Source organism: Vicia villosa, linkage group LG1 (genome assembly GCF_029867415.1).
Source record: "Vicia villosa cultivar HV-30 ecotype Madison, WI linkage group LG1, Vvil1.0, whole genome shotgun sequence".
In the NCBI taxonomy this organism is placed as follows: Eukaryota; Viridiplantae; Streptophyta; class Magnoliopsida; order Fabales; family Fabaceae; genus Vicia; species Vicia villosa.
Window position 1 is genome coordinate 225,747,883 of NC_081180.1, and position 72,089 is coordinate 225,819,971.

The 72,089-nt window shown below is 36.6% G+C and overlaps 3 protein-coding genes and 2 non-coding genes across 8 annotated transcripts; 2 read left to right on the plus strand and 3 right to left on the minus strand.

The window, feature by feature from the left end:
• Positions 1–18,030: 18,030 nt before the first annotated feature.
• Positions 18,031–20,862, minus strand: LOC131623209 (OPA3-like protein). The gene is made up of 4 exons (XM_058894209.1): positions 20,518–20,862; positions 19,798–19,932; positions 18,883–18,969; positions 18,031–18,506 (listed from the first exon to the last, which is right to left on the minus strand). Exons 1-4 carry the CDS (start codon positions 20,641–20,643, stop codon positions 18,342–18,344), a joined length of 513 nt encoding a protein of 170 aa, XP_058750192.1. The 5' UTR covers positions 20,644–20,862; the 3' UTR covers positions 18,031–18,341.
• A 2,218-nt stretch (positions 20,863–23,080) lies between these two features.
• TRNAY-GUA (transfer RNA tyrosine (anticodon GUA)) lies at positions 23,081–23,171 on the minus strand. The gene is given in 2 exon segments: positions 23,081–23,116; positions 23,135–23,171. It is a non-coding gene; the product is annotated as a tRNA-Tyr (tRNA).
• A 1,614-nt stretch (positions 23,172–24,785) lies between these two features.
• LOC131644916 (putative disease resistance RPP13-like protein 1) lies at positions 24,786–30,218 on the plus strand. 4 transcript variants are annotated; one of them, XM_058915530.1, is made up of 5 exons: positions 24,786–25,014; positions 25,131–25,193; positions 25,288–25,358; positions 25,866–29,641; positions 29,881–30,218. In XM_058915530.1, the coding sequence occupies exons 3-4, from the start codon at positions 25,302–25,304 to the stop codon at positions 29,613–29,615; spliced, it is 3,807 nt and encodes a 1,268-aa protein (XP_058771513.1). In that variant the 5' UTR covers positions 24,786–25,014; positions 25,131–25,193; positions 25,288–25,301; the 3' UTR covers positions 29,616–29,641; positions 29,881–30,218. The 4 variants fall into 4 exon arrangements, with proteins under 4 accessions (XP_058771513.1, XP_058771511.1, XP_058771512.1 ...); XM_058915528.1 differs by having other exon boundaries at positions 25,292–25,358; XM_058915529.1 differs by having other exon boundaries at positions 24,786–25,193.
• TRNAY-GUA (transfer RNA tyrosine (anticodon GUA)) lies at positions 24,929–25,019 on the minus strand. The gene is given in 2 exon segments: positions 24,929–24,964; positions 24,983–25,019. It is a non-coding gene; the product is annotated as a tRNA-Tyr (tRNA).
• Positions 30,219–66,698: 36,480 nt separating the features above from the next.
• On the plus strand, positions 66,699–71,094 carry LOC131644917 (putative disease resistance RPP13-like protein 1). Its single transcript, XM_058915532.1, has 2 exons — positions 66,699–70,617; positions 70,844–71,094. Exon 1 carries the CDS (start codon positions 66,845–66,847, stop codon positions 70,589–70,591), a length of 3,747 nt encoding a protein of 1,248 aa, XP_058771515.1. The 5' UTR covers positions 66,699–66,844; the 3' UTR covers positions 70,592–70,617; positions 70,844–71,094.
• The last annotated feature ends 995 nt before the right edge of the window (positions 71,095–72,089 follow it).

The window sequence follows — 72,089 nt, forward strand, 5'->3', positions numbered from 1 at the left end:
TACATTAAGCTCTGACTTCCACTAGGGATATGTAGGCATGAGGTTCACAAGGAATCTCAGCGAGCTAATAAAATACCAAAAATAGTCAGTTTGTTTGTCTGTCTGTCTTTTTTTAATCAATTCATTTCTTTCTCCTAATACAAAGGAGAAACTTTCCCAATCATTAGCAATAAACACAATCACAATGACACAGAGAAGGTTCCTGTAGAGTACTACAGATATGTAGGGTGTTTAAACACTTCCCTATGTATAACCGACCTCCCGGACTCCAGAATTTCTAGTCTAGGTGAAATCCCCACACTTAGCAAACTCCTAGGGTTTAGTTGAGATCTTTTTTTCCCTTTCCTACTCGTAGGACCAATAAGAAAGTTCGTGTGATATCGTAGGAAGAACTGAAACAAAATTCATCCCACCACGGGCGCATTCTCCTTCCAAATTTCGCGTGAAGGGTTTAGCGTGCCGTCCTCCCAAGTGAAACGGGGAGGTAAAGAAAACGACCACCACACCTGTCTGTGATGAAATAACTGAATACTTATGCATACATAATTATTTTCAGGACGCTAACCGTTTCCGGATTCGTAGTCACTCGATCATCGCTCTGGACGACCGCATAAGACCCTACTTGGACGTTGTTGGTTTCGGACCGATTAGCACCATCGCTGAGTCTTCTATTGATCACAAATTTGTTCTGGCGTTGCTAGAACGCTGGAGGCCGGAGACACACACTTTCCATCTTCCAACAGGGGAGTGCACCATCACCCTGGAGGATGTTCATATGTTACTAGGCCTTCCAGTTGGCGGGAAGGCAATTAATGGCTGTGTAATGCAGGAAAATCCCTATGCTTTCAGGCATTGGGCATAGACTTGATAGAGGGATAAGTTGGAGCTAGGGGACAGGGTGTTAACCTTAAGAGGTTAAGGGTTTATTATGATAATTTTCGGTTGGATGATGCGTCTCCCCAAGAGACCATACTTCAGAAAACCAGGTGCTACCTACTCTTGCTAATTGGAAACGTTTTGTTTCTAGATAGTACTGGTAACACTGTTAATTTTATGTATCTTCGTTTATTAATGGATTTTACTAGAGTTGGTCTATATAGCTGGGGGTCTGCAGTGCTGGATACGGTGTACCAATCCCTGTGCAAGAACTCAAAATATGATTCTTGCACATTCTATGGATGCGCTCTGTTGGTGCAGGTGTGGGGGTGGTGGAGGATGCCCATAATGGCCCCGATTAACAATGGCAGTTAGACCTTTCCGTATGCACTGAGGTAAGTTTTTAATATACCATATTTTTCATGCACAATTAGTGGATTATGATCTACTCTACTCTAACTAAATCATTTAATTTGCGTTTTAGATTTTGCGTGAAAAAAATGGACTTCACAAAAAATCCGCGGTCAAATATCACAATGTACCGCCAGCTGATTGATCACCTAGGACCCCATCAAGTATTATCTCTAATCTTTTGCTCTTTTATAAGTGTATTTTTTATAAATACTTGCCCGAAATAATGTATAACTCTTATGCATGCAGTTTATATGGAGACCGTATCTCAATTGCAACCATGAGCCTAGAGCTGCAGATGCAGAAATTTGGACTACAACATGTTGCCTGATCCGGTACAACATCATCGAAATGCATCATAGTGACCGGGTCATGCTACAGTTCGGAATGCGTCAAGGTATACCCGACCCTCCAGTTGACTTGGGAGTGTGGCACCTCAGACGAGTCAACCATCAGTGGACTCACCAAAACTGGAAGGATTTTGCACCCGTGTGGCGCCAGATGTGGAAGGACCGTCGCCAATATGTCCTCAACTTCCCCGTCAGTGATCATGAGAGGAAACCGTCTGCCGAGTACATGAGTTGGTATCGTACGGTTACAACCCCTAACTTGTTTATTGCAGATCTGTTCTACTTAATAGACCCCCGTGCTCACAACTACATCCTACCCTAACAACAACCTGAAGAGGAACAACAACAACAACAACTACAACAACAATAACAACGACAACAACAACGGCAACAACTACAACAACGACAACTGCAGCAGCAACAACTACTACGGGAACCAGAACAAAATCAGTACACCGACCAACAACAAAATCTGTTCTCCACTCCGTCCCGTTTTGTCGAGAGTATGTAGTGCTCTTTTTTTTTGACTTTATTATCCCTAATTTTTGCCTGAACTGTTTATTTAAAATTACAGTCACCGGGATGCCCCAATTTTGCCTAAGTCTCCTTCATAGGTTTTTTTTTTGACTTAGCAGGCCTTGCGTCATTTTTGCTTTTTCTTTGTGGACATTGACTGCCAGCCTCAATGATGATGGGGAACCATCAATGATTTCGTTCAAAGGAACAATTTGGGATAATTAAGTTAACTGAACAGCTACCCTACCCCAGGTTATATTTTGAGGGTTTTTATTTTGTACGTGAAGGAAAACTCCTACTTCTTAGGCTCAAAGGGATTGACGAGGGATTAACATCCTTATATCTCCACTGTATAGGAATTGAAACAATGCCTGTACATCGTCAACACGGTCTGTTCGAAAGCGTACTGTATGAGATTGTGGTATCGTTTTCGTTATTCTCCCTCTAAAGGTATACATCTTTGAACGAAAGTTGAATATCACAAATAAGAAAACCAAGTAAAAACACAGTTTTAAATATAGTGAAGACACTTGGAATAAATCAAGACAAACGTAAGCAATGCATTAATGATTATTGTAAAGTACATAGCGTATGTCGTAAGACCAATTGTTTAAGCAAACTGAAAAGAAATTGCGAATGAAAACGAAACTAATGATCTAAGAAACCCTCCTTCTAGCCACTTATAGCAGTAGACTTGCGAGGCTCTTCGAACTCAATGAGCCTTTCTTCAATTAAATCTTGGATCTTGTGCTTCAATGGCCCACAATCCTCTGTATCATGACCAAGACTATCTGAGTGATAAGCGCACCTAACATGATGCTTGTACCCAGGAGCGGGGTTAGCTAGAGATGAGTATGGAGGCAGCAGAGTTATCAGGTTCTGACTGAGCAGATGTTGCAAGACTTGAGACAGTGGCATGTGCAACGGGGTGAATGATCGTTTTGGCTTTGACCTCCAGGTGCGTTGGCCACCCTCTTGCTTTTGCTGATCCTTCTGTTGTAGTGCTGGTGTCTGATTAACCATGATTGCCCCAATAGTGTTGGGTTCCTTTTTCCCATCGTATGACTTCTTTGTGTGATAGGAACCTGAGGGTGCCCCTTGTATCTTCCCATTTTTGATCCCATTTTCAATCCTTTCGCCAATGACTACCAAGTCTGAGAACCCTGAAGATATGCTCCCGACCATCTTATCGTAGTACGGTCCTTGCAAAGTGCCCATAAATATGTCCACCAGTTCTTTTTCCATCAAGGGAGGTTGGACTCGAGAAGCCATTTCCCTCCACCTTTGGGCATACTCCTTGAATGATTCATCCTTCTTCTGTGACATATTTTGTAATTACATCCGGTTGGGTGCCATGTCCAGGTTGTACTTATATTGCGTCAAGAATGTGTTAGCAAGATCATTCCAGCTTCGGATATAGGATTTCTCCAATTGCAGGTACCAGTCAATAGATGCTCCGCTTAAGCTATCTTGGAAGAAGTGTATCATCAACTTTTGATCGTGAGCGTAAGCAGCCATTTTTCGCACATACATGCGCAGGTGATTCCTCTAACATGTGAGTCCTTTGTATTTCTCGAAGTCGGGAATCTTGAATTTGTGCGGGATAGTCAAGTCTGAGACCAAGCTCATTTCGAAGGCATCCACATCGAAAACGTCGTATCCTTCTACCACTTTTAGTCTCTCCTCTAGCGCTTTGATCTGTTCATTGTCCTTGGAGTCTTCCCTAGAGTTGGGAATAGACTGCTGTGTCTGAGGTGCTTGGTTTGTGTTGTCTACCTCTTGTACTCCGTATTGTAGATCCGAGTAATCGTCATCCTCAGGGACATTGTTAGCAGGAATGCGAACTGTGCAGGTTGTCCCTTTAGTCTGTGGAGTGGGGACAAATCCTTCTTGAGAGGTATCTCCTTTCTCTTGGAATTGGATAGCTCTCCTAACAGATCGGACCTGAGGTCTATCCTTAGCAGGGCCAAAGCCTGCCACAAATCTTGGCAGCGGGTTTCGTCGTTGGGGATCTCATCTTGAACCAGGGTATCCCAAGACTGAACCTCTTTTGCCTTTTCTTGTTTATCTAGGAGGGCCTTCATGAATCCTAGCATCTGAGCCATGCCTCCTTTAACCTCTTCCATACTAACCTTTAGTTGATCCACCTCCTCACGAAGGGCGGCTTGATTCTGTTCTAGCTGATCCATTGATTTCTTTTGCTGAAATCTTGTCTTGTAAGACGGTCGGAATGTTAGATTATCCTTCCCAATGGTCTCTTGCTCTGAAGGTAAAAGAGAAATCTTCTTTCAATGCCATGAAAGTGATATGCATGCCATGAATGATATGCTTTATTCGTATTTATGTCTTATCCACATCCATCGATTAAATATAATAACTCATTTTTTTTATCTTTCTCATTATTTTTCGTGGATAAGACATGATGCAAGAATGCACATGATGTATGATGAATGCAACAATTATATGATATATATAAAAAATAATGAAAGCGTACAATTAAACACATAAGCACATAAGCCCTAGGTTTATATGTTCGATGTAACGGCTTAAGGTGCCTACCCTTCCTATTGGTATGTTCTAGAAGGTCTCATGGGGTCGTTCGTAGCCGCCGAGAGTTTTTGGCTCTTAGGATTTTGAACAACTCATTTATCCATGAGGTTCGAGTTTTAGGGGTAGGTTCCCAGAGAGATCAGCCAAATACCAAGTCCAGCCCTCAACAAGGTCAAGCCTCGTATCAGACCTTTCCGGATATTTAACCCACTCTGAGTGGAATTATAATAAGACTCGTAGGCGATGTAATTCCCCTCTGGTCTTAAATATAATTCCCACGCTTAGGTTTAACAACAGTTTTATAATCCCAGCAGTGCAAATATATTAATATAACATTTAAACATTTAATGCAAATATATTAACATAAACAATTAACATTTAGGCAAATAATAAAAATTAAATAAATAAATAAAACAGAAATTAAATATTTATTAAAAAAAACCATAACCTAAACCAAACCCTAAAATGGCGAATTAGCCAAACCCTAAAAATTTCGCCAAAAACCTAAACCGTTTACCAAAACCTAAACCCTCTCAAGCCTTAGGAGCATAATAATTCACCATTATAGTGGTCCCCAGCAGAGTCCCCAGCTGTAGCAACCTGCTCTAAAAATTAAATTATAGAGTTGCCACCTATTCTGAAGGGCGAATAGGAAACCCTACGCAGTTTAGAGATCGGGGTAAGATTATTATAATCAGGTCGAGGGAAGGTGTTAGGCACCCTCAACCCTTTCCTAAGGTTTTATGTTCAAAGTAAAGGTTAATGGCTAAATATTGAGGTTTATAGCTAAGGAAATGAATAGGGCGAAAAGTGAGTTTTGAACTGAATTGAGGTTTTAGGGAAGGGGACTCGCCTTGGTTATCCAAGTGCCTACGTATCTCCTTATGGAGAATCAGAGTCAACGTAGTTCGGGCACAGGGTTGTATGCCTTTGAATTGGAATTTGATTTGATATGGTTGGAAGTTGTTTTAAAGGCTTTTTGAATGGCCTATCGCAGTTAGTTTTGAATTTGATTTGAGGATGAAAAAGTTTTGAGGTTTGGCATACAACCCTGATTATGATGTGTCATCGTTAGATGCGATGATCAATAGGTTTGATCATTATAGTTAACGGATTATGGGGTATTGCTGGTTACTCTGATCGATGGATTTGATCGTCGCGGGCAGCAAATAAAAATGTTTTAAATTTTATATATATTTTTATCTCTCGTCTAATGCGACAAATATATTTAGTCGGGTCGAGGAGAGAATTAAATCAGAATTAATTAAATTATTATTAACAAATAAATTAAATTGATCAAAAATTATTTCTCGACTAATGCGACTAATAGGTATAGTCGGTTCGAGGAGAAAATTAGATTAAAATCATAAAAAGAACAACTAACAATTATTAAAACTATCAAATAAAAATTAATTAGTTTTTATTGGGTTTTTTTCCTTTTGCGCAGGGGGGTGTATTCTGTGTTCAGGGTAAGGATTTGGGGGGTGTAATTAGCAACAGAGCCTGGCCCATCAACATTGAGGCCCGGTTGGTTTAGTGTGTGCGTGTACAAGGTGTTACGGTGAGACAGCGAAACCTATGCCATGGATCTAGATCTAATGGCCTGCATGTATTGATCTAAAGGGTGCATGGTAGAGGAGAACACACTGAGTCACGTTCAGTGATGCTGCCAATTGGCCATGGGAGGCCAAGTGGCTACGATCTAACGCTCCAGAACAACAATTATCCACCTCTCACCTTCATTCCACTCCCATTTTCATTTTTCTTTCTCTCTCTAACTTAGACCTTCTCTCTCTTCGTTCTCTCTTCCCAGACCCCGTAACCACCCATCATCTCCGACAACCACCCCTACCACCCCAAAACCCCACCGTAAACCTCAATTCCCGGTTGATCTTCAACCAGTGAACTCATCCGAAAAACCCAGGCACAAGAACCCCAAGAACACCACCCTAAACCACCCCTAGCACCGCCGTAGGATCCCAGTATCCGATGAATATTCATCGGAATATTCGTCCCTTCAACCCGAAAACCCAGAAAAAACCGAATCCAGATGAAGATCATCATGATCTTCATCTTCCCCGCCCCCAAACCTCAATCATAAACCCAGAAATTCAACCTAACACATGAATCGCAACACAAAATTTCTAGAAACCCAAAGCGAGAGCATGCAAACCGATTCAAACCTAAGCTAAGTCAAGATTTCGTTACCTTAATTCTTGAATTCAGGATCGTGTAAGCTCCCCCTCGCTCTAATCTTCTTCTCCCTTCTCTGTTTGCAGGTACCGGATCGAAGTTCAAGCGGCGGCACTTAGGGTTCGTTCGCGGCGGCGTTTATGGCTTTTCCTTCTTCTAATTTCCCTCCTCTCTATTGTTTCCTTCTTTTTCTTTTATAGACTAGGTTTAGATTTATTTTAGGTTAGATTCAATCTTAGAAAGATTAGATTAGATTGTTAGGTTTAATTTTGATTTAGAGATTCGATTTGTAATTGATATTTGGTTAATGAAAATTATACTTCGATCAAAATCCGATCTTGTTTTCATTTTGTTTTTGTTATAAAATTTGATTTTATTTCTGTTATTTGATTGATTGAAGATTCTGATTGCTGGGCCTGGGTTTGAGATTGGGGTTAGGGTTTGCATTGTTGTAGCGGCGACCGATGGAGGAAGGGGAAAGTGAACAGTGGTCGGGTCGGTTTGACCCGGTCCACTCCTAATGCAACCTGGCCCAAAGTCCATGACCCAATACCGAGTCCCATAACCGGTTCTCTTGGCCCAAAAGAATGACAAGAAAATGACAACAACAAAAAGCCCAATAACTTCAATTAACCATTTAACTAATCACCTAATCAATAAAATTAGTTAATAATATACTCCTAATAATAACCCAATAGAGATACTAATTAATAATATTCTAATAATAATAATTAACACCAATTAATAATTATATTAGTACTAATAACAATGCTTGATTAATCCTAATAACCCCATATTAATTTTAAAACTAATAATAGAAATTAATAACATTAATAATTCATAGTTAGTAGTAATATAAATATGCAATGGTTAAATGGTGATAAACAAATGGGCCTAAATCAAATTGGATCTTAAACATTTGCTATTCATACCTTTATTTATTTTAAATAACCTATAAGGAAGTTTTATAAGAGAGCGAGTTTAATAATAGGTATATTAAACCCTATGGCTCCTAATTTTTAACGCCCTTAGTAAATTGACGGATGTGAATTATATTGGGTAAATTTTGGGGTATGACAACTGCCCCTATTTAATTACCTTGGATTGAATGGCGTGAGAATACGCAGGTCTCACGCTTTTCGGATCGAAGAGTTATTAAATAATGGAAGACCCCTAAATTTACCTTGCAGTTAGTGTGAGAAAGATAATCGCCTCGCTAAAGCCTGAGACTTACATAGAGAGGACTTGCAGTTAATTGTGATCAGTTTGCTATAGTGCTAGCAAGCTTTTCCTGCACCAATAGGAGTCACTTGCCCTGATTCGGACAAGTTTACCTGTATAGAAAATCGCTTTGTAAATGCGTATGCATTGTGCATATAATGTAGATGTATGAATGTTTACACATGTAAATGTTGCGTGTATGCAAATGAGTATGTATGTATGATAACTCCAACGTCTTATCTCCTTATCACCCTGTTATACCCTAAAATTTGCCCGCATTTTTTTTAAAAAAAAAGGCAACAGACTTCTGTCTAAAAATTGGGAGTTTTATATAATCTTGGATTTTATTTCATAAATATCCTGATTTTATGAATACTCAGTTTTTAGAATGTTTTTTTTGTACGGTATTTTGGTTCGCTGTTGAATTTATTCTTACACAAACGCCAAATACTGTTTATCACTTCATACACTGTTTATTTGAGATTTATTTTCAGATAAATGATACTGACACAGTTGGTACAGAATTAAATTTTGCAGGCACAGAGTCCGGGGTTTCAGATCATACTAGTAACAATTAAGTTATTATTGGTTTTTGTTTTCCACTAATTTTTTATACTATATTCTTTTTCCAAATCTCTTTCTTTCTTTTCAAAATCTCTTTCTTTCTTTTCAAATCTCTTTCTTTCAAATCAAATCCTAACTTTATTCTACTATCATTCAAACTTTCCTTTTGCGGTACCACTTCATTCCCCAACGTCTCCATCCCTCTTTTTACTCTATAGATACCCCTCATTTTTTCCATAAATTCTCACATCAAATTTCACTCATCTCCCAAATTCCTATCATATTATCTCCTAATCATTTCCTCTTCTTCCCCGGTAAAAATGGCAAAGTGGGTGGATACGTTTTTTCTTGTAGTCATCACTGTTTTTGTGGTGATCATGTCCTTTTTCTGTCTACATAGTCCTGAAAAATGCGGACCTGGGATGTTTACACTCCCGTATATCTATATTCTGTTGTTTATAGCATGGATTTTTGATCGTCATACTTAAAGTTTGTCGTATCTGTCGCTTTCAAATAATGTACCGTTCATTATATTTGCCGTACTGTTCGTTATATTTTTTATGTAATATTTGTACTGTCGGTATTAAATATTGAATTGTCTGTTGTACCGCCGTTTAATTATTGAGATAATATTATGCGTGTTTATTGCTAGTTAAATTTTTATTTCTGTGCATTAAATCCTTTTCAATATTATTATCAGTAATTTCGTTCGCATACAGTATATATTTTTTATTTATTATTTTTTTTTGTTTTTCTAACAAACCATGTAAATAATTTTTCACCATTAACACAACAAAAACAAAAAGAAAAAATAAACTTTAACTGTTGAGTTTTTACTTTAACTGTTACGTTAATACCCGAACAGCCAGTTACCAGTCAAACCCGCTGACAGCGCAATTCTCCGTGTTTGTACCATCAGTCAAATCAATCATTCACATTTCAAATTTCTAAGATTTTTGTTCTAGAAGTCTTTTGATAATCACATGATCAGCAGAGACTCTACACTGCACAAAAATCAGGTACGCCTAACTGTCTCTTACACAAACATCCCTAACTAGGGTTTTTGTTTTTTTTCAGGAGAACGAGTTTTTGAGACCTCAAATGGATTTCATGGATCTCCATATTTCTCAAAGTACCACCAGACAAATTTTCAAACTTCGATTCGCTCGGACGCACAGTCAACAGCTCAAACAGTCAACAGACGACCAGTTTGACCGAAAAGTCAACAGACAGTCAAAAATGCAATTTTTTGTCAACATCCATATTTTGTCAGAAGATTCATCATTTGATCAATGGTTGATCAAAATTCATCAAGAAAGGTTCAGAAATCGACAAAACTCCAAGTTTCAAAATTAGGGTTTTCTCCTAAAAAGTCAACTGCACTTTGACCGGCCATAACTCTCTCCTCGTTCATCCGAAAAATTCCAACCAAATCTTATTTTGAAGTAAATTCAATTATATTTCAAATGAAATTGGTCCCATGGTCACTGGGTTTACCATTTGGGAAATATGAGCCAAGACATTACAGGTCATTTTCAAAGTCAACAAAAAGCAGTTTTTTGTCAAAGCCCATAACATCAAGATAACTTCTCCAAATGCAAAAAAGCTTCCAAAGTGTCTTGTGGAGGACATCTTGAGGTTTCTAAAAAGTACAAGAACTCCTTCATATGATCAAAATTGAGGGAGTTATGCCTTGTTGAAGTTGGCCATTTTTTGGGAAAATGCATGAAACCAACATTGATCAAATTTGTTTTTTTTCCAAAAGGGCCCAAGCATTTGTGATCCAAACATGTTCCTAAGGATGTTTAAGGCCACCCACGACCAATCTTAGGCCCATGACACTTTTATTTCTTTTTTGATTTAATTTTATTTCATTTAAAGTTAAATTAAAAAAGAAATTATTCAAGATAATTATCCAAGGCTTTGTCTCTAGCATGAGTTGCCAAGATTGATTCAAATAATTGAGAAAAGAGGTACAGAAGACCTATGGCAAGAGGAGTGAAGAAAATTGAAGCCATGGCCAAGTTTTTTAAAGGTTTTATTAATAAAAATCTCAAAGATTCAAAACACTCAAGTATGCAAGAAAAGCTTGGTTGCTTAAGTTATCAGCACTCAATCTGGCCTATAAATAGCATGAGTCTATCAGCATCAAAAGGGGGGACGAATTCAGAGCCAAAGATATACTTGTATCACACTTGAAATTTTCAAAGAAATTCAAAATTCGAATTCTGAGTTTAAGCTAAATTCAAGTGCAAATAAACATCCAAACACATTCCTCAAACAATTCTGAAGCTATCCCAATCATTTCCAACAATCAAAACACCCTGAACCAAGCACTAAAGCCCACGGTTTGTTCAAACAAAAACTTACAAAAATACGATTGTACATGCATATTTAACACGATGTAATCATATATTTAAGTTTGGTTTGACGTTCTGATCATTTCTGGAAACTTAATTGATGTTTAGACACCTGTACGAGCAATTACCATTTTAGGGTTCTTGAGCTCAAAATTAGGGATTCACGATTTAAGCAAAATTACAGGTTCTAAGTGGTACCATTAAACTCGTGTGAACAAGACGAGTTGATCCATGGCCTCGCGCCAAATTTATTTTGCGTTTAACCCTTATTCGTGTTGCACAGGTGTAAAAGAGCGAAGCTTTTTACAGCTCCCTGCAAATGAGCGATGTAAAAAGCTTTTCTGAGGAAGAAGATGAGACGTGGCTCCCTCCCATTGGCCAGAGGGACGCGCGCGTTTAATTTTTTTAAAATTTCTGATCCGGTGCTTTGCAGTGTACGTACGTGTCATGCTCCTTCGCTCCATTCACCATCTGATCAAGTCAGTCACTCAATCCAGCGCTTCAGCCTTGCCAGTCCATACCATGGACTCTCCAATCAACCACACACGATCATTTATTTTTTATTTTCTATTTTATTTAATTTTCTTTGCAAAATTATTTTAAAATAGTTTTAAAAATATAAAAAATATATAAAAAATATTTTTAGGTTGATAAAATAATATATTAATTTTTGACAAGTAAATCCTTTATTTTTCTTCAAAAATTTCACTAAGTTCTTATTTCTTCCTTGTCTTGGATTTTTGCTTATCTCTTCACACTTTGCTTTTGTTTTTTATCAATATTCTTTCCAATTCATCTAAATTTTCTCATAAAAATACGTAATGACGACTAGAATGAGGAGAGACAGTTCATAACTTACGTATCTCACTCAAAAGCATAAAGCTACTATGCAGAGCCTCTCACCTCATATGAGTAGGTTCTGTCAAACCACCATAAGATCACCATAGAGGGTTTCTCGCCAGCATGATCAAACTCTAACCACCCTCAATTTTTATAAACCTACTAACGTCTCAGAGTATCTCCTACCCTTATAAGAATACCATGCACACTTGTATCTTTTGACCTATACAGTGGCGCCCAACGCGAGACTCTAATAAAACTAACATGGGTTACACCTCTTTAATTCCATCAATCTTCCCCTTCGAAGATGGCCGACAAAATTCTACGCTCCAATACAAACACCATAGTCGGAGGTTTCACCCGTGGAGGTAGTTCTAGCTCCTCCTGAAGGAATACGCAAGGCAGGTGCTTACTGCAAATGTGATATATCTTAGTTCCCCAAGGGGTGCGTAAAGGGAAACAAGGTTTAATAACACCTTTTTGGACAAGGATGCCATTAGAGTCAACCCTCACGATAATGACCCTATAGTCATCAATGCGCAACATGGCAATTGGGATATCAAGCAAGTCATAATAGATCCTAGGAGCTTTGTCGACGTCCTGTTCTAGGACGTTTTCAAGGGAACAAGTGCATGTAAGGAGCCATGTAACCTTGGAGACAACGTGTGGCTAGGGCGTAGATGCTAAGGCGACAGACGTCAGCTACCTTATTATGGATGCCTTGTCGCCCTATAATATCATCCTAGGTCGACCCGTCAGCAATGCACTAGAGGCAGTTATTTCCACACTATACATAGTCTTAAAGTATACGCTATTCGGAGGGCGAGTCTGTACAATTCGAGGAGATCAGCAGATCGCTCAAGAATGCTATAAGAGTAGCCTGACGTTAAAAAGGGAAGAGCTTGCTCTTGTGGGCACCCCTATTTATGAAGTTCTAAATGCAAACCTCAATCGTTGGGTTCCTAGGTTGGACGCAAGCGTTGAAAGTCTCACGCCCACAGATGAATTGAAGGAGGTCCAAATAGACTCTTTAGTCCATCAAGTGATAAAGATAGGTATTTCGCTTACCGAAGAAGAAGAACATGAGATAGTCACTCAAGTCATTAAAAATGTCGTTTTCCTGGGCCTCATATGATATGCTAGGGATAGACACCAAGGCGGTAGCCATTGCCTCCCATCCACTCCACCGCCAAACTAGTGGCGCTGAGGAAGTAAAAAGTTGGCAAGGAGAAGATGGTCTCCATTGACGAGGAAGTAGACAAGCTACCTGAAGTTGGGTTCATAACAAAAACAAAATACCCTACCTGGCTAGCCAACATGGTTTTGGTAAGAAAAACAAACAACATATGGTGAATGTGTGTGGACTTCACCAACCTCAACGCCGCCTATTCTATGTATCGCGACACAAAAAATAACCGAGTGTAACAAACTCTCAAAATACAACAGAGTCGCCAACGAAGTTTATTTTATAAGGGAAAATATCAGTAAAACCCTAAAAGAACAAAAATACGGTCGTCGCAACCAAATTCTTCTTTGGGAGTCGATTATGCGAGGGAAAGGTATTAACACCCATCACATTCGTTGTACTTAACGAGAACTATTTAGTTAATTTTGAGAATACAAATGTTAGTTTAAGATATTTTTTCTTCTAATTATTATCATGTGTTTAAATAGAAATAAAGGACTAAAAATAGATTTTTTATAAGGATGTTTGACGAGACGTTGAATATCGCTCCTACATATCCTCTAGTGCAATGAGAAATTCAAATTTGCATAGTTCTTAGTAGAAAATGTTTGTTGGTTGGTTGATTTTAGACAATGATGCTTAGGTTGTATTGAGCGATTAAACATTTCTTGTTGCTCGCAATTGGAGGCTGAAGCGTTTGTTTGTTTCGCGTCGAAATGCATAAAGCAATTTGTGAAAAGGTTTTCGTAGTCGCGCTAAGGCGGAAAAATATAGATTTGATTGGTTGAGATTATTTTTAGGTGGATGACGAGTATTTGAAATACAAGTTTTACAACATGTATCCAAATACTTGAGAAAAAGAGGGATATATATATATATATATATATATATATATATATATATATATATATATATATATATATATATATATATATATCTAACTAGTCCTTTTCATTTGTTTTTTATTGCGAAAAGTATTTGATATGAATCAAATTGATGTCCCTCGAAAAAGATGTGTACTTGAAATGCAAGTTATACAGCATGTATCCAAGTATTCGGGGAAAAAAGGGGCATGCGCCTAATTAATCATTTTTCATCCTATCATAAACGAATTAGATTCGATTGCGTTATTAAGTTTTGAGAGGAAGACGAGTATTCGAAATGCAAGCTATACATCGGGTATCCAAATACTCGGGGAAAAGAGGGATATACATCCAACTAGTCCTTTTTCGTTCATTTTTATTTGAGAAAAATGTTTTAAGCGTTTTTATTAAGCAGGAAAAAAACTTGATATTGACCACTTTGATTGATTTTTTATTTGAAATTGATTTTGTTTAAATGCTTTTGATTTTGATTTTGATTTGAATAGGTTTTAATTTTGAAAAATAAACTTGATGTGGATCAAGTGTTTCTAATTTTTTTTAGAAATGTTTGATTAGTGGCCACATTATTTTTTATTTTATTTTTGATTAACTAAATAATTAATAAAAACAAAATAGAATAAAAATAAATAAAATTAAAAAGATAAAGATGGAATAATAGTAAAACAAAGGGAGGATGCAAAAAAATCAGGATGAGGTGTAAGCAAAAACATAATAGCTTGGCCCAATTAAAAGAAATAAAAACAAAAAAACAAGGGTGCAAAACTAAAAATCCAGTTTGCACTGTATAAACTTGCTAATATACTCCTTCTCAGTTTGTATTGTTTGTGTTAATTTGTAAGTTTGACTTGTTTGCCAATTGGGTCCTTGCATCCTTTGGCATGTCTAATTCTTCATCCTTATATGTATTCAATGCACTAAGATCACCATAGAGGGTTTCTCGCCAGCGTGATCAAACTCTAACCACCCTCAATTGTTATAAACCTACTAACGTCTCTGAATATCTCCTACCCTTGTAAGAATACCATGCACACTTGTATCTTTTGACCTATACAGTGGCGCCCAACGCGAGACTCTAATAAAACTAACATGGGTCACACCTCTTTAATTCCTTCAATCTTCCCCTTCGAAGATGGCTGATAAAATTCTACGCTCTAATACAAACACCATAGCCGGAGGTTTCATCGGTGGAGGTAGTTCTAGCTCCTCCTGAAGGAATACGCAAGGCAGGTGCTTACTACAAATGTGATATATCTTAGTTCCCCAAGGGTTGCGTAAAGAGAAACAAGGTTTAACAACACCTTTTTGGACAAGGATGCCATTAGAGTCAACCCTTACGATAATGACCCTCTAGTCATCAATGTGCAACATGGCAATTGGGATATCAAGCAAGTCATGATAGATCCTAGGAGCTCTGTCGACGTCATGTTCTAGGACATTTTCAAGGGAACAAGTGCATGTAAGAAGCCATGTAACCCTGGAGACAACGTGTGGCTAGGGCGTAGATGCTAAGGCGACAGACGTCGGCTACCTTATTATGGATGCCTTGTCGCCCTATAATATCATCCTAGGTCGACCTATCAGCAATGCACTAGGGGCAGTTATTTCCACTCTATACATAGTCTTAAAGTATCCGCTATTCGGAGGGCGAGTCTGTACAATTCGAGGAGATCAACAGATTGCTCAAGAATGCTATTAGAGTAGCCTGACATTAGAAAGGGAAGAGCTTGCTCTTGTGGGCACCCCTATTTATGAAGTTCTAAATGCAGACCTCAATCGTTGGGGTTCTAGGTAGGACGTAAGCGTTGAAAGTCTCACGCCCACATATGAATTGAAGGAGGTCCAAATAGACTCTTCAGTCCATCAAGTGATAAAGATAGGTATTTCGCTTACCGAAGAAGAAGAACATGAGATAGTCGCTCAAGTCATTAAAAATGTCGTTTGCCTAGGCCTCCTATGATATGCTAGGGATAGACACCAAGGCGGTAGCCATTGCCTCCCATCCACTCCACTGCCAAACTAGTGGCGCTGAGGAAGTAAAAAGTTGGCAAGGAGAAGATGGTCTCCATTGACGAGGAAGTAGACAAGCTACCTGAAGTTAGGTTCATAACAGAAACAAAATACCCTACCTGGCTAGCCAACATGGTTTTGGTAAGAAAAACAAACAACATATGGTGAATGTGTGTGGACTTCACCGACCTCAACGCCGCCTATCCTAAGTGTCGCGACGCAAAAAATAACCGAGTGTAACAAACTCTCAAAATACAACACAGTCGCCAACGAAGTTTATTTTATAAGGGAAAACATCGATAAAATCCTAAAAGAACAAAAATACGGTCGTCGCAACCAAATTTTTCTTCGGGAGTCGATTATGCGAGGGAAAGGTATTAGAACCCCTCACATTCGTTGTACTCAACGAGAACCATTTAGTTAATTTTGAGAATATGAATGTTAGTTTAAGATATTTTTTCTTCTAATTATTATCATGTGTTTAAATAGAAATAAATGACTAAAAATAAATTTTTTATTAGGATGTTTGACGAGACGTTGAATATCGCTCATACGTATCCTCTAGTGCAATGAGAAATTCAAAGTTGCATAGTTCTTAGTAGAAAATGTTTGTTGGTTGGTTTATTTTAGACAATGATGCTTAGGTCGTATTGAGCGGTTAAACATTGCTTGTTGCTCGCAATTGGAGGCTGAAGCGTTTGTTTGTTTCGCGTCGAAATGCATAAAGCAATTTGTGAAAAGGTTTTCGTAGTCGCGCTAAGGCGGAAAAGGATAGATTTGATTGGTTGAGATTATTTTTAGGTGGATGACGAGTATTTGAAAGACAAGTTATACAACATGTATCCAAATACTTGGGAAAAAGAGGGATATATATATATATATATATATATATATATATATATATATATATATATATATATATATATATATATATATATATATATATATATATATAGTCATTTTCATTTGTTTTTTATTGCGAAAAGTATTTGATATGAATCAAATTGATGTCCCTCGAAAAAGATGTGTACTTGAAATGCAAGTTATACAACATGTATCCAAGTATTCGGGGGAAAAAAGGAGCATGCGCCTAATTAATCATTTTTCATCCTATCGTAAACGAATTAGATTCGATTGCGTTATTAAGTTTTGAGAGGAAGACGAGTATTCGAAATGCAAGCTATACATCAGGTATCCAAATACTCGTGGAAAAGAGGGATATACATCCAACTAGTCCTTTTTCGTTCATTTTTATTTGAGAAAAATGTTTTTAAGCATTTTTATTAAGCAGGAAAAAAACTTGATATTGACCACTTTGATCGATTTTTTATTTGAAATTGATTTTGTTAAAATGCTTTTGATTTTGATTTGAATAGGTTTTAATTTTGAAAAATAAACTTGATGTGGATCAAGTGTTTTTAATTTTTTTTAGAAATGTTTGATTAGTGGCCACATTATTTTTTATTTTATTTTTGATTAAGTAAATAATTAATAATAATAAAATAGAATAAAAATAAATAAAATTAAAAAGATAAAGATGGAATAATAGTAAAACAAAGGGAGGATGCAAAAAAATCAGGATGAGGTGTAAGCAAAAACATAATAGCTTGGCCCAATTAAAAGAAATAAAAACAAAAAAACAAGGGTGCAAAACTAGAAATCCAGCTTGCACTGTATAAACTTGCTATTATACTCTTTCTCAGTTTGCATTGTTTGTGTTAATTTGTAAGTTTGACTTGTTTGCCAATTGGATCCTTGCATCCTTTGGCATGTCAAATTCTTCATCCTTATATGTATTCAATGCACTAAGTAAAATATAAAGGAAAAGTTGTTGGCCGAGCTTCTCACCATTCTCGGCAGAAAACTAATACTGCAGACATTCCATGCAGATTGAGCTTTTCATGCGATTTCAATATGGGAGAGAGTGGTCGTAGTTGTTTAGATTTAGTGGGAGCAAAGAGACGAGTTGTTGGGTGCGCTGTTATTCAGGTTTAGGGGGCAATCAAAAGTAGTATTGCAGCAACCGTGAATGTATAATAAAATTGCTTTCAATGGAGATTCTAAAGCCATGCTTAAATGAAAGAGAACACGAGACCCTTGATATGTTGCAATGCACACATGCAATCACTTTGTACTCATTCATCTTTGACTTTCACCAAAAACTATACAGTCTCTGCAGTTTATTTTGACCAATACAATGAGAATATTTCAATAACTGAAATATCCATATTCTCAGTACAAATAGAGAATTCGAAGTTAGCAACTGTGGTAAAAAAAATTGTCGAGGAAATCCTCAAATGAATCAGAAACTTTGTCAGAAATTATATTTCTGCCAAAGATAAATGAACAAAAATTGTGAAAAGTAATTATTCTTTTCATCAGGTCAAGCCGTTTTCTCTGTCTTCCCATCTTCCTTACTACTGATGATGTTTTTGAAATTTAGAATGCCAGTGAGTCCACGTCCCCGAGCAAGCTGTTCCAGTTCTTCAAATCTATGCTTAAGAATTTCTACTTCTTCTGCCAATTCATCATTTCTTTGCCTCATAGCCTAAAGAAAGAATTAAGAAATAATGATTTGTATATTAAACTTCGACTAATAAATAACTTTTTGCAGTAAACTTGAATTGGAACCAGTGTCAATGTCAATGATTATACGAATGCGGAGGAGTACATTTGTCATGAATTACTAATATTAACATAAATCGCATTTTCTTTGACAGTAATGCTCTACAAACCCTAATTCAAATATATAGATAGATAAACTACCAGTCCTTAAATATATAAACTCAATATTAGATCAATTTTGAAAACAAGAACCGAGATAAATAAACAACAAAATTGAAAGGGAATGAAAACTTGAAAAGTTTGAAACTAAGAGGACACAGTGTCAAATATATGTGTACTGAATGATTATGTGAAATTACCTCTAGATCTTTTTTTCGTAGCTCCTCCTTCCGTGCTTCAGATCTAGCACTTCTTTGTACCTCAAAGATCAAGAGAAGACCTGCAACCTATGATCAGTACAAATGCAAACAATCAACAACAAGGCGTATGACTGTGTACACAAGTCATTTTAGTACAAAATGAACTCTACTCTCAAGTCCTGTGTCTGAGAGTCGATAACAGTATAACTCAATTTTTGGCCCCCAACAAGCATGCTGTATTTGGCTCAACAATAGTACTATTTTGTTGAGTGACAAAACAGAACAAGATAAATTTGATTCATGATTATAAACATATTGCACAACAGAGGAAACTCAACTCAAGTAACCAACAAAATTGACCAACTCTGTGTTTGTCATTAGGGTCACAATTTGTCAAGTTTTTCAAATTTTGCCTTAACTTGTTTTTGAGTCCTGGGACCATAACTCGTTAAAGTTTAAGAGTTAACTAATTGCATAACATCTTGCCAACTCATTAGTCGAATCTAAAAACTAACATCAAGTGGCCAAGTTTAATGTGAAGTTTCAAAATTTCAGTAACTACCAACACAAGGTATAAACCTCAAAAGTCAAAACACCTAACAAAGAAAGCAGCAAAACTTTTTCATTCAATGTAATTTCCCCTCAAAACGCAATCGTGAGAAATTCAAAACGCTTGATATTTTGAATGCAGTTTATAAACCATGTCCCATTTCACAGAATAACTTTCATTTATTGCTTTTAGTTCTTAGCAAAACTCTATATCACCTAGCAGCATATGCCAGATTCTACCAACAAAGTTAACTTGCTTCAAGTGAATGGTTATAACTTCCCACATAAATGAAATCCATGTCTTCAAAAATAATGAAAAATAAGCAAAATAGCTTTAGCCAATTCCAAATTATAAGTCCACATTACCGAGAAGACAAAGAGTTCTCCAATAAGGTCTACAGCAGCCTGAACAGCTTTTTCCTCATTCAAAGGCCGAATCTCAACATCCGTTGCATGACCATATATACGCCTTTGCATCTTTGTTGTAATTTGATGATTAGACTGTTTCAAAAAGAAAAAAATCAACATTATAGTTTCTCTTAACTTCACATCCAAGGTCCATGTACAAATCAGTATTAACATTACAGTTTCTCTAAAACATACTTATACCTAAATCAAAAAAGGATTTAGAGTTTCTCTAAAACATACTTATACCTAAATCAAAATGCCAGCTAGGGTTTCAAAGGTTTTTCTCTTTTCCCCTCTCACAGAAAAGCACCATTTCTCAGTTTCCTAAAACCAACAAAATTCGAATCCATCTCTACATCACCGACACCTCTAGAAAAAAATGAGTCTGGCTCGGTGTCTGTGTCTGAAACCGACAGATCACTTTAATTTATTATTTTTTTCAAATCACTGCCGCTATCAACCTGTCAGTGTCAGTGTCTGAAACCGACAGATCACTTGTGATTACAGTTAATTTATTCATTTTTTTCAAATCACGGATGCTATCAACATGTCAGTGTCAATATGTCAGTGTCGTGTTTCCGCTATATCAAAAAGTCTGAAACATTTCAAACTAACAGAATACATCAAAATCAAAATGAAACACAATTTGAATCTTCATTACCATAAACCCTAAGTTACCTGAGCCATATTAACGATGAGTTGACGGAATCTAGGATGAATAGCAGCTTGTTGTTTGAGTCTACTGGCAACTGGTTTACTCAGCGTTTTCAAAGCGAGGGTTCCAAGCTTCAATAATGGAAGCATCGTTTAAGCGCAAAATCGAATTTGAGTTTGATCTATGTGAATGTGATAATGAGATTATTTGGTGGTTTTGAAATTGGCATGTTAGGTTTTGTTAAGTTTGTTTGCTTGATGAACACGAAGATTTGTTAGAGAGAACGAACGAGTTTTGATACGAAATTGTCAATGGGGGTTTATTACGATTTGAACGAATAGTGGGTTTCCACGAAATTGATTGGTTGCGTTTGTTTATACCCACGGTCACGATTGGTTTTCCCGTTTAATAATCTTTTAATTTAAATTGTACTTTAACATGCGTCATTAGGTATTCAAATATCCATGTTAATTTGTTAATTATGATTTTGCCTTCTGATAAAACTATGAACCCTTGAATTTAGTTGGGTTCTGGTATCTTTATTCAATCAAATAATGATATTTAATGTTATATATTTTTTTGTTTTATTTTATTTTTAAAAATAATTAAAATTTAAAATAATTTTTTGAAATGGAGAAAGATCAATGGCATATTGGTCGAGCTCTTCCGCATCCATGTCCGCTCTCATCGGGTTCTACATGATATTGTTCTCTCTACAAACAAGAAACCATCAACAGATACTTTCACCTCCGAGTATGAACAATGGACTACCCTTGACTATACCTTTCTTCAATGGATATATTCCACAATTTCTACTAACCTGCTGACCACCATCCTAGAACCAAACTCCACTGCTATGGAAGCTTCGAATCATTTTGCTGACTTTTTCTAGAACAATCAGAATGCTCGTGCTGTCACTCTCGAGCAAGAGTTCTCTAACACTCATATGGAGAAATTTCCCATTGTGTCTGCTTACTATTAACGTCTTAAGATGCTCTTTGACGAGTTAAGGAAAGTTGACTCTCTTGTCAACAATCGCCGTCTAGCTCTTCAACTGATATATAGTTTTCTAGAGGCTTACTAAATTGTTGCTACCTTGATTTGCTAGAGTAATCCTCTTCATACCTTCTATCAAGCTCGCTCCATGCTCACTTTGGAAGTAGCTGATATTGCTAAAATGACTAGCATTAGTTCTCATTCTTTCATGCACACCACTTAACATCGACCTTTTGAAGACACCTCTCAGCGTGGCAAGCGCTGCCCAAACAATCTTGCTCGCTCTCGTGGCAACCAACGCCGAGGCGGAAAGAGTAGTAATCATCATGGTCTTCATCTTGGAGCTCCCAACGCCCCTCCACCATGGTTCTCTCCTCCTTGGCAACAACAACAACATTACTCAATCTGGCGACCATGGGGTTGTACTCCACTACCATGAGCTATACTTCAGGGCTTATATCCCACCTCTCAATGGACACACCCTAACAATCCTTTGAAGTATTCAGGCATTCTAGGACAACGTCCTCGGGCATCTGCAGCTACTACACCATCTTATACACCAACAGGCATTAAGGTCGCTATGCACACCATGTCTCTCCACACTCTTGACAGTCAGTGGAACATGGATACCAGTTCAGTATCTCACACACCAGGTCTCTCCAAATATAGAGGTGTTTCGAATGTTGTGTCTAAGTCGTGTTAAATTCGTAATCCTCTTCTGGAGATTCATTTTCTGATTCCTTTATAACAATGTTAGTGCCATTTATCTCTATGATAATCCTATGCAACAACGACGTACCAAGCATATTGAGATGAACATTCATTTTAGTTCGTAAAGAAGTAGATTGTGATCAGGCACGAGTTCCTCATGTTGCCTCCAAACATCAGCTTGCAGACATCATTACCAAAGGGCTTCCTCACATTCTCATTGATGATTTTCAGACCAGTCTAAGCGTTAGTGAACTCCTGCTTCTACTGCGGGGTGTAATATAATAGAATATTGTTCTTATAGTTACACATAATTAGTTTACTGTAATTAGAATATTTTGTCTTGGTAATTATGTATCATAATTAAATAGTTAACCAAAATGATGTATATATAATTTATTTACATGAATGGAAAAAAAAAGGAAGTACTCTATTATCTTATAACTCTAAGATGAGAAAATGTATCTTACGTCTTACGTATGTCACTCATATATGATGATTGATGAATAATTTTAATAAATCTCGCACAATTTGGTTATGAATTTGATTCTTACCCGAATTGAACTTTTGACCGGCTTAGAACAAATTTGATGTTAATCGTTGACTTGTGTTTCTAATCATTTTGATGTATTATTTTATTCATCTACATTGTTATTTTACATATTTCCATCGTTTAATTAACATTAAAATTAATATAGTAATGATCAAAACAATTAAAAATTATTTCAATTTAAAAATAAAAGTTAAATAATAAAAGAAGGTGGTGTCTAGAACGAGGGATAATTAAGTTAATCACCTGTGTCCTTGACCACCACTCACTTTTTCGTTTCCACCTTTGAAGAACAAAACTACCAGAATAGTTTAAAAACTAAAAATAAAAAATCCGACCTACCGGATTTGAACCAGTGACCTAAGGATGACAGCATGGTGTCCCAACTACAGTCCTCCGCTCTACCAACTGAGCTAAGGTCGGTTGTTGATAAAAAATGATCTTAAAATGATACTCAGCATGATGAAAGGTTATCAATTCTTGCCTAATTACTTGCTCCTTCAGCAACTCTATTTTAATTTTCGGGGTCTTAAAACTTCTCGGGGTCTTAAAACATTTAAGACTAGTGGAAGTGCCGCATTAGGAGTTTCATCCACCTTCTCGGGGTCTTAAAACTTTAAAATATGCATGTCACCCTTTTGTCTCTCGACTAGTTATGGTGGAGGTTCTTTCTTGTTCGTCAATCCACCGTCAATTGACTCAACAATGAAGACTGAGAAGGATCCTGAAGTTAGAGAACCTATGGTGTTTTCAGCAGCTAGATTAAAAGTAATCTTCTTTGTTTGAGTGTGATCACTATGGTGATTCATGACTTTGAATTGGAAGGAATCTAATCGTGAAAATTTGTAGGAATCAAAAGTTCCCACAGATGGCGCCACTGTTCTGTTAGGGAATCAGAAATAGATGGAAAGTAATGTAATATAGTCTTGGTGAGGCAGAGCAAGCTTCCCGTACGTCGGAGAGCGACAAAGTGAGAATAGATCTGCAAGGTTAACACTATAACACACACATCAATAAATGAGTAGATATGGATATTGTAACTTATGATTAGAGCATATTTAAGTCTCATGTGAGTAGGGGTGGCAAAACGGGCTGTGGCCCGCCGGCCCGGCCCGCCACCCGCTAAAAAATGGCGGGTTGGGTTGGGATTTTAGACCCGCCGCTCGCCAAAGCTCGCCCCGCAAAAAACCGCCGCCCGCCATACCCGCCCCGCCAAAGCCCGCCGCCCGCCAAAACCCGCCTCTCCTCCAAAACTAACTCTTTTTTTTAGTTAATTCTAGTAATTTTAATTCTTGATGGTTAATTTTATTCATTTATTTTAAATATATGTAATTTTTTTTAAGTAAATTTGTTAAAAAGTTGCTTTTATAAAAAAATGTTTTAAAAAGTAAGTGAAAAGTTTAATTAAAAGGTAAAAAAAAATCTATTAATCTATTAAAAAAATATAAATAAAAATAGGCGGGTAAGCCCGCCGCCCGCCAACCCGCCATCTTGGCGGGGCGGGCATGACTTTTATGCCCATTTTACTTGGCGGGCATGCCCGCCCCACTCATTTTTTGGCGGGCATAAGGCGGGGCGGGCGGCGGGCGGGGCGGGCGGCGGGCGGGGCGGGCGGCCCGTTTTGCCACCCCTACATGTGAGATACCTTATATATGAGGGGCGGTTAGAGATGTAACATGCTTCCCAACGTGACAACAGAAGGATCCGTTAGATAATATCTAATGATGAATAACTGTCTGTAGCATGAATCGAGTACGAGTCTCAAGATAGTAAATGCACTGTATATTCAACACCTTAATGAATATAACTTTGGATTAATGAGTGAGTATCCTCGATATTAAACCTAGCTTGAAACAATTTACAATAAATTTAGACCACTGCTAAAGTACAATATCACTTTCACACTATTTTAAATTAATGTTAGATTATTGAATTTGTTCAACTCATTCAATTAGTAATGAATTTAAATATAAATCATTTTATATTCATTTTTTCTTTAAATAAAAAAAAAAAAAGCAATCCAACAAAAACTAAAGAAAAACCTTCTCCTATGGTTTGAAACTCTTCGCCGCCTCTCTTCTCAAAACTAGGTGGATGCTACACTGAAAAACTCCAATGGAAGCCTCTCTTCTCAAAACTAGGAGGATGCTACACTGAAAAACTCCAATGGAAAATAAAGTTCCGACCTACCGGATTCGAAACAGTGACCTAAGGATGACAGCATGGTGTACCAACTACAGTCCTCCGCTCTACCAACTGAGCTAAAGTCGGTTTGTTGTTCTCAATTTCCTGCATTTTAGTAAAACCTTAAATCAATCGTGTTTGTTTTCTGGAAGAACCGCATATTTGGCCCAAACTGTCTCTTTTACATTTTGTTTGCAGTTTGCTGAACAAGGTCGTATATGGATGCAGATTAACAACAAATAACTTATTTCATATTTTCAGGTAAAACTTATCCGAACAGAAATCCCATTATGATAATCAAAGAATGAGTATTATCCTTATTTTCAATTTGAGTTACTTAGAATTTCCATTTTAGACAGCTACCGGGAAATGTTGTTGAACAGTCAACACTTCTTCAAGGAAAGTCTAACTGGATGGCTCCTGGAGGTAATTCACCTTACTACTTAGTTCTTATAGCCGCACCGTGCTCGATTGCGGTCCGTCATCGTGGTATGAATTAATCATAATTTATTTTTGACCATAAAAAACAAGTGAGTAACGGTATTGGTATTACTTATTAGAAACTATTGATACGGTTTTTTCGCGGTCATTTCTGCAATATCGAGAAACTAGATTATACACTCCCGTATATTGTAAAGGGAGATAGTATATTTTAAGTGAAAAAATGTAAGTAATATAGGAATATTTGTATTTGATAAAAAGAAATTGGAACCACAGAACGTGCTACAATCCTGATTGATAAAAAGAGAAAAGCATCCTATTCTTTTTTCAATCGTGCCAGGCAAAGCAAGAGTGACATGACACACACTAGTACATTCGACTAAAGCAAAGCAACCAAACCACTTTACCTTAATTCATTCAGCAGCTACAATTACTTTCTGTTTTACTATCTTCCATTCCAACATATAATCAACATCACTTATCTTTATCCAGATTATGGCGGCCGCTGCTGTTGGTGAAGCATTTCTCTCTGCCTTCGTTGAGGTTGTCCTTGACAGGCTTGCCTCTCCTCATGTTGTTGACTTGCTCCGTGGGAAGAAACTTGACCTCAATTTGATACAGAGGTTGAAGATCACTCTTTATGCTGTCGAAGCCGTGCTTAACGATGCTGAACAAAAGCAGATTCATGACTCTGCTGTTAACAAATGGCTTGATGATCTCAAAGATGCTCTCTATGTCGCTGATGACATTCTCGACCATATCTCTACCAAAGCTGCTCTTTCCAACAACAACAAGCAGGTCAGTACTGTTAACTACTTTTCTCGCTTTTTCAACTCCGAGGAAAGGGATTTGGTTTGTAAGCTGGAAGATATAGTTGCTAAGCTTGAACACATTCTCAATTTCAAAGATATTCTTGGCCTTCAACATATTGCAACTCATCACTCATCATGGAGATCTCCATCAACCTCTCTAGATCACCCTTCTAACATATTTGGTAGGGATCAAGACAAAGAGGCCATACTCAAATTACTCTCAGAGGCTGATAATGATGTTGATGATAACATTTCCGTGATTCCCATAGTTGGCATGGGTGGGGTGGGAAAAACTACCTTAGCTCAATCTGTGTTTAATACTATAAAGCACAAATTTGATGTTCCAGCGTGGGTTTGTGTTTCCGATGATTTCGATGAACTCAACGTAACCAAGGCCATCTTAGAGGCAGTTGCAGGGAGTTCTTGTAATATAAATAACAAAGAGTTACTTCATCTTGACTTGAAGGAAAGACTGTCTGGAAAAACGTTTTTGATTGTTTTGGATGATGTATGGACTGAAGATTATGACAGTTGGAACTCTCTTATAAGGCCTCTTCAATATGGAACTAAGGGAAGTAAAATTCTTGTTACTACCCGTATTGATAAAGTTGCTTCTATGGTCCAAACTTTTCAGGCTTACCCTCTTCAGCAATTGTCCGATGAAGATTGTTGGTCCGTGTTTGCAAACCATGCATGTCTTCCTCAAGAAGAATCCAATGAGTACATGGATCTCCAAAAGACTGGCAGAGAGATTGTTAGAAAATGTAAAGGATTGCCTTTAGCAGCACAATCACTTGGGGGCTTGTTGCGACGAAAACGGGACATCAAGGATTGGGATAATATACTAAATAGTAACATTTGGGAAAATGAGAGTAAGATCATTCCAGCACTAAGAATTAGTTATAATTATCTCCCTCCCTATTTGAAACGTTGCTTTGTTTATTGTTCCATATTTCCTAAGGATTATGAATTTGATAAAGACGATTTGATTTTGTTGTGGATGGCTGAAGATCTTTTACCGTCTTTGAAAAATGGGAAGACTTTAGAAGAAGTTGGTAATGAGTATTTTAATGATTTATCTTCAAGATCGTTCTTTCAACATTCGGGAAGTGGGAACCAATACCAGCGTTTTGTGATGCATGATCTGGTGCATGATTTAGCAACATTGATTGGTGGAGAATTCTATTTTGGAATAGATGAACTTGGGAAAGAATCGAAGATCGGTACCAAGACTCGTCATTTGTCATTTATTGAGTTTAGTGATCCTGTCTTGGAAAACTATGATGTTTTCAGCACAGCAAAAAACCTTAGGACGTTTTTGACAACCGATGTTAGACTTTCTCGAGGCAACCATGAAAAGGCACCATGCATCATTTTGGAGAATTTGAAGTGTTTAAGAGTTTTGTCATTTCCATCTTTTGCTAATCTTGACTCATTGCCTGATTCAATAGATGAACTAATCCATTTGCGTTATTTGGACCTCTCTTTCACAGCTATACAAACTTTGCCGGAGTCATTGTGTAATTTGTATAATCTACAAACGTTGAAGTTGTGCGGTTGCCAACAACTAACCATGCTTCCAAATGACATGCAAAATCTTGTAAATTTGCGCCATCTTGATATCAGTGGAACTAATCGGTTAGAAGAGATGCCTAGAGAAATGAGCAAATTAAATCATTTGCAATATCTGAGTCGCTTTGTTGTGGGCAACCATGAAAAGAATGGGATCAAGGAACTAGGAGCACTTTCAAATCTTCATGGATCACTTTTTATTAGTAAATTGGAGAATGTTACCAACAGCTTGGAAGCATCAAAGGCACATATCATGGATAAGAAGTACCTTGAGGGATTATGGTTTAAATGGTCTGAAGACGCAAAGGACCATTTTACAAATTCTCAAAGTGAGATGGATATACTTGGCAAGTTACAGCCTGCCAAGAACTTGAAAAGGCTAATTATACAAGGATATAGAGGCACAAGATTTCCAGATTGGGTTGGAGATCCTTCCTACCACAATTTGACCGACTTATCCTTGTATCGTTGTCTTAATTGTTGCATCCTTCCGCCAGTCGGACAATTACGCTTTCTCAAAGACTTGAGAATTTATAGATTGAGTATGCTGGAGACTATTGGATCTGAATATGGTGATTCCTTTTCAGGAATCCACTTTCCCTCCCTTGAACGCCTGGAGTTTCATGAGATGCCATGTTGGGAAGTGTGGCATCATTCTCATGAATCAGATGTTTCATTTCCTGCATTAAAGTCTCTTGTGATTGTTGATTGTCCCAGATTACACGGAGGTTTGCCATCTCATCTTCCTGTTGTGGAAACAATTAGGATTGAACATTGCAACCAACTTGACTCTTCACTCCCAAGGGCTCCTGCCATCCGCGAGTTATGCACAATTGGAAGCAATAAAATAGGCTTGCACGAACTACCCATCTCATTGGAAGAATTAAGAATTCAAGGAAGAGAAATGACAGAGTCTGTCTTTGAAGCCATTGCCATCAGCCTAACATCTCTTCAAATTTTAGATATCAGGGACTGTTTGTCTGCGATATCATTTCCGGGAGATTGTTTACCCTTTTCCTTAAAGAGTTTGTCCATCCGAAATTCTAGTAATCTGAATTTTCCAAAGCAAAACCACCAACATGAGTCACTTCAGTCTTTGAGGATAGATAGAAGTTGTGATTCTCTCACAACCCTCCCATTGGAGATCTTTCCAAACCTCATTTCTCTCAAAATCGATAATTGTGAAAACATAGAATGCCTTTCAGCTTCGAAAATTCTTCCAAATCTCATTGATATTGACATTAGAGACTGCCCTAAATTTGTATCATTCCCAAGAGAAGGATTGTCTGCACCCAACTTGACATCGTTGCGTGTCTCCCGGTGCCTTAATTTAAAGTCATTGCCTTGTCACATAAATAATCTTCTTCCAAAGTTAAAAGAGTTGAAAATATATGATTGCCCAGAGATGGAAACATTTCCCGAAGGTGGTATTCCACCTAGCTTGAGAAAACTTAAAGTTCGGAATTGCGAGAACTTATTGAGAAACCCATCTCTATCTTTCTTTGACATGCTTTCCCATCTTTCAATTGGAGATTTACATGATGGTGTTGAGTTCTTTCCTAAGAAGGGTTTTGCATTGCTGCCTCCCTCCCTTACCTATCTAGCTCTTTGCAATATGAATTGTTTGCACACGTTGGACTGCAGAGGGCTTCTCCACCTGACGTCTCTCCAACGCTTAACAATTGAGTCTTGCCCAAAGCTGGAGAATATGGTGGGAGAGAGGCTGCCTGCTTCTCTAATAAATCTTCATATAATTAGTTGTCCTCTGTTGGAAGAACGATGCCTCAAAAAACACTCTCAAATTTGGCCCAAAATTTCCCACATCGGAAGTATTATGGTTAACTACAAATGGATTTAGCAAGCTCAAACTTGGATTTTAAACCGGTAATTTCTATTATTTACTAAATAGGCTCCAATGTTTGTGTTAGCATTATCTGTACATCTGTATTACTACAAGATACTGCAATTTTTAAAATGTTTTTTACTACCTTGTGCTGGATTATAAATAGTTTTACAATGCTCTCTTGGCCGTTCATAACTGTGTTTTCTTACTTCATATATTGAAATCTGATAATGAGAGATGTTGAGACTCTTACCTTGTTAAGCTTTATTTGCTAATGCAGTTGGCAGGGTTCTTCTGCTAATTTCCAAGTCACATTTTGAAGGCCTTACACTCATCCTCGGCTTTTGATGGTCTTTCTTTGCCTCTTAAATGTTTTGGTTTTAGATTCCTATGCTGCTTGAAACACATTGGAGTTAGTTTTCTTGATCAGGTTTCAGCGATTTCAATTTGTGTAATCTGTGATGCAGACTATAAAAACAAATGTATTGTGAGATCTTGCAATTCTTTTGTTTCTGGGACCATCATAGTCATTACAGACACCTTTGTTTCCCAAACAATCAATAGATTTGGAATGAAAGGACACTGCCTGTTGGTAAATGAGTTGTGCTTTTACATGTTTGATTTATGGCTCTATCAATAATGATCCTTTGTGGTTCTACAACATCCATGTTTTGAAGAAACATAAACTTTTTGTTTATCATTAAAGTATGGTGCTTTATCATCTGGGTTTAGATGCACAAAGATGACAAACATGATGAAAAAACCAGTGTGTTGTTGTCATGTCGTTAAATATGTTGATTAATTCTAATGAGACATTTAAATTAGAAAATCTTTCATAAAACAGACAAAGCTGAATTTGTATTTTTTTTTTCTTTCAAATTTAGTCAAGAAGGATTCTACATGCCACTTCCAAAATTATATCCAACACATTCAATTTTACTTAATATTAAAAATATTCCTTCTTAAAAAAATATATATTTTCGAATAAAATCTTCGGTACCATGATAAAAAATTCCGGTATTAATAAAATTTCCAATAGTTCATTGGAAATTTTTAATATGTTACAAATTTTTTCGAATATTTCAAAATTTACCATTCTATACTAAAAATTTAGTTCATTTAAAATTTTTAGAATTTTTCAAAGAAATTTGAACTACCGTCTACTGAAAAGTTTAGATATTCTACTAAATTTTTTCAAACAATTTTCAATATGAGCGTGAAATTTTCGATATTCTACTTATTATATTTAAAGAATTTCCTTTATCACTCTAAAATTTAAAAATTTTATTAGAAACACGAATATATGAAAATGGTAAAAATTTTGATTAAAATTATAATAGTCTTTTAAATTAGGAGGGGTGTCATATATAACTCAGGGAGAGAGGCATATAGAATCCCTTGCAAGTGAGTAGTACCTTTCGGTGATAAAGTTCATTTAATTTTTTTTTGAATAGCTAGTTCTAAGTAAATTGGATAAGTTTATTTTCATGCCAATAGTTGTGGTGCGTGTTTTGCCTTATTGCTCATTCTAATCTACCATCTAGCCGTTAACGAAAGATGTCATCATTTTATTAAAAATGTCCTTCATTTTTTTAAAATTTACAAAACAAAAAGGGTTGTTTTGTCTTTTTATAATCAAGGTAATATTCCAACATTCAAACAAATGTTCAAGTGACATGTGTATTGACCATTTGAGTTTTGTTTGTTTCACTTTTTCTTCACATATTCTCTCTCTAATATTTTCACTTTTATTTTAATTTCCCCCCTCAATTTTCTTTTTCCTTTTTTATTTTTCTAAACATAAATAAATTAATAAATTGAATCTTTCTTAATGGAACGAAAATGAACACGTAAAAATTCACTCAACAGAAAACATAATTATTTTATGATTATTAAAAAATTGTTGATAATTATTAAAAAAAATATTTTTAAATTTCAACTTTACTGACGGGTCACTATCAATATTTTTCATTTTAGCTAACAATTGTCTTTATTTGAGACAACAAATTCTTATTTTCAAATGTCAAAATTTTTATTTTTCTCACGGGACATTATCAGCAAAATATCTATTTTATTTTAATTAACAATTATCTTTATTTAAGACACAAAATTGTTATTTTCAAATGTCAAATTTTCTATTTTTATTAGAGGGCACTATCAACACGATACCTATTTTATTTTTATTAACAATTCTATATAAATACACAAATGAATGAAAATTATATATATATATATATATATATATATATATATATATATATATATATATATATATATATATATATATATATATATATATATATATATATATATATATATATATATATATATATATATATATATATATATATATATATATATATCATTGCTACATAAGATCATTATTTAGCTTTGGTATGATTTTTACAATATCTATCTCAAAATCATATTACATCTTGCTTATTATAACTTTGCAACTTGTTTTTAATGTTATTGAACACAACAAGTTAGATCCAACCAACAAAATATGTATAAATGTTAATTTGCACTTGATAAAGTGACACTAGACACAATTAGTTAGATCTAGACAAAAAAAATACATAAATTGATCCTTTCAATGATGAAATATTTTAAATATTAATATGTATTGCAATTTTTTCATTGTAATATTATTGAAAAACCAATTCATTCTTACTTTAAAGATAATTTATTATTTAATAGGTGCGGAGTTATTACTCATTTCCATATGTCTTTAATGTTGAAAATGTGAATGAAATATTTTATGAAGTGTCATGGGACATAACCAATTAAATTCTAAGCAGCAAACCATACATAAACCTAATTCTCAAATTGCAGTATAATTTTACACTATTAATAAATTTTACACAACCAATCTTATTTTGATAAACATTTGCCTTTATTTAAAACACAAAATTCTTATTTTCAAATGTCAAAATTTTTATTTTTCTCACGGCGCATTATCAGCAAAATATCTTTTTTTAAAATTAACAATTATCTTTATTTGAGACACGAAATTCTTATTTTCAATTTGCAGCTAAATATACATAAACATAACTCTTAATTTACAATATAATCTTACACTACTAAATAATTTTTACCCGTGCGGACGCACGGGTATATTTCTAGTATTTGGTTACAACATTACTTTTTGGCTGACGAAAGATTAAGTTTTCTTATTACTCATGTGATCCTTAAAATAAGCACCAAATAATGTGTGCTCTACTATACCGTTGTAGTATAGTATCCAGCATTAAATAAATTTTGGTATCTTTGCTTTGGGAAAAAAAAATACAGCCAAAAGTTGTCTATGGCCGGATTTGAAAAGATAATTTCTCACCTCACTCTATGAGTTTCTTACAAACTTTCAGAAGCACCTATTTTTTTGTTTAACGTTGTTTTATTCCGTAGCTGCACTTACGAAACTATTCCGTAGATGCATCTACGGAAATGTTTGACGTTATAACTCGCGCCCGACCTTATATTCTTAAATGTTAGAGATTTTTCTCCGAACGCACTTATATTACATACTCTCAATGCTTTCATGCATAAGCCATCTTATGTTGCTTAAAATTATATGAGATCCATCTTTGTATCCATATTAAAGTTAATTTAGAGGTGCATCAATTTAATAGTCTTTATTTCAAAGATCAATGAATTTTACCAAGAAGCATCTTCGGAATACTCATAATAAACTTAAACGATAAACCAATAACAGTTGCAGAAAGTTGAATAAAAATATAAATTAACATCAAAATATGTAACATTAGATAAATAATCATTAACATAAATTTAACGTTACATTTCATTAGAATGTTGTAACATCATTAGAATATCTTCGATCGATATTCTGTGTCGGCCAAAGGGTTAATATCACGAGGCTCACTTATCCAACCAACTTCATTGAGTCCAACGTATAAATACATTCACAGATGATTGATTGTCTTGAACCTCAAACTAACTTAGACTTTGAATTGCTGACTATAGTAACCCTATAACACCCTCTATTTTTATTAATTTAGTAGAACTCTATATTTTAATTTAATTACTTTTGATTAATCTAATGTGACTATAATAATTCTATAAAAAAATAATCTAGAAAAATTAAATAAAACAAAATTACTAAGATTTGTATGTCTTGCCGTGGTTAGCATTGTATTAATTAAATTAAATAGGATTAAGTATATTTTTGGTCCCTATAAATATCTCAATTTTTTTTAGTTCCAATTAAAAAAAATGACGTATTTTGGTTCCTATAAAATTATTATGCACGTAGTTTTAATTCTTACTGTTAAACCGATGTGTATTTTTGAATGATTATTTTACAGACATGTTTAGAACGTTATAAAAAGTTTCTCGAGAAAAAAGAAACTCAAAATTTGATTTCTAAGTCGATATTTACATTACTTTTATCATTCTTTTAAAATTTTAAAAATTCATATTTAATTCTTCTCATTATAAAAAATTCTATAATTTGTTAAAAAAATTATAATATTCTAAACACATATGAAAAAAATTATTAAAAAATTTAAAATTTTAAAGATAATTAAACAGTTTTCAGAATTTTAAAAAATAACAGCGACTAAAATTACATGCATAAAATTTTTATTGGAACTAAAATATGTCATTTCTTTAAAGGGACTAAAAATAAAATTTGAGATATTTATAGGGACCAAAAACATACTTAACCCAATTAAATAAATACTAGATAATCTTAAATTTAAGAGCATGTGTGTTGTTGTACTTTTAAAATTAAACCCCCTCTAAACTAACCCAGGAAAAAATGGTTCTGGACTTTTCTCAAACACCTTGCAAGTAAATTTAGCAACACATAAATTAAGAACTTTTCTTGAAGAAATATGCAAGCCATAAGTAATATCCATTGATAGATAGATGTTGATACATACATGTCACTATAAAACCAAACAAGTCAGGTTCATACAATAATAATAGATGTTTTATCCCTGGAGATTATATTAAAGATGTTGATAATGTTGAATTTTCTAGTCACCCCCATTTGTTTGTCAATCATGTAATTTTCAAATTTTCGAAAATTGTGAAACCTTAACTCTGCCATTAACTTGTCCTCAGTGCTCTAATAATTTTAAAGGGATGGCATCCTCCCAATCTACTCGACTTGTACATTCTGCTGAGCCTGAGGACCAGCAGTTTGTTTCCAGTGCACCTGATAACTTAACTTTGCCATTGACATGCCAAATTCTCCTTGTATTGATGCTACAGATAGTGAAGTAATGAGGGATATTAAGCAAACCTGTTATCCAACCGATGAAAGGCCAAACATGACACAGAAATGGAGGGCAAGGTATTCGACAAAAGTTCAGAGGGAAGATTTTTCTTTGGGTTAGTTTAGGGGAAAAACCCCCACAATTTCAAATGTTTTCAGATATTTGTCAAGGTGTCTTCCACGTGGCGTGCCACGTCAGCCTCTGTTAGTGGAAACTAACGGGAGGGACCAATATTCAGGATGAAAAAGTTTGCGAGGATCATTTTTTTAAAGAAAATTTTAGAGGGACTAAAATTGCATGGTCGCATATTTATAGGGACCCCTGACATATTTAACCTATATATATATATATATATATATATATATATATTAATTACTATAAAGTGTAATCCTAGATGGTTGTTATTATTTTATAAAAAGTTAAATATATTTTTGGTCTCCCTAAATATTGCAGTTTTTAATTTTAGTCTCTCTAAACATTTTTTTAATGAATCTTCCCTTTAAATTTTTTCATTCATAGCATTAGTCCCTGACATCAAATGAAACTAACGACATCGTACATGACAATACACTTGTAATATAATTTCATTTAACATTATTTTTGATGGACTATGACATACTTATTGAATTCATATGTGGCATATGTGTTATTAAATAATCTTGTAATCTAAAATTTACCAAACAAATACCAAAAGTAACCTTAAAATTTCTCCTTTTATTCGTCTAACTTCATCGTCTTCTTTGTTTGAAGTGGAGCTGAAGCTTGAGTTATCTTTTTCATTGTTCCCTCACATAATCGGTAGCTATGGTCTAAAGTCAGGTGAGTTATTGTACTTTTTGCATTTTACTTTGTTTATGGTACTTGCTTGCACTTTGTTGCCCGACAAAGTTTTTTTTTACTTTGTGTTGGGAGAACCATTGTGTTGTTTTGTATTGTTTAGTGTTAACCGATTATGTGGACTACTTTTGTGTTAATGTCTAAGTTACCCTCTTTACAAGATGGGTACACTCAAGGTTGTGTTTTTTTACAACGGGGACTTTTGTAAAAGACCTAACTATGTACGATGGTGGGGACACTTTTTGCATGTAGTGGACATGACACATATTACTGGTTGTGCTTTGAGGCTCGTAACCTTATCAAAGGGATGAACAATACATTTAATGTAGATGAAGTTAAAATATGGTGGAAGCATGAACATGGTTCTTTTGAGAAAGATCTTCAACCGTTTTGCAATGATGAAGATGGTTCTACCTTGGCTTTGTATGTTGTTTACAAGAAATTTGATGTGGAAATTTACACAGAGGCCAAAAGAAATACAGGTGAGTTAACCTATATAGAGAAAGACTTATAGAGAGACAAAAGAGACATGAAAGTGATGAGGGAGACGGTGATGAGGACTATGAACCAAGTGAAGATTTTGTTGATTGTATTCACTTTGATGATAATCACTACTAGAAAATTTGTTTTTAGTGACCGATTTAGTGACCAAAAAATTTTGGTCACTGTAGTGACCGAATTAGCCACCGAAATAAAATATTCATGAGTCAATTTTAATAGGTCACCAAATCGGTCACTAAAATACATCAGCCACCGATTTAGAGACCAAAATTTAGTGACCGAAATTTCAGTCACTGTAGTGACCGAATTAGCCACCAAAATTTGATATTCATGAGCAAATTTTAAGAGGTCACTAAATCGGTCACAACAAATATTTTTTTATGCAATTTAATTTATATATATAAATTAGAGACCGAAATTTTGGTCACTAATATTTTTTGTTTTGTATTTTTATTTTTAATCCTTTTTATTATATTATTATTTCCTTTTCATTTTTTTAAAGATTTTAATTCTCTTTCAATTTTTAATTTTTAATAAAATTTTTATATTTTTTATTGTTTTAACATATAATATATTTGTAAAAAACTATATGTATATATGTTTAAATATAAAATATAACAATAGATGTTAAGTGGTGTAGTGGTAAGTTTTTCTTAAAATATGTGGAGGTCACAAGTTCGATTTTTCTAGTAGTGAATGAAGATGAGAAAAAGTAAGATTCTGATGGAGAACTTAAAGAAGGAATCAACATTGATGGTGTGTCTAAAAATGCGAATGTTCAAATTGAAGCTCATAGCAGTGGCTTTATCACAAGAGATATGTACAAGGAACATGTTATAGAAGAAGAATACATGACAGATGAGCTTGTTATAGAATATCAATTTGTTTATTGTATATTATTAATGGTGTGGAAATATGCTGTTAACAGTTATCAGGGACTCGTTCAAGTATTTGAAGAGGAATATCCTGCATATGAACATAGGTTCTGTTTGAGGCATTTGTATGCAACTTTAAAAAGAAGTTTGATGGTGGGACATTATTCAGCGATCTCATGATGGCTGCTGGCAAGACTACATACTTTGATGAATTAAAGGTTACAAAGGCTATTTTAGAGGCAGTTACGGGGAGTACTTGTAGCACAAATAACAAGGAGTTGCTTCATCGCGATTTAAAGGAAAAACTAGCTAGAAAAAAGTTCTTAATTGTTTTGGATGATCACAATTTGAAGGAAAAACTAGCTAAAAAAACTAGTTGAGTATAATTAGGAGTTACAATTCTCGCATAATCCTCCCACTAGAAAACTTTTCAAATATAGAATTGCTCATGATCAGCAACTGTAAAAATCTAGAATATCTTTTCGTTTCAAAGATTCTTCAAAATATAGTTCAAATTGAAATCAATGCTTGTCCCAATTTTATATCATTCTCAAGAGTAGGATTGTCCAGAAATTGAGACGGTTCCTAATGGGGGCATGCTTCCTAGTTTGATATCACTTTCTATCACAAACTGTGAAAAATTACTCTGGAGCCCATCTCTAACTTCAATGTGAAAGTGTTGAGTCCTTTCCCAAGGAGGGTTTTGCATTCTTGCCTCCCTCTCTTACCTCCCTAGAGCTATGTGGTTTTTTGAGCTTGCACAAGTTGAGCTGCACGGGGCTTCTCCACCTCACATACCTAACAAAATTAAGAATTGCATACTGTGACAAGCTGGAGAATATGGCGGGAGAAAGGCTGCATGCTTCTCTAGTAAAACTTCATATAGATGAAAGTCCTCTACTGGAAAAGCGGTGCATCATGAAACACCCACAAATTTGGCCCAAAATTTCCCACATCCCAGATATTGAGACTGGCGAAAAACAGATTTCTGAAACTTAAACTTGGATTTTTAATTGGTAATAGCTCTACTCTTCTCTGCCTCATCTAAATGCCACTAGCCCAATTTTATTCTTTTCTGCACCAGCCGGTTTATTCCACCTTTTGTATCTACTTTATTATCCTTTAATATTTGTCTATTTTTTATGTTTGCAGTTTGTCGTACAAGATTGTATCGACGCAGAGTTACAACAAATGTTTTTTTTTATATATTCAGGCTATATATTATCCGATGTGAAACTCTTAACAGTTACAATTTTTGGCAACCATGATTTTTGAAGAAAAGTTTGGCATCAAAAGTTCAAAGTTCAAATATTTACTAAAAAGCCTAGTTGATTTGGATAGTTCATTTCAGTTATTGGTTGCATATCATATATCATACTCAATTACTCATTGGTTATTGTGTCCACTATGATAATGTTAGAATGAGTATTATCTTTATATTGGATTTGAATTACTTAGGATTTCTATTTTATGCAGCTGCTGGAATATGTAGCTGAGCAGTGAACACTATCCTTCCTGGAAAATCCAAACCGGATGGCTTTAGAGGTATGCTCGTAATTCACATTGGTACAACATCTCTAAGCCTTCTCGACCTCGAGGATACCTTCTCGTTTTCGTTTTCATTGTCTATATACAAATGGTTAGGGTGGAGAAAAAAACTGCCATGCTTCTGGTGGATTATTTTTGTCTATGATCTGAATATGTAATTCTCTGTGGTTTCCTTTTTATTTTGTCAAATTACTAGTTCCTTGATTTTGAAACAAACAAGGGGCTACCTTTTATATGGTAAATTTTCAGTAAATTGAAATGTAATAGTTTGTAGACCATACTTGAATTTGATGCAACCTCAACCATAATATAAAATTGATTTTGCTGAATTGGCCGAGTTATCTTTTGAGTGGGAAAAAATGAAGAAGCTTATGATGAGTTATTGTAATTCTTTTCACGAAAATAGATAACCATGAAGGAAATTAAATTCAAACTTGATAAAATCAGTTTTATTCTTAAACAGTGTAGAAAAGGAATTCATAATGTTACAGTACAATAATTGTTTAAATAGATAATAGAGTGATGTTGTGCTGATTTGATGAAGGAGCTTATTAATGGTGTAACAAGGAAATGAAAGTCCAATTCTTACTGCCATCTAACTGCCTAACCGTCCCACAAAGATTGATTGGAAAATCTTCGAATTAAGTTTTGGCCTAGAATCTATTCGAAGAAGATCCTGGATCAATACTCCATCGTGTCCTATGTTATGAAAGAAGGCCAGAGGAATATTCCTATCACTAATGCACATGAGGGAAAAGAACACGTGTCACACGATCCAAATTATTAGGAACCAAGACGTGGCACAAGAGAGAGAATTCCTAACAGAAAATACATCACAGACGGTTAAATAGAGGCAGAATTGGGAATGAGAGTGTGTGGAATTTAGTGGATGAAAACCTAGTCTTTTCTCTCTGTGAATTTAGCAGCTTTCCATGGTTGTTAGATTTTCTTGTATCTTCTTTTCCATTTGCTAATTCTAAATTTCCAGAAGATAAAAATTGTACTGAATACTTATTTGAGAATATAGTACAATTTTAGCCCAAATTATTTTGTTTATCTTTTACTGTTATTTGAAACATAACAACTGGTGCTTTCATTCTCTTCCACCATGGCTGAAAACACTCGCATGAAGAGTATGGAGAATGCCATAGCAAAAATGCACAAAACCTTACAAAATTTTATGGAGATTCAGATCGGCGTCACAATGAGTATATGCAGCAACGCCATTTGGATCATGCTCGCTTGGAAAGGGTTGAGAATCAGTTGAGTTCTCTTCATACACGTCGTCCACTGGTGGAAAGAACTCCACGCCGACACCGGCGACACAACCATTTCAGGTGCGTAATATCAAGCTTGATTTTCCAATATTCGATGGATTTGAGGTCTTAAACTGGATTTTTAAGGCGGAACAATTTTTTGATTATTATGCCACACCGAACAACCACCGCCTTACCATCGTCGCCGTGCATATGGAGAAGGATGTTGTTCCCTGGTTTCAAATGATTTCTCGAAATCAGCCATTTCAGTCATGGAATATGTTTACGCGTGCCCTAGAGATGGAATTTGGGCCGTCACCGTATGAATCACCCAGACCGGCACTGTTCAAATTGGCCCAAACCACTACTGTAGCAGATTATTACTCTGCTTTCACGGTTTTAGCAAATGCCACACTAGACTGTTTTATCAGTGGACTCAAAACGGAAATCAAACGAGACGTCATTGCTCAGACCCCCACCTCTCTATCATGTGCCTTAGCCCTTGCCAAACTCTTTGAAGATAAATACTTCACACCACCACCTAAACCGCCACCGGCGTCCACCCAGAAACCTTATTGTCATACCCCAAAATTTGCCTTCCATATTCCATTTACAATGATTCAAAGTTCAAGATTCAATTCCAAAGCTTTGCTCAAACAATCCCAAGATCCACAGTCAACTGATCCAATCCTAAAGGCCAACTACAATCAAAGCATGATTCAAACCTATGATTATTGGTCAAACATCAAGTATAGAGGTGCATAACCATCATTTGATCAAAGAATGATCATGATTCCATTAATAGAAACCCAGAGATGAACAAATACAAAAAGGTTCAAATTAGGGTTTCTTAGGAGAAAGTCAACCCAACTTTGACTGGGCATAACTCTCACATGGAACGTCAAAAATTCCCCACTCAAAGCCTATTTTAAAGGAAATTGGATTCCCCACAACTTTGTCTCTCACAAGCCAGGGCTAGAAATGCTTCATTTGAGAGGTACAAGGCAAAAGATTACAGGTCATTTTCAGGCATCCTTCAAAAGCAGTTTTTTTGTCAAAGAAGATATGATCAAGATAAAAACTCCAAATGAAAAATATGTTCCAAAGTGGCTTATAGAGGACATCTTGAGGTTTCCAAAAAGTATTAGAACTCCCTCATAGCTTAAAAATTGAGTGAGATATGCTTGATCAAAGTAGGGTGATTTTGGAGGACCAAATGTGAAATAAAGGAGGTCTAAATTGGATTTCTTGCAAATGGGCCTATCTTTTTATGATTCAATCTTGGTCCACAAGATATCTATGTTATCCAAACCATATGCCACGAATTTTAGCCTTTTATTTGATTTTATATAATTTTTATTTCATTTAAAAATGATTTAAGGTGATATAATGGAAAAGAAAATCAAATATTGAGTAAAAGGATTCACATGGATCAATTTCAATCAATATTTATTGCAAATTTGCAATATAATTTCGTGCTAATGTGATTGGAAAAGGTTAATGCAAAGATTTGGCAAATATAGAAAGTTTCTATTCAAGATTTGAATAAATTTTTACAAACTTGGCAAGATTGGATTCAAGAGGCATTTGGACCATTTTTTTTAACCTAATTCTATTCTTCTATAAGTACTGAACACAAGGCACAAGGATAGGGGTTGGAAAATCGGATCAGAGGAGAATTCGGCCTCTAAAAACCGTAAAAACTCAAGGAAAAAAATAAAACTGAATTCAAGATTAGGGGCCAACTCAAGGAGTCTTAGTGATCCAAACGCGTCTCTAGCACAGGATAGAAGGATTTTCGTTGATCCTCTAAGGCCGCAGCATCAAAAATCACGTCGAAACTGGCCACGGTTTGCTCATACGAAATTTACGTTCGTTTCCTTAGATTTAGCATGCCTAAACGCTGTTTGATTTGATATTATTGATTGGTACAAGGTTTAGATCGTTTCTGGGTTGGTAATTGGTTCTTTGTGTGCTTATATGACAATCCGCCATTATTGAGTTTTAGGGTTTTATTTTGGGGTTTTCTGATACAGGATAAATTGGACCAAGATGAGGACATGGTTGGAATCGTGATGATGATACGAATCTAGCCATGGTTTTCTTTTTTATTTTCATGCTCGTTTGAGGATTTTATGTTAGTCATAGGTGTTATATCTATTGCTTTTTACGGCTAATCCTTTGCAAGCGCTGTAAAAGGTCCATATCCAGGTTGCAAGCAAGAAGATGACTCGGTGGCACCAGTTTATTGGCCTAATTCAAAAGGGTCCCTCAGCGCGCGTTTTCTCCCACGTTCCAATTCTATTTTCGCTTATGTTGATTTTGTATGCATTACATATTAACTGTTGACACCCAGCACAGGTGGTAAGTGTAACACTCGCCTTACATGGAGGTAGGGGGTTCGATCCCCACTCCGACCATATATTTTTGTGAAACAACAAGCTGGTGGATCAGGTACGCGCGAGCCATACAAGTCCCACCGTACGCCCCCACGCAATCAGCCAATGGATCGTCTTCAGATTAGATCCAACGCTTCTGAAAAGAGGTGCATACTATGGGTCTATAGAGCTGCCACACACAATAGAAGCCAGGTTTCTATACATTTTCTAATGTTTATTTAATTTATTATCAAGATATTTAGATTAAACATTGATTAATGGTTGTATTTAATTAATTTTATTGTAATTAGAATTAGAAAAATCAAATTAGGATTAGGGTTAACATTTTCCCCGATTTTTCGACTATGTCGTTTATTCGATTTAAATTGATTTAATTAATTTTAATTATATCAAATCACAAAAACCCTAGGAACCCTTATTAACCATTAGGGTTTGTCCAATCCCATTAGCCTTTTTCAGCCATAATAATAACAATTTAATTTATTATTCGCTTCGATTAAATCAATTGATCGCGGTGGGTAATAATCAAATAATTATTTAATTAATTAAATATAAATTAAAATACATTTTATTTTGCTAAATGGTTTTAACCAAATCTATTGGTTACGATGATTAGCATACCTTTTAAAACTCGTTATTATTTGTAATCGAATCTATCGATTATGAGGGATAACGATAAAATCAATAATTAATTATTAAAACACATCAATCTGCTAACGGTGATAATCGAACCAATCGATTAGAATAATTAGCAATGCTTTTATTAATCTGTTAATTATGGTGATCAAACCTATTGATCATCGCGATTAATAGTACAAATTAAAATCAGGGTTGTACGCCCAAACCTAAAACACACTAAACCACGACACTACGGATTTTTATCCTTTCCAATCAGGCAACTCAAAATACTTCAAATCAAACTACGGATTTTCATCCTTATTCAAAACTACGATAGGCCATTCAAAAAGCCTCTAAAACCATCTCAAGTCAAATTTCAACTCTAAAGGCGTACAACCCTGTGCCCGAACTACGTTGACTCTGATTCTCCATAAGGAGATACGTAGGCACTTGGCAACAAGGCGAGTCCCCCTCCCTAAAATCTCAATTTTTCCCCTATTCAATTCCTTAGCTATAAACCTTGCCCTAAACCTTTATCTTTGAAATGTTAGCCTTTAGGAAAGGGTTGAGGGTGCCTAACACCTTCCCTCGACCTGAATATAGTATCTTACCCTGATCTCTATACTGCGTAGGGTTTCCTATTCGCCCTTCAAAATAGGTGGCGACTCTAAACCTTTCAATTTTAGGGCAGGTTGCTACACTTATCACTATCCAACCCCAAACCTTAACCCTCGAAATGGCCCCCAACCACCACTTCTTCCGTCACCCACACCAAAAGCCACCCCCAACCCACCAAAATCCAACCCAATTCGCAATATCACACGCGCCGAAATGCAATTGCGCCGCGAAAAAGGTTTATGCTATTACTGTGACGATAAGTTCTCTATCACACATAAATGCCCCAATCGCCATTATTTGCTACTTCAGATTGATGATGATGACGACCCTCCTCATCCAACCAAACCTTTTGATTCACCCTCCCCACCTCCTAGCTCTGTTGATGAGTCTGAGCATCACTTATCCATGAACGCGTTGAATGGTTCTCAAGGTGCCGGTACCTTACGATTCCAGAGCCACGTCCAGGGCATTAGTATCAGTGTCTTATTGGACAGTGACAACTCTGACAATTTTATTCAGCCCCGCATTGCTCATTGCCTCAAACTACCCATTCAATCCACTGAATAATTAAAAGTTATAGTAGGCAATGGCTATTCTCTGACTACTTTGGGATTCATAGTTGAGCTTCCTGTCACTATTCAAGGACATATCCTACATATTCCAGTGTATCTCTTACCTATCACAGAAGGAGATTTGGTTCTAGGCGCCCCTTGGTTAAAAACCATTGGTTCTTACATAGCGGATTATAATGCTTTGTCCATCAAATTTTATGTCAAAGACACTTTTGTGACTCTATTTGGTGAGAAACACAAAGGTCTAATCCCTGCTCAGTTCCACCACATCAAGAGACTTCACAATACGAAGGCAATTGAAGCTTCGTTTACTCTGCAGTTCCAGGAAATACATCCTGCGACCGGTTTTGATCCAACAGGGTTACACCCTAACTTGACTGCTATTCTGCATAGTTTCCATGATGTTTTTGCTGAGCCTTAAGGTCTACCACCTTCCCGATTTCATGATCATGCTATTCCATTGGTTCAAGGAAGCAATCCGGTCAAGGTAAGGCCCTATATATACCCTCATAGTCAAAAATCTCAATTTGAATCCATGTTTTTGGATATGTTGACCCAAGGCATCATCCAACCTAGCAATAGCCCCTTTTCCTCTCCTGTACTCTTAGTTAAGAAGAAGGATGGATCTGGGAGATTTTGTATTGATTATAGAGCTTTAAACACTATTATTGTGAAAGATAGTTTTCCTATCCCCACAGTAGATGAGTTGTTAGATGAATTACATGGAGCACAATACTTTTCCAAGCTGGATTTAAGGTCAGGGTATCACCAAATTTTAGTCAAGCCCGAGGATAGATTCAAAACTGCTTCTAGGACTCATCAAGGCCTTTATGAGTGGCTCGTGATGCCTTTCGGCTTGTCCAATGCACCTGTCACCTTTTAGAGTTTAATGAACCACGTCTTTCAAGCTCAGTTAAGGAAATCAGTTTTGGTATTCTTTGATGATATCCTAATCTACAGCTGTCATACCCTAATTTTTGACCCTAAGATCATACATCAATTGCATTCAATCATCAATTAAGAGCACCATTGTGAGGCTTTGTCTTTGATACTGTGATTATCTCTGAGGGGAATCATCAAGCACTTTTAGCTTTTTATTTGTTTAATACTAACCAAAATCCAAAAATATGTGTTTTGTCTCTTTTGTTTATATTTTACAGGTGAAAGATCGGGCAAAAATCAAAACTGTGCAAGAAAACAATTTTTTTGAAAATTTGAAGGTGGAAATCGATTTACCCCTGTGGGAAATCGATTTCCTGTGCGCAAAATTCAAAAAAAATATAAGGAGGGAAGCTTGACATCATTTTGGCACCTTTTATTTGATCATTTTACCAATTTTCCACCTCATCAAAATTAACTCCTTCATTAAACCCACTTAAACATCATTTTACCATTTAAATCCCACTTTAATTACCAATTAACCACAAATTAATTACCAAACACAAAAAGACCAATTTGCCACTACTCTTGCTCCAATTCTATAAATAGAGACCTCTACTCTCTCATTTCTCAAGCTTTGAGAGCCAAAAAACCTCTTGCAATTTCTCTCCTCATCCCTACCAAATTCACCAAAGCTCTTTATTCTTTCATAAAGTTTGTGAGTCACACCTTGAACCTCACAAACTTTGAGCTAAACCACCATCCATTTCACTGTTTTTTTCTTCAATTGTTGAGAGATCAAGATTTGTGTTGGTGATTGTTGAAGTGGATCTAAGTTTTGTTTAAGAATTGGTAATTTTCATCATCCTTTTCCATCTACCATAATGTGATTCTTTGTTGCTTGTGTTCAATGCATCTTTGATGCTATATTGGTCCTATTTGATGGTGATTTGATGGAAAATTCGTGCTCCAATGGATATGTGATCATAAGGTGTTTGTATGTTTGCCTAAATCAAGTTTCAAAGTTCATAATGCTGTTTTTTTGAAAACTGTGCGCAGGAAATCGATTTCCTACAGAGGGAAATCGATTTCCACTCTGTTTTTTGCGCCAGATCTGAATTCTGCAGGCAGGAAATCGATTTCCTACAGAGGTAAATCGATTTCCAGTGAGGCAGAATGCTTGTTTTTGCTATTTTTGACTTGTTTTTGGTTCTAACTCTTCTTCTACTCCATTCTTTTGATATTTTCTTTGAATCACAAACTAAAGGCCTAATTTCTCTCTAATTTCAATGGACTTAGGGCGTCGATAGGATGAGAATCCAAATCCGCAAAATTATGTGATTGAAATTATGGATGAAATGAGCTTTTAATGTGGTTCCATCTTTTGTTTCTCTTTATTTTGATCGATGAAAGTCTTAATACTTTGAGAATTCTTATGGATTCTTAGTAAAGACTAGATCACTCACCATTTTCTTTTCGTGCGGTATTGCTTTCGGAGAATGATCTACATATCATTCCTCTCGCATGCATTAGCACATAAAGTTTTGACCGGCCTCGTTGTAGGGTGATTTCTACATAAATCACTTGGCGATCTGCTTAACATAGCGCAATATTTCGTGTCCCGAATAAAAAAGATCAAATATGGAAGAGAATTGTATGCGGTTGATTTAAGACTTATGGAAATTTATCGTGTAGTCGCTATGATTTTATCAAGCTTCTGATAAAGTTCCATTGAATTTAAATCCGATAACATCCTTCACTCACCATCGATCTTCATTACTAACTTTGATAACATATTTGACAAGTTTCAAGATGGTTATCTTTAACATCTAACAATTGACTTTACTTTCCGCAATTTATTATATTGCTCTTTATATTTTGCTTTATGCTTTATCATTTCATCATATTTACATTCCGCTATTTTTCCTTTGTCCATTTGGATGTTTATGTTTCCGCCATTTTCTTTTGTCCACTTGGACCATACTTTACTTTTATGCTAAAACACTAATAATCAACAAAAATCTAAAAAAAACTCTTAAGGCTCTCTTTTGGACTATTGGTTACTATCCCTAGCATTTTGGAGATTCAGACTTATGGACTTAGTACCTCTGGACCCTTATTCTGTTGTTACTATGCTGTTATTCTGTCTGTCTGGCATTGGATTGTTGTCTGTTTGTGTGTGCAGGTATTTCCTTGAAAGCCCTTGATGGTTAATTCCAAGGCATTGATATAAGGATTTTACCCGAAAACAGCCGTTACTCTGCCCGATTTTCGTCAGAATTTTAATGTGCTTAATGCAAAGTGGTGCTAAGATAATAAGTTCATCTGGATCCTCAAGTGATAATGTTGGTTTAGTATTGATATTCCAAAGGATGGGAAATTTACCTTGACTCATAATGTCAAGTGTTGGCTTCTTATTTCGGTTAGACCGTTTCTTTCCTTAGCTTTTATTTTACGCACTAGGTTAGCCTCTTCATCTCCTCCCATTCTTAAATTTTCAAAATCTTCTCCCTTTTTCAAAAAAAAACCTTCCTATGTTTGCAAACCTTTTCAAAACCTCTTTTAAAAAAATATCTTTTGCCCTTAGTGGCTTTTTCTTCAAAAGTTTAGACACTGTTAATTGTCGGAACGAGTGGTTATACCCCACGATTTTGAAATTGATTGATATAATGAGATCTTTTCCGCGTGAGAGAGCTAGTGGCATACTCGTCGATTTTATCCGAGTTGGAGCCCTTCTTTCATTTGCGAAGCAAAGAACTCGTTTGTTCTCATGCTCAAGATTAATGGCTGAGTATTTCTCTCCAACGACGATAAAGTGTTTATTCGTTTTAAAAATGTTTTCCCCTTAAGCGGAACTACATTAGCTCTGACTTCTCCATTGCACCGAGGAGGTATGTAGGCACAAGGCTTAATGTCTTGCCGAGCTTATTTTAAAAATAAAACAAACCCTTTTTTTTAGCACACACGACACAGATTTTCAAAAAGGCTCCTGTGGAGTACCACAGATATGAGGGGTGCTTAAAACCTTCCCCTTGTATAATCAACACCCGAACCTGAGTTCTCTTTCTTGTTTTAAACAAAACTTTGGGTTTTTCGTTCTTTTCCCTTTTCCTTTGAAAAAGTAAAGCGCGGTGGCGATTTCAAATGAAATATTGATTCGAGTCAATCCCATGGCTTCGATATCAGATTTTCCGCGCTACAAAAAAATGGCGACTTCACTGGGGACTCTGTTTTAAGTGTGTTAAGCCTATTTTTGTTTATCTGTGTGTTTTTATCTGTATATTATTGTGTGCTTTGTTTGTTTATTTTCTTTTTCTTTTTTTTCTTTTTGGTGCTTGATGGTTCCTCTGTGATGAGATAAAGTTCTAACCCGGACTTTGGTGAGTAACTTGAGATAGGAGGTGGTAAGACCAATAGTCGCATGTCAGGAGCAATCCTTACCATGAGCGTCATATGGTGGAACCCCAATCAGTGGAGGCCTCATGGAAGGTAGTAGAGGTTGTTACGAACCATCGTGATGACGCTATTACTTTCAATAGTGAGTGTCGGTAGAAGCTGAATGGCCTAGAACCCTTTTAACCAATCTAAGCCTTTTTAGGATGTAGTGCAGAAACAAGATCAAGTACCAATTTGAGCTTGTTGTCATGCGATACTACGCTCAGACGAGGTCTTTTTAGGCATATTATTGGCGCCCATGAGCAATTGTGCGTGCCGGTGATATCCGATAGAAGATTGAAAACTCTGGGAACCTTTGTAGAACCCGATTGGCAGGTACAAAATTCCCTAGAACACACCTTGTGGGATGGGTAGACCCATGGCTCCATGCTCGTGACGTCGAACCTAAGAACCTGGACTGTTTGATTTTGTGTGATTTGCTGTGATTTTGTGTGCTCTTGATTGTGATTGATGCATAAACCATGCATTCATGCATTCATAAAAATGACATTCACAAATGGTTTTCAAGGAACTTAGAGACTTTCTTTGTAAACATAACAGGTACCATGGATCAAAAGAGAAGCATCAAGAAGTACACCTTCAGAAATTCAAGTGCAAAGGAATTGAAAGAGCTAGCAACTTTGGTTCCTAATCTTGACAACTTCAAAAACCGTTATGGGAAATTGATCTCTATTTTGAAGACCAAAGTGGAAAAAGGGATTCTTGAGACTCTTGTGCAGTTTTATGACCCGGTTTATCATTGTTTCACCTTTCCTGATTATTAGCTTATGCCCACTTTGGAGGAGTATTCTTATTGGATTGGTTTGCCGGTTACGAATGACATACCGTTTAGTGGTCTGGAGAAAGAGCCTCAGGTTGATGAGATAGCAGAGCTCCTTCAGTTGAAAATATCAGATGTGAAAGCAAATATGACCAAAAAAGGAGGAATTTGGGGGTTGACTTCTAAGTTCTTGATTGGAAAGGCTTCTATGTTGGCTAGTAAAGGAAGTATGATTGCTTTTGAGACATTTTTGGCCTTGCTCATCTATGGTTTGATACTCTTTCCCAACATTGACAATTTTGTCGATGTTAATGCTATTCGGATCTTCATGATTGGGAATCCTGTGCCTACTTTGCTTGGGGATACTTATCACTCCATTCACCATAAGAATGATAAGAAAGGTGGACTTATCAATTGTTGCACTCCTTTGCTCTACAAGTGGTTTATTTCGCACTTACCCCAAGCTAAGAGTTTCTTGAATAATCCTGATGGTCTATCATGGTCTCAGAAGATCATGCCTCTTACTAATGGGAATATCCATTGGTACAATCCTGCTTATGACATTGGTGAGATTATTGATCGTTGTGGAGAATTCCCTAATGTACCTCTTCTTGGTATACAAGGAGGAATTACCTACAACCCCATTCTTGCAAGGCGTCAATTTTGCTATCCCATGAAAGAGCGACCCGCTAGTATTCTCGTGTCAGGAATCTTCTATCTTAATCAAGACGGAAATTTGGATATGAGAAATCGGTTTGTGCGTGCTTGGCACCATGTTGATAGGAAGAGACATTTGGGAACGAAACAATGTGTTGCTCTCAAAGACTACACTGATTGGGTTCAAGCTAGAGCTCACACTTTCCAGATTCCTTATTTGCTCGAGGAGCCTTCTCTACTCATTACTCCACCTTTGTCTTTCACTACTCCTGTTGAAAGTAATGATGAGCATCTAGAGCTCGTGGCTAAAATGAGATTGGAAAGAGATGCTTGGGAGAAGAAGTTTTATGCTTTGGAAGTGGAGAATAAAGAGTTGAAGATACATTTGAAAGAAAAGGATGAAATGCTTAATATCCAAGATGGTTGGTTGATGGAAAAGGATGATCAAATCCGTCATCAAGAAGAGTTGCTTCAACAACATGGAGAAAAGCGAAAGAGACAACATGAAGATTCAGTTGCATGGAAGGAAGTTGCTGATAAGCTGATGGTCGAGAATGCTCATTTGAAGGCCTTTTATGAAGATGAGTTGGAGAAGCTCCGTAGGAAGCTGCAGAGAGGAGTTGGATCTTCGTCAGAAGTGTTCCCTTCTAGTTTCTAGCTTTTCCTTTATTTTGTAATTTTGGATCTTTGAATCCTTTTGTAAGCTTTTCTATTACTAATGAAAGAATGTTGTTATGTTTTATATTGTTTTTGCTAAATGTTTACAATCAATGTCTTAAGGTTCTTTGAAAACCAATAAAAATAAAAATCATTTGCATTGCATTTCATGCATCATTCTGCATTTTTGGTCTTGCTTCCGAGAGTATTCCCGAGGTCTTATTCAGTGTTCTTCATACAGAATTGAATCAAGCTGTCTCACCGGTATAACACTCGAGCTAACTGCAAGAAGAAGATGGAAGGTCTTGAACAAGAGAATCGTGAGCTACGTGAAGAGGTTGTTACTTTGAGATCTGGTGTGGATCGTCTCACTGCTCTGGTTGAGACATTGATGGCTGCTCAAAATCAGAATCAGAATCAGAATCAGATTCCTCCTCCCAATGCCCAAGCTCAGGGTCAGACCACTGTGATTTCTGAAATTGCTGCTACAACCATTCTTGCTGTTCCTGTTGGTGCTACTCAGCAACGTATGCCTAATGGATATCCCCGGGGTATGCCTGAAGGTTATCTGTCTGTTCCTGAGATGACTCGTCCGTTGACTCCTGTTATGGTCAACACATCTCCTATTGTTCATACTGGTCCTTTTGTCCCAGAGCCCATTTATGATGCTGCTCCAAGTGAAATTCAAGACAGAATGGATGGTTTCCAAGATCAGTTTGAAGAATTGCAGAAAGAGATGAAAGCTCTCCGTGGGAAAGAACTGTTTGGAAAGAATGTGCATGATCTTTGCCTTGTTCCCAATGTGAAAGTACCTGCTAAGTTCAAATTACCTGAATTTGAGAAGTATAAAGGAAATTCCTGCCCTCAGGCACATCTGGTGATGTATGTAAGGAAGATGTCCACTCACACTGATGACCAACGTCTGTTGATCCATTATTTCCAAGACAGTTTGACTGGAGCTGCTTCAAAGTGGTATATGGGCCTTGATAGCACTCATATTCGCACTTTCAATGACTTAGCCGAGGCGTTTGTGAAGCAGTACAAGTATAATGTGGACATGGCTCCCGATAGAGATCAATTGCGAGCTATGATGCAGAAAGAGAAGGAATCCTTCAAGGAATATGCTCAGAGATGGCGTGAGGTTGCCGCCCAAGTGATTCCTCCGATGGAAGAAAAAGAGATGACTAAGATTTTTCTGAAGACTCTTGGTCCGTTTTACTATGAGAAAATGATTGCGAGTGCTCCTGTAGACTTCACCGAAATGGTGGGTATGGGTGTCAGGTTGGAAGAAGCTGTGCGAGAAGGCCGTCTGGTTCGGAATGAAAATTCGTCTGGTGGTGCGAAGAAGTTTGGTTCTTCATTCTAGAAGAAGAAAGAATCAGATGCCAATGCTGTTTCTCATGGGAGGAATAGTCGATTCAGAAATCAATCTCAACAAGTTGCGTCAGTAACTCCTGTTGTGAATTCAGTGCCTGTAACTCCTGTTAATCAACAACCAGCAAGGCGGAATCCGTATCCTCGAGTTAATGTTGATCCTATTCCCATGACGTACACTGAACTGTATCCTGCTCTAATTCATAAGAAGTTGGTTCAACCAAGGTCACCACCTCCTGTTCCAGAGAAACTCCCTTGGTGGTACAAAGCTGATGCCACTTGTGCTTTTCATCAGAACGCTCCTGGGCATGACTTAGAGAATTGTTGGCCTTTGAAGAATGAAGTTCAGAGATTGGTTCGTTCTGGTATGCTTTCCTTCCGTGATATTGGCCCAAATGTGCAGAAAAATCCATTGCCGACTCATGAAGCGTCTGCTGTGAATATGGTGTATGGATGCCCTGGGAAGTATAAGATTTATCGTGTGGAACACATCAGAGGATCATTGGTGGAGATGCATGCCACTCTGTGTGAATACAATCATTACGAGCATAATCATGCTGCTTGTAGGATTTGTTCAGTTAATCCTCGAGGGTGTTATATTGTGAGAAGAGATTTACAAGAGATGATAGATCAAAGACTCATTGAGATTCTGAGGGATAGAGATGAAGATGATGTCAATGTGATTGAACCATGTTTTGAAATCCCGGAATGTGTAGAGATTGGTTATTATGGCAAAGCTGCTGTAGAACCTCTTGTGATATGTTTGCCTGGATCTGTACCTTATAGTTCTGATAAAGCTGTACCCTACAGATACAATGCCACCATGTTGGAAGCTGGAAAAGAAGTTGAGATTAAGCCTCTGTCTTCTGTTGAGAATATAGCAGATGTTAGTAGAGTAACTAGAAGTGGACGAGTTTTTACCCAGCCCCAAACAGTTGTGGATGTCCAGAGGAATCCTACTCAAGTGCCTGTGAACAATAATGATGTGACAAAAGTGAATGCTGGATCATCTTCAGGAAAGGAGATGGATGAGATTTTGAAGCTTATCAAGATGAGTGATTATAAGATTGTGGATCAGTTGCATCGCACTCCGTACAAGATCTCTATAATGGAGCTGCTGACGAGTTCTCCTGCTCATAGAGATTCTTTGATGAAAATACTTGATCAAGCCTTTGTGGATCATGATGTGACGCTGGATCAGTTTAATGGGGTTGTGAGTAATATCACTGCATGCAACAATTTGAGCTTCAGTGATGAAGATTTGCCTGAGGAAGGGAGAAATCATAATTTGGCTTTGCACATCTCTGTTAGTTGCAAAGAGAACTCGATGTCCAATGTGTTGATTGATACTGGATCATCTCTGAATGTCATGCCAAAATCCACTCTTGCTAAGCTGTCTTATGGTGGCACACCAATGAGATTTAGTAATGTGATTGTCAAGGCTTTTGATGGATCGAAGAAATCAGTGGTTGGAGAGGTTGATTTGCCTATTGGTATTGGACCATTTGTCTTCAAGATTACTTTTCAAGTGATGGACATCTTCCCTGCATACAGTTGCTTATTGGGACGCCCATGGATCCACGAGGCTGGGGCAGTTACTTCGACTCTCCACCAAAAGTTGAAATTTGTGAAAGATGGAAAGATGGTTGTTGTGAATGGAGAACAAGCTTTACTGATTAGTCATCTCTCTTCATTCCGTACCATAGAGGCTGATGAAGTAGTCATTGGAACTGCATTCCAAGCCCTGTCTGTTAATGATGAATTCAAAAAGGATGAAGCTTCCATTGCCTCCTTCAAAGATGCTCAACTGGTAGTTCAGAATGGACAATCAGGAGTATGGGGACAAGTGGTGAGTCTGCAAGAGAACAAGAATAGAGCTGGTCTGGGATTTTCTGCCTCAGACAAGTCTGTGATGAAGCCGGAATCTGCTTTTCGTCCTTATCAGGAGATGTTCCATAGTGCTGGGTTTCTACATCCGACTCTTTCAGAAGTGAACGCTATTATTGAAGATGAGCCAGAGCCAGAAGTGCCAAACTTTGTGACCCGTGGAAAGATGATTAAGAACTGGATCACCATTGACATTCCTGAGTGTACTCATGCTTCAAAGTAATTTGCTTTTATGTTTTTCAAAAATCCTTTCATTCTGCCCAAGATGAAAGTGAAGTTGTTGGGCTCTTTTTTCTGTTTGTTTTAAACATTAAAATCATCAATAAAAGTCATTTTGTTTCTGCATATACATGCTTTTTATCTTTTTGCTTTTTATGGAAAGTGGTAACACAAAAAACCTTAAAAATTGTTTTCATTTGCCATAATCTGCACGATTACATGTTTGCATATATCTTTCCTTTTTCTGAAATAATAATCACTTGTGCAGATTAATCAGTAAAACTGTTGAAAGTAATGACCCTGCACCCTTTCCTAACTTCGAGTGTCCTGTGTATGAGGCGGAAGAAGAGAGTGATGAATGTATTCCTGATGAGATTTCCCGACTGCTTGAGCACGAGGAAGACACCATTCAGCCATATAAAGAGCCATTAGAAGTCATCAACTTGGGTTCTGAAGAAGATAAGAAAGAAGTCAAGATTGGGGCACTGCTTGGTCAAGATGTTAAGAAGAGGATGGTAGAGCTTCTTAAAGAGTATGTTGACATTTTTGTGTGGTCCTACCAAGATATGCCTGGGCTGGACACAGATATTGTGGAGCATCGTTTGCCGTTGAAACCAGAATGTCCTCCTGTCAAGCAAAAGTTGAGGAGAAGTCATCCTGATATGGCGGAAAAGATTAAGAATGAGGTCTTGAAGCAGATAGACGCAGGTTTCCTTGTCACTTCTGTATATCCTCAATGGATTGCCAATATAGTGCCTGTTCCGAAGAAAGACGGAAAAGTTCGTATGTGTGTTGATTATAGAGATTTGAATAAAGCCAGTCCGAAAGATGATTTTCCTCTACCTCACATTGATATGTTGGTAGATAGCACGGCAAAGTTTGAGGTTTTCTCCTTCATGGATGGTTTTTCAGGATACAATCAGATTAAGATGGCACCTCAAGACATGGAAAAGACAACCTTTATTACGCCATGGGGGACATTCTGTTACAAAGTGATGCCTTTTGGGTTGAAGAATGCTGGCGCGACATATCAAAGGGCCATGACCACTCTTTTCCATGATATGATGCACAAAGAAATTGAGGTTTATGTGGATGACATGGTTGCCAAATCCCAGTCAGAGGAAGGGCACATGGAGGATCTGTTAAAGTTGTTTCAGCGGTTGAGAAAGTATCGTCTCCGCTTAAATCCAAACAAATGCACTTTTGGTGTCCGTTCCGGAAAATTATTGGGTTTCATTGTTAGTTAGAGAGGAATTGAAGTAGATCCTGATAAAGTCAAAGCAATTCAGGAAATGTCAGCACCAAAGACTGAGAAACAAGTGAGAGGTTTCCTCGGACGTTTGAATTATATCTCCAGGTTCATTTCCAATATGACTGCAACCTGTGAGCCGATCTTCAAGTTGTTAAAGAAAAATCAGGGATGTGTGTGGAATGAAGATTGTCAGAAAGCTTTTCACAACATCAAAGAATATCTGCTTGAACCTCCCATTCTGCTCCCTCCAGCTGAGGGAAGGCCTTTGATTATGTACCTCACAGTGCTTGAAAATTCAATGGGATGTGTGTTGGGTCAGCATGACGAGTCTGGTCGAAAAGAGTATGCAATATACTACCTTAGCAAAAAGTTTACCGAGTGCGAAACAAGATACTCGCTGCTTGAGAAAACTTGTTGTGCTTTGGTGTGGGCTGCTCGCCGACTAAGACAGTATATGTTGAACCACACCACTCATTTAATTTCCAAAATGGATCCAATTAAGTATGTATTTGAGAAACCTGCATTAACTGGAAGGATTGCACGCTGGCAAATGTTGTTATCAGAATATGATATTAAATATCGAGCTCAGAAAGCTGTGAAAGGAAGTGTGTTGGCAGAGTACCTCGCTCACCAACCAATTGATGATCATCAATCTATCAGAATTGACTTCCCAGATGAAGATATAATGTATTTGAAATCTCAAGATTGGGATGAACCATTGCCAGAAGAAGGGCCAGATCCTGAATCCAAGTGGGGTTTAATTTTTGATGGAGCTTCTAACATTCATGGCCATGGAATTGGCGCCATTATTGTCACTCCACATGGGTCACATGTACCTTTCACTGCAAGGATATGTTTTGATTGCACAAATAATATTGCTGAGTATGAAGCTTGCATCATGGGGCTTGAAGAGGCCATTAATCTGAGAATTAAGATTCTTGATGTTTATGGAGATTCTGCGCTTGTGATTAATCATATTAAAGGAGAATGGGAAACTCGTCATCCTGGCTTGATCCCTTACAAAGATTACGCCAGAAGGCTGTTGACGTTCTTTAACAAAGTTGAATTCCACCACATCCCTCGAGATGAGAATCAGATGGCTGATGCTTTAGCCACATTGTCCTCCATGTACAAAGTGAACTTCCATAATGAGGAACCTCAGATTACAATCAGACGTCTTGATAGACCTGCTCATGTATTTGCAGTTGAGGAATCAACAGATGAAAAGCCTTGGTATTTCGATATTAAACACTTCCTTCAGACTCAAGAGTACCCACTTGGGGCATTAAATAAGGATAAGAAAACTTTGAGGAGATTGGCTGGTAGTTTCTTCATCAATGCTGATGTTTTGTATAAGAGAAATTATGACATGGTTTTGCTCAGATGCGTGGATAGACACGAAGCAGACATGTTGATGCATGAAATCCATGAAGGTTCTTTTGGTACTCATGCCAATGGACATTCGATGGCTAAAAAGATGCTTAGAGCAGGTTACTATTGGCTGACAATGGAATCTGATTGCTACAAGTTTGTAAAGAGGTGTCACAAGTGTCAGGTGTATGCTGACAAGATTCATGTGCCCCCGACACTTCTCAATGTCATCTCCTCTCCATGGCCTTTCTCCATGTGGGGTATCGATATGATTGGCATGATTGAACCCAAGGCTTCGAACGGACATCGATTCATCCTGGTAGCAATCGATTACTTTACCAAGTGGGTAGAAGCTGCTTCATATGCTAATGTAACAAAGCAAGTTGTGGTCAGATTTATCAAGAATAATATCATCTGCAGATATGGTGTACCGAGCAAGATCATTACTGATAATGGCTCGAATCTGAATAACAGCATGATGAGAGAATTGTGTGAAAGTTTCAAGATTAAACACCACAACTCTTCGCCTTATAGGCCAAAGATGAATGGAGCTGTTGAAGCAGCAAATAAGAATATTAAGAAGATTGTGCAAAAGATGGTTGTTACGTACAAGGACTGGCATGAGATGCTCCCATTTGCTTTGCATGGGTACCGTACATCTGTTCGTACTTCAACCGGGGCAACTCCCTTTTCTTTGGTTTACGGTATGGAAGCAGTGCTCCCCATTGAGGTTGAGATTCCATCACTGAGAGTTTTAATGGAAACCAAGTTATCTGAGGCTGAGTGGTGTCAGAGCAGGTTTGATCAATTGAATTTGATAGAAGAAAAGAGAATGACGGCTTTATGCCATGGTCAGTTGTACCAGAAAAGAATGAAGAAAGCATTTGATAAGAAGGTTCGACCTCGTGTATTCAGAGAAGGCGACCTCGTGCTCAAAAGGATCTTGTCTTTCACCTCCGATTCAAGGGGCAAGTGGACTCCTAATTTTGAAGGACCATATGTTGTTAAGAAAGCCTTCTCTGGCGGTGCATTAATTCTTGCAACTATGGATGGAGAAGAGCTCCCACGTCCCGTGAACGCTGATGTAGTCAAGAAATACTTCGCCTAAAATAATAAAAGAACAGCTCGCTAAGTTGAAAACCCGAAAGGGCGGCTTAGGCAAAAAAGGAGCGTCTCGGTGGATTGAAAACCCGAAAGGGCGGTCCAGGCAAAAATTAGAGACATAAATAGAATAAAATACCCGGTGGACTGAAAACCCGAAAGGGCGGTCCAGGCAAAAGTTAGGGATTCATGGCAAGTAACTACATCAGACAAGGCTTGATCATCGGCAGTCATCTGTTTATCATGTGAAGTTCAACACATTTCAACGGAAGCCTTTGCTCAGGAATTCCAAGTTGAGAGAGAGGATAGGGTCATTACATTTCAATGTACCTTTTCCACAAAATTACCACTTTCCAAACTTTGTAATAATCCATGGGGTCTTGCCTTTTGCAGGCTACCATTCTATTAAAAAAGTTTGAGCCTTTACCTTTTATTGGCAATCTTATTTCTTTCATATCCCTCAAAATGGCATTTATTGTCGATAATACTTTTTAAAACAGAGAGAAAATTGATTTCAACAAAATCTTTTTTTGAAAAATATAAAAGAAGTTTTGTTTTGATTCATGAGTGCATTACAAGGAACGGATATGTTGATGTATTCATATACAAAAGGGGAAGGATATATCCCACTTAATGAACTTTTGGCCTGGTTCGAATATGATGTAGAACTCAGTTATTTTGTTTTCTCAGCTCCAATGTTCCCTCAGTGTTGGGTAGCATTTATTCTGATGCCATCAAAAGATTGTTATAGCAGTTTTTGCTCTGGTGTTCAACTTGAGACACGCTTGATTATGCTATTTTCGTACTCCATCTCTTGAGTTCATTTCTTGTGCTAAGTTTTGGCAGCATATGCATCATTAACATGCATCAAAAAATAGTCATGCATTCACATTTGCTATCATGAGGTTTACTGTCAAACAGATTTCTCTTTCATTTAGAGTATCTTAAGCAGAAAAAGCTCACTTTCCTTGAAAATCCCCACTAAATTTGTTTCTAGGCGGATAATATGTTTCAGTTCAGATGTCTACGAACAGAAGACCAGTGCGTTTCTCCCTCACTTGGTCCAGTCTTTTTGGCAGCTTCTTTCCATCTGGTCATGGATTGAACTTTGGTCGCTGGATGATGAATGTTGAGATTATGCATTGGTGTTTGCATCCTCAAATCATTGAAAAAGTATTATTGATTGCTCTTCACCGTCATTGGTACAAAGGGGCATCTCTTCATACCTTCAGTGGAACGTTGGTATGTGTTATCGTCAATGGCACGGCGATATTTCTTTTGTCTACCTCCAGTGGAACGTTGGTAGCTCACCTTCAGTGGAACGATGGTGTATCTTGTTATCTTGTTTCATCGTCAGTGGTACGTTGATGTATTTCTCTTTTCTACCTCCAGTGGAACGTTGGTAGCTCACCTTCAGTGGAACGATGGTGTGTCTTGTTATCTTATTCATCGTCAGTGGTACGTCGATATATTTCTCTTGTCTACCTCCAGTGGAACGTTGGTAGTTCACCTTCAGTGGAACGTTGGTGTATGTTATTTTATCTTCATCGTCAGTGGTACGTCGATGTATATTTTCTCATATCATCAGTGGAACGATGGTATATTTTATCGTCAATGGCACGGCGATGTATCTCTTTTCTACCTCCAGTGGAACGTTGGTAGTTCACCTTCAGTGGAACGTTGGTGTATGTTATTATATCTTCATCGTCAGTGGTACGTCGATGCATTTTTATCATCAGTGGAACGATGGTGTGTTCTCTGTTAATGAAAGATGGGTATTCTGATTCTCTAGTGAAAGGTGATATACTTTCTCATCCCCAGTGAAAGAGGATGCATATTTCTCATCCCCAGTGAAAGAGGATGCATATCTTATGATTCCCCAGTGAAAGAGGATGCATATTTTCTCATCCCCAGTAAAAGAGGATGCCCCCTTTTCTCACCCTAGTGAAAGGTGATGCTTTAACCTCTCTGGTGCGAAATGTTTCCCCAGTGAAGTTTCTTTTCCCAGCAAAGTTTCGTTTCTCCAACAAAGTCTTGTTTCCCCATTGGAGTTCTTCCCACAAGACATGTGCTTTCCCCAGTGGATTTCTGTTTCTCCCCAGTGTTGTTTCATCATCATATGCATTCATTAAAAATTGCATTGCATCTTAGGTTCAAAAATTGCGTGTTTTATATATTTAAGTCTCTTCAATCTCCTCAAAACGAAGATTTTCAATCATCGTATTTCCGGATCAAAGAAACTTAAATAGGGGCATCTGTCATACCCCAATTTTTGACCCTAAGATCATACATCAATTGCATTCAATCATCAATTAAGAGCACCATTGTGAGGCTTTATCTTTGATACTGTGATTATCTCTGAGGGGAATCATCAAGCACTTTTAGCTTTTTATTTGTTTAATACTAACAAAAATCCAAAAATATGTGTTTTGTCTCTTTTGTTTATATTTTACAGGTGAAAGATCGGGCAAAAATCAAAACAGTGCAAGAAAACAAATTTTTGAAAATTTGAAGGTGGAAATCGATTTACCCCTGTGGGAAATCGATTTCCTGTGCGCAAAATTCAAAAAAAAATATAAGGAGGGAAGCTTGACATCATTTTGGCACCTTTTATTTGATCATTTTACCAATTTTCCACCTCATCAAAATTAACTCCTTCATTAAACCCACTTAAACATCATTTTACCATTTAAATCCCACTTTAATTACCAATTAACCACAAATTAATTACCAAACACAAAAAGACCAATTTGCCACTACTCTTGCTCCAATTCTATAAATAGAGACCTCTACTCTCTCATTTCTCAAGCTTTGAGAGCCAAAAAACCTCTTGCAATTTCTCTCCTCATCCCTACCAAATTCACCAAAGCTCTTTATTCTTTCATAAAGTTTGTGAGTCACACCTTGAACCTCACAAACTTTGAGCTAAACCACCATCCATTTCACTGTTTTTTTCTTCAATTGTTGAGAGATCAAGATTTGTGTTGGTGATTGTTGAAGTGGATCTAAGTTTTGTTCAAGAATTGGTAATTTTCATCATCCTTTTCCATCTACCATAATGTGATTCTTTGTTACTTGTGTTCAATGCATCTTTGATGCTATATTGGTCCTATTTGATGGTGATTTGATGGAAAATTCGTGCTCCAATGGATATGTGATCATAAGGTGTTTGTATGTTTGCCTAAATCAAGTTTCAAAGTTCATAATGCTGTTTTTTTGAAAACTGTGCGCAGGAAATCGATTTCCTACAGAGGGAAATCGATTTCCACTCTGTTTTTTGCGCCAGATCTGAATTCTGCAGGCAGGAAATCGATTTCCTACAGAGGTAAATCGATTTCCAGTGAGGCAGAATGCTTGTTTTTGCTATTTTTGACTTGTTTTTGGTTCTAACTCTTCTTCTACTCCATTCTTTTGATATTTTCTTTGAATCACAAACTAAAGGCCTAATTTCTCTCTAATTTCAATGGACTTAGGGCGTCGATAGGATGAGAATCCAAATCCGCAAAATTATGTGATTGAAATTATGGATGAAATGAGCTTTTAATGTGGTTCCATCTTTTGTTTCTCTTTATTTTGATCGATGAAAGTCTTAATACTTTGAGAATTCTTATGGATTCTTAGTAAAGACTAGATCACTCACCATTTTCTTTTCGTGCGGTATTGCTTTCGGAGAATGATCTACATATCATTCCTCTCGCATGCATTAGCACATAAAGTTTTGACCGGCCTCGTTGTAGGGTGATTTCTACATAAATCACTTGGCGATCTGCTTAACATAGCGCAATATTTCGTGTCCCGAATAAAAAAGATCAAATATGGAAGAGAATTGTATGCGGTTGATTTAAGACTTATGGAAATTTATCGTGTAGTCGCTATGATTTTATCAAGCTTCTGATAAAGTTCCATTGAATTTAAATCCGAGAACATCCTTCACTCACCATCGATCTTCATTACTAACTTTGATAACATACTTGACAAGTTTCAAGATGGTTATCTTTAACATCTAACAATTGACTTTACTTTCCGCAATTTATTATATTGCTCTTTATATTTTGCTTTATGCTTTATCATTTCATCATATTTACATTCCGCTATTTTTCCTTTGTCCATTTGGATGTTTATGTTTCCGCCATTTTCTTTTGTCCACTTGGACCATACTTTACTTTTATGCTAAAACACTAATAATCAACAAAAATCTAAAAAAAAATCTTAAGGCTCTCTTTTGGACTATTGGTTACTATCCCTAGCATTTTGGAGATTCGGACTTATGGACTTAGTACCTCTGGACCCTTATTCTGTTGTTACTATGCTGTTATTCTGTCTGCCTGGCATTGGATTGTTGTCTGTTTGTGTGTGCAGGTATTTCCTTGAAAGCCCTTGATGGTTAATTCCAAGGCATTGATATAAGGATTTTACCCGAAAACAGCCGTTACTCTGCCCGATTTTCGTCAGAATTTTAATGTGCTTAATGCAAAGTGGTGCTAAGATAATAAGTTCATCTGGATCCTCAAGTGATAATGTTGGTTTAGTATTGATATTCCAAAGGATGGAAAATTTACCTTGACTCATAATGTCAAGTGTTGGCTTCTTATTTCGGTTAGACCGTTTCTTTCCTTAGGTTTTATTTTACGCACTAGGTTAGCCTCTTCATCTCCTCCCATTCTTAAATTTTCAAAATTTTCTCCCTTTTTCAAAAAAAACTTCCTATGTTTGCAAACCTTTTTAAAACCTCTTTTAAAAAAATATCTTTTGCCCTTAGTGGCTTTTTCTTCAAAAGTTTAGACACTGTTAATTGTCGGAACGAGTGGTTATACCCCACGATTTTGAAATTGATTGATATAATGAGATCTTTTCCGCGTGAGAGAGCTAGTGGCATACTCGTCGATTTTATCCGAGTTGGAGCCCTTCTTTCATTTGCGAAGCAAAGAACTCGTTTGTTCTCATGCTCAAGATCAATGGCTGAGTATTTCTCTCCAACGACGATAAAGTGTTTATTCGTTTTAAAAATGTTTTCCCCTTAAGCGGAACTACATTAGCTCTGACTTCTCCATTGCACCGAGGAGGTATGTAGGCACAAGGCTTAATGTCTTGCCGAGCTTATTTTAAAAATAAAACAAACCCTTTTTTTTAGCACACACGACACAGATTTTCAAAAAGGTTCCTGTGGAGTACCACAGATATGAGGGGTGCTTAAAACCTTCCCCTTGTATAATCAACACCCGAACCTGAGTTCTCTTTCTTGTTTTAAACAAAACTTTAGGTTTTTCGTTCTTTTCCCTTTTCCTTTGAAAAAATAAAGCGCGGTGGCGATTTCAAATGAAATATTGATTCGAGTCAATCCCATGGCTTCGATATCAGATTTTCCCCGCTACAACAGCCCTTCATGGTCTGCACACTTGAGTCACTTGGAGGAAGTGCTGCAACTCATGAGATCCCATTCCCTCTTTGCTAAAATGTCAAAATGTTGCTTTGGCTTCATCGAGGTTGACTATTTAGGCCACACCATCTCTAACAAGGGTGTTCATATGGACAAATCTAAGGTTCAAGCAGTCCTTGATTGGCTCCCTCCCACAAACCTGAAACAATTGCGTGGTTTTTTGGGTCTGTCCGGTTATTACAGAAGGTTTGTCCGCCATTATGCCACCATTGCTGCCCCATTGACTGAACTCTTAAAGAAAGATGCCTTCCAATGGACTTTTCATGCCACAGATGCATTTCAAGCCTTGAAACATGCCATTACGGTTGCGCCCGTGTTAGCACTACCAGACTTCACCAAACCTTTCATTCTTGAAACAGATGCCTCGGGTACCGGTATTGGTGCAGTCCTCAGTCAGAACAAACACCCTATAGCTTATTTCTCCAAGAAGCTTAATCCTTTGATGCAGAAGAAATCAGCTTATGTTAGAGAACTCTATGATGTTACGGAAGCAATGGCGAAGTTTCGTCATTATTTGTTGGGTAATCACTTCATCATTCGCACTAATCAAAAAAGTTTGAAAACCTTAACTGATAAGACCATCCAAACTCCGGAGCAACATAAGTGGCTGCACAAATTCTTAGGTTTCGATTTTTCCATTGAGTATAAACCCGGCAAGGATAACATTGCAGCTGACGCGTTATCTCGATCATTTTTTGCCTTGTCCGGACCAATCAACCCCCTGCTACCATTAATTACAGTGGCTGTGAATGAAGACCTTCACTTCTCAACCATCAAACAACAATGTATGCAGGGCACCTGTACAGAGCCTTTCTTCCATGTGCAGCAAGGCATCTTATTTTGGAAAAATCATGTCATGGTTCCCCCTAGACCACACTTGATTCAAGCTATCTTAGAGGAATTCCACTCGTCTATGTTGGGAGGACATGCCGATATAGCACGTACCAAAGCTAGAATCACTTCTCAATTCACTTGGCCTTCTATTACTAAAGATATTCGACGGTTTGTCTCACAATGTTTGGTCTGTTAACAAGCAAAGTCGTCTACTGCCGCTCCTGCCGGACTACTCCAGCCACTACCCATACCGGTTCAAGTGTGGGAGGATTTATCCATGGACTTTATCATTGGTCTCCCCCATTCGAATGGGTTTACTGTCATTATGGTTGTCGTGGATAGGTTATCCAAATACAGTCATTTCTCTCCTCTCAAAGCTGACTTTACTAGTCTCAAAGTCGCTGAATCCTTCCTACATAATGTGGTGAAATTACATGGGTTTCCTCGTAGCTTAGTATCGGACAGAGATAAAGTATTTACAAGCGCATTTTGGCTGCATCTATTCAAATTGAGTGGTACAACCTTGGCTATGAGCACATCCTACCATCCTCAGTCCGATGGTCAGACAGAGGCAATTAACAAATGTCTGGAGCTGTATTTGCGGTGTTTCACAGGGCAGAAACCTCAGAAATGGTCCAAGTTGCTTGACTGGGCCGAATTTTGGTATAATTCTTCGTTTTAGTGCATCATCAGCATGACACCATTCAAAGCGGTTTATGGCAGAGACCCTCATAACTTCGTCAAGTATGATACTGCAGAATCCGCACCTATACCATTACAAACATTGCTTGTTGAAAGGGTCACCCTTCAACTCCTCAAAGCAAATTTACACCGTGCTCAACAAGTCATGAAGAAGTATGCCGACGCCAAACGCAAGTTTGTGGAGTATTAATTGGGAGATATGGTATTGATCAAGTTACAACCATATAGGCAACACTCTGTCACTTTACATCGTAATCAGAAGCTTGGTATGCGTTATTTTGGGCCGTTTGCTATCATTGAGAAAATAGGTACTGTTGCTTATAAGGTGTTGCTGCCACCCTCAGCCAAAATACATCCTGTATTCCATGTGGTTAACTTGAAACTATGCAAAGGAGAACATCACACTCAATATTTTCCACTTCCACTGCTGACTTCGGAGACTGGACCCTTGTTGGTTCCGGAGGAGATCATGGACACCAGAGTGTTGCTGCAAAAAGGGCGCAAACTGTCCCAAGTCTTGGTTAAATGGGCAGGCTTACCTCACACTGAAGCAACGTGGGAAAATCAAGAAGAGCTGCAAGGAAATTTTTCCAACTTTAACCTTGAGGACAAGGTTAATTTTAATGGAGGGGGTAATGTTATGATAGAAGGCCAGAGGAATATTCCTATCACTAATGCACATGAGGGAAAAGAACACGTGTCACACGATCCAAATTATCAAGAACCAAGACGTGGCACAAGAGAGAGAATTCCTAACAGAAAATACATCACAGACTGTTAAATAGAGGCAGGATTGGGAATGAAAGTGTGTGGAATTTAGTGCATGAAAACCTAGTCTTTTCTCTCTGTGAATTTAGCAGCTTTCCATGGTTGTTAGATTTTCTTGTATCTTCCTTTCCATTTAATTTGCTAATTCTAAATTTCCAGAAGATAAAAATTATTTTGTTTATCTTTTACTGTATACTTATTTGAGAATATAGTACAATTTTAGCCCAAATTATTTTGTTTATCTTTTACTGTTATTTGAAACATAACATCCTATTTATAAGAGATAATTAATTTTTTAATTTATTCAATAATCAATGTATAGGTGGCTCATCCAATACGGCCTTAAATTTATTTTCATAAAAATCATGGCATGATGTGTCCTTTTGATTATTTAGTACAGTGTTTTAAAAATTGAACCGAATCGGTCAAATTGAGAATCAGAGGGATTATCAATTTGATCTAATTGTTGGATCGGGTAAGTTATTGAACCGATGAGAATAAAAAAGAATTAGCCAAAATCAATAAAAATCGGCGAATCGACAGTCTTTAAAAAATTGGCGCATTAAATGCTTGTTTTTTTAATTAGACAAAAGTTGTTTTGATAATATTTTTAAAAAATAAATTTAAAATATACTTTCTTCAAAACTCATTTGGAACATCTTTCTTTCCTTAAAATTAAATTTATTTTAATATGAACTTTCTACCGTTGTGTTGTATGTGATGATTATTTTAGAATTTGAATTTAAAAAATAAGCATCTAAAATTTGTGGATTTGAATTTTTGTTTTTGTATTTTAGGATGTTTTAATATTATTTTTCATACTTTGATAACAATGTTCGTAATATTATAATTTTTTTAAATTAATGTATTACGTTGTTCTGATATATCTGTTTATTAATGTTTGAATCAAATTATTACATTGTTAGTCGGATTAAAATGACTTTGAATTTTTAAAAAAATATAAATTTAGATAACGTTTCTACTCAAAATGCATGCAAGTAAGTTTTGAGAAATACTACATATCCGAAATAAGATTGTTTAAATAACTCAACATGCACTAACTCAACATGCACTCAGTGATGTTTTCAGATATGATAAATTTTATAGAAGTTTAGCAAATGCATCTCCCAAGAATTTTTTTTTCAAAAATGAGATGAATTGTGAATACAAGACATAGACTTCAATAATCATTTTATTCAAATACAAGACATAGACTTCAATAATACTAGTAATTTCCCTTTAAAATAATAATGAATTGTGAATATTACATCCAAAAAAACTGGAACCACAGAACATGCAGATGGTCTTATCCTTACTGATTGACGAGATCTATATAGTAAGGAACCGAAACTGTTGAGCTTAGAACACTCCACCTAAAACCAATTTCTGATTTTCTCACTTAAGTATCTCCTTGATCCAGATCATGGCGCTCGCTGTTTTTGGTGAAGCATGTCTCTCTGGCTTCATTGAAGTTGTCCTTGACAGGCTTGCCTCTCCTCATGTTGTTGACTTGATCCGTGGGAAGAAACTTGACATCAGTTTAGTCCTAAGGTTGAAGAACACTCTTTATGCTGTTGAAGCCGTGCTTAACGATGCTGAACAAAAGCAGATTCATGACTCTGCTGTTAACAACTGGCTTGATGATCTCAAAGATGCTCTCTATGTCGCTGATGACCTCCTCGATCGGATTTTTACTAAAGCTGCAACTACTCAGAAGAACAAAGAGGTCAGTACTGCTAACTATTTCTCTCGCCTTTTCAACTCTGAGGAAAGGGATATGGTTTGTAAGCTGGAAGATATAGTTGCTAAGCTTGAACACATTCTCAATTTCAAAGATATTCTTGGCCTTCAACATATTGCAACTCATCACTCATCCTGGAGATCTACATCAACCTCTCTAGATCACCCATCTAACATATTTGGTAGGGATCAAGACAAAGAGGCCATACTCAAATTACTCTTAGATGCTGATAATGATGTTGATGATAACATTTCTGTGATTCCCATAGTTGGCATGGGTGGGGTGGGAAAAACTACCTTAGCCCAATCTGTGTTTAATACTATAAAGCACCAATTTGATGTTCCAGCGTGGGTTTGTGTTTCCGATGATTTCGATGAACTCAAGGTAACCAAGGACATCTTAGAGGCAGTTACAGGGAGTTCTTGTAATATAAATAATAAAGAGTTACTTCATCTTGATTTGAAGGAAAGACTGTCTGGAAAAACGTTCTTGATTGTTTTGGATGATGTATGGACTGACGATTATGACAGTTGGAACTCTCTTTTAAGGCCTCTTCAATATGGAACTAAGGGAAGTAAAATTCTTGTAACTACCCGTATTGATAAAGTTGCTTCTATGGTCCAAACTTCTCATGCTTACCCTCTTCAGCAATTGTCCGATGAAGATTGTTGGTCCGTGTTTGCAAATCATGCATGTCTTCCTCAAGAAGAATCCAATGAGTATATGGAACTCCAAAAGACTGGCAGAGAGATTGTTAGAAAATGTAAAGGATTGCCTTTAGCAGCACAATCACTTGGGGGCTTGTTGCGACGAAAACGTGACATTAGTGATTGGAATAATATACTAAAGAGTAACATTTGGGAAGTCGAGAGTAAGATCATTCCAGCACTAAGAATTAGTTATCATTATCTCCCTCCCTATTTGAAACGTTGTTTCGTTTATTGTTCACTGTATCCTAAGGATTACAAGTTCAATAAAGACGAGTTGATCTTGTTGTGGATGGCTGAAGATCTTTTACCGTCTCTAAAAAATGGGAAGACTTTAGAAGAAGTTGGTAATGAGTATTTTAATGATTTAGCTTCAAGGTCGTTCTTTCAACGTTCGGGAAGTGGAAACCAATACCAGGGTTTTGTGATGCATGATCTGGTGCATGATTTAGCAACATTGCTTGGTGGAGAATTCTATTTCAGAACAGAAGAATTTGGGAAAGAATCAAAGATCAGTACCAAGACTCGTCATTTGTCATTTTTTGAGTTCAGTGATCCTGTCTTGGAAAACTATGATGTTTTCAGCAAAGCAAAAAACCTTAGGACGTTTTTGATAACCGGTTATAGCTTTCCTCAAGTCAACCATGAAAAGGCAGCATGCATAATTTTTGAGAGTTTAAAGTGTTTAAGAGTTTTGTCACTTCGATATTCTTTTAATGTTGACTCGTTGCCTGATTCAATAGATGAACTAATCCATTTGCGTTATTTGGACCTCTCTTACACAGCTATACAAACATTGCCGGAGTCATTGTGTAATTTGTATAATCTACAAACGTTGAAGTTGCACAGTTGCCCACAACTAACCATGCTTCCAAATGACATGCAAAATCTTGTAAATTTGCGCCATCTTGATATCAGTGGAACTAACCAGTTAGAAGAGATGCCTAGAGAAATGAGCAAATTAAATCATTTGCAACATCTGAGTTGCTTTGTTGTGGGCAATCATGAAAAGAATGGGATCAAGGAACTGGGAACTCTTTCAAATCTTCATGGATCACTTTTTATTCGTAAATTGGAGAATGTTACCAATAGCTTGGAAGCATCAAAGGCACATATCATGGATAAGAAGTACCTTGAGGGATTATCGTTTGATTGGTCTGAAGATGCAAAGGACCATTTTACAAATTCACAAAGTGAGATGGATATACTTGGAAAGTTACAGCCTGCCAAGAACTTGAAAACACTATTTATATCTGGATACAGAGGCACAAGATTTCCAGATTGGGTTGGAGATCCTTCCTACCACAATATTACTCAGCTAACTCTGTCTAATTGTCAACATTGTTGCATCCTTCCACCACTTGGACAATTACGCTCTCTCAAGGGCTTGGAAATCCGTGCAATGAGTATGTTGGAGACTATTGGATTTGAATATGGTGATTCCTTTTCAGGAATCCTCTTTCCCTCCCTTGAACGTCTGGAGTTTAGTAAGATGCCATGTTGGGAAGTGTGGCATCATTCTCATGAGTCAGATGTTTCATTTCCTGTATTAAAGTCTCTTGTGATTGCTGATTGTCCCAGGTTACATGGAAGTTTGCCATCTCATCTTCTTGCCGTGGAAACAATTAAGATTAAACGTTGCAACCAACTTGACTCTTCACTCCCAAGTGCTCCTGCCATCCGCAAGTTATGCATAATTGAAAGCAATAAAATAGGCTTGCATGAACTACCCATTTCATTGGAAGAATTAAAAATTCAAGGAAGAGAAATGACAAAGCTCGTCTTTGATGCCATTGCCATCAGCCTAACATCTCTTCAAATTTTAGATATCAGGGACTGTTTGTCTGCGATATCATTTCCGGGAGATTGTTTACCCTTTTCCTTAAAGAGTTTGTCCATCAGAAATTCTAGTAATCTGAATTTTCCAAAGCAAAACCACCAACACGAGTCACTTCAGTCTTTGAGGATAGATAGGAGTTGTGATTCTCTCACAACCCTCCCATTGGAGATCTTTCCAGACCTCATTTCTCTCGGAATCTATAACTGTGAAAACATAGAATGCCTTTCAGCTTCGAAAATTCTTCCAAATCTCATTGATATTGACATTAGAGACTGCCCTAAATTTGTATCATTCCCAAGAGAAGGATTGTCTGCACCCAACTTGACATCGTTGCGTGTCTCCTGGTGCCTTAATTTAAAGTCATTGCCTTGTCACATAAATAATCTTCTTCCAAAGTTAAAAGAGTTGAAAATATATGATTGCCCAGAGATGGAAACATTTCCCGAAGGTGGTATGCCACCTAGCTTGAGAACAATTGAAGTTCGGAATTGCGAGAAATTATTGAGAAACCCATCTCTATCTTTCTTTGACATGCTTTCCCATCTTTCAGTTGGAGATTTACATGATGGTGTTGAGTCCTTTCCTAAGAAGGGTTTTGCATTGCTGCCTCCCTCCCTTACCTCTCTAACTCTTTGCGATATGAGTCGATTGCACACGTTGGACTGCAGAGGGCTTCTCCACCTGACGTCTCTCCAACTGTTATCAATTCAATTTTGCCCAAAGCTGGAGAATATGGTGGGAGACAGGCTGCCTGCTTCTCTAATGAAACTTCAAATTTTTGGGTGTCCTCTGTTGGAAGAACGATGCCTCAAAAAACACTCTCAAATTTGGCCCAAAATTTCCGACATCCGATGTATTGAAGTTGACTTCAAATTGATTTAGCAAGCTCAAACGTGAATTTTAAACCGGTAATTGTTCTGCACTCCTTACTTGGATTTCTATTATTTACTATAAGATAATGCAATTATTAATTTTGTTTTTACTACCTGTGCTGGATTATAAATAGTTTTACAATGCTCTCTGGCCGTTCCTAACTGTGTTTTCTTACTCTATGTATTGAAATCTGATAATCAGAGATTTGTTTTTTTCTTATATGAAATTTATGCTGAAGTTAAGTTTCATTTGCTAATGCAGTTGGCAGAGTTCTACTACTAATTTCCAAGTCACATTTTGAAGGCCTTGCACACATTCTCGGCTTTTGATGGTCTTTCTTTGCCTCTTAGCTGTTTTGGTTATAGATTCCTATGCTGCTTGAAACACATTGGAATTAGTTTTCTTGATCAGGTTCCAACTATTTCAATTTGTGTAACTTGTTATGTGAGAGATCCTGCAATTCTTTTGTTTCTGTGACTATCATATTCATTACATACACCTTTCTTTCACAATTTATGGCTCTATGAATAAGAGTCCTTTGTGGTAGCTTTTGTTTATCATTGAGGTGTGAAACTTTAATATCTCGGTTTTGGATGCACAAAGATGATAAACATGATAAAAATTTGGTCCCTAATTCTACCACTAAAAAGTTTAGTAATCGAATTTCTAAGTTTGGATAATGAAGATGATTAACATGAAAATTTTAGTCTCTAATTATGTCATTGTCATCAATCTTTTTAGTGATTGATTTTTTGAATTTTGATTTTTCTTTTTATATTTAGATTTTATGATTTTGTTAGTTTTCAGAATTAATCACTTTAACTTAATTTGTGATATCTAATTCTTATGAGAGTATGAGACATTAAAATTAGAATCTTCACATGACAGATGTTTTTTTTTTTAACAAATTTGTCCCGAGAGAAATTGAATATTAACTCAATAAATTTTAAAAGTTTTAAACAAACCAACCTTTTAGTTACACTTACTTAAAAATTGTTTGGAATAGTTTAGGGCCAAATGTAAAACTTCCTGTAAGGTGGTAAGCTCTGTGTGGTAATTTTTTGCTCTTTTAATACAAGGGCATTACTTATCCAATCCCATTCACCACAATGAAAAGTTATACATATTCTTTAATGTTAGAGATACTTCTCCAGAGACAGTTATATTACATTTTGTGAATGAACCATCTCATGTTGCTTAAAAATATATTCGGAGATTAATTTCTGTATCTATATAAGAGTTAATTCATAGGTGCATCTATGTAATACTCCTTAATTCAAGAATTAATGAATTTTATTGAGATACATCTTCGAAATACTCATAGTAACTTAAACGGCAAACCAATAACAGTTGTAGAAAGTCGAAGAAAAACATAAATTAACATTAAAATATATAACATTACATATATAATCGTTAACATAAATTTAACATTATATAAATAATCGCTAACATAAATTTAACATTACATTTCATCATAATGTTGTAGTATTATTAGAATATCTTCGAT

Bases quoted from the DNA above. Each gene is read 5' to 3' on its own strand.
- LOC131623209 (XM_058894209.1), bottom strand. From the start codon at position 20,643: ATGCTTCCATTATTGAAGCTTGGAACCCTCGCTTTGAAAACGCTGAGT. The intron at 18,970-19,797 runs GTAATGTGGACT...TACTGATCATAG, and splicing joins GAGAACTCTTTGTCTTCTCG to GTTGCAGGTCTTCTCTTGAT. The intron at 18,507-18,882 runs GTAATTTCACAT...TTCTTTCTTTAG, and splicing joins TACGAAAAAAAGATCTAGAG to GCTATGAGGCAAAGAAATGA.
- LOC131644916 (XM_058915528.1), top strand. From the start codon at position 24,971: ATGGTGTACCAACTACAGTCCTCCGCTCTACCAACTGAGCTAAA. The intron at 25,015-25,130 runs GTCGGTTTGTTG...TTTTGTTTGCAG, and splicing joins GCTCTACCAACTGAGCTAAA to TTTGCTGAACAAGGTCGTAT. The intron at 25,359-25,865 runs GTAATTCACCTT...ATCTTTATCCAG, and splicing joins TAACTGGATGGCTCCTGGAG to ATTATGGCGGCCGCTGCTGT.
- LOC131644917 (XM_058915532.1), top strand. From the start codon at position 66,845: ATGGCGCTCGCTGTTTTTGGTGAAGCATGTCTCTCTGGCTTCATTGAA.